Source organism: Solanum pennellii, chromosome 9, assembly GCF_001406875.1.
Source record: "Solanum pennellii chromosome 9, SPENNV200".
In the NCBI taxonomy this organism is placed as follows: domain Eukaryota; kingdom Viridiplantae; phylum Streptophyta; class Magnoliopsida; order Solanales; family Solanaceae; genus Solanum; species Solanum pennellii.
The window spans coordinates 13,389,480-13,455,974 of record NC_028645.1 but is presented as its reverse complement, the minus strand read 5'-3'; the positions used below and the strand labels follow the sequence as shown (position 1 = coordinate 13,455,974).

Genomic DNA, 66,495 nt, shown 5'->3' with positions numbered 1-66,495 from the left:
AATAATGAGGTAAAACCTAACTAAAATAACAATTCTAGAATAGTGTCTTGCATGTATTGATAATTCTTTCGCTTAGAAGTCTTTTTAATGGATGGCCAACGTTAGAACTCGCCTTAATGCTACTTGCCGGACCAAGGAGGTAGAAAATAGGAGAAGAATTATCAACGTAGATTTAGTATATACTATCTAATAGGCTAGTATTGATTGGTACGAGGTAATAACTTAGTCAAATATCGAATACGATGCTTAATATGAGGTAAAGATAGGGGTTAGGAAAGCAACACACGTAGCCGGACCAAGGTGCGGAGTGAGATTTTTTAGATGCCGGACCAAGGATTTAGAAATACATAACTTATCACTTTGCATGAAAGATACTAGGAAAGAACTGTTATAGTTAGAATTATCAAGTTATGAACCTGTGGGGAACACGTAAACCCTAGTTACTTTGATTAATTGACAAAAATCCAACATTCAAAGCTGTTAAGTGTCTCTTTCAATTGCGTTAGTTATTTTCATTCATTTACAATTAGAAACCCCCCTTTTATTGTTTTTTACTTTCCAAGGAAGTCATTGACCAAACAATAGTAATAACAGGTTGAAGTTAAGTCTAGGCTATTTTCCTCGTGGGAACGATCCCAACCTCACTAGTTGGGTTATTTACTTGACACGACCGCTTTACTTCTTATTTGAGAATAAAGTTTGAGGTATCACCTTGACCCTCCAAACTTAAGATTTCCCCTTTTTAAGTCCGGTAAAAACTCATCCGGGTAAATCGTCATATTCAAGTGCCCTACATGAATGGACCCAACCTTTCCTCGATCAACTAACTCACTAAGTTAGTTGGTTTGGCTGTTGCAGAGGTACAAAGATCTGGTTGTATGCGCATCAATCCGTGTGAACCCGGTCAAATCGTAGGCATTCTAGACACATTAAGTGTTACTTAGCATAGCCATTTTAAGGTTGGTACATTATCCCTCCTTAGGAACATTTGTCCCTGAATGACACTTCTTATAATCTAGCACAACGTTAGTCATATCATAACATAATCACTATGCACAATCAAGCAATAACAATAAAGAATGGAGAGATAAGGAAACTTTGACTTAAAAGTAGGAAGTCTAACCTCAGGGACTGAAAATATAAGGATAGCGGGATTTCATATCGACCTCGGCCTCCCACATAGCAACCTCAACAAGATGGTTCCTCCACAATACCTTCACTGTGGCAACCTCCTTGTTTCTTAGCCGCTTGACCTCTCGGTTAAAATCTCCACAGGTACCTCCTCATAAGACAAGTTTTCATAGACCCCCAAACCTTCAACATGTAGAATCGATGCTGGATCACCTAGGAACTTCTTTAACATAGATACATGAGAGAATGGATGAACAGAGGCTAGCTCCGCAGGCAAGGCCAACTCATAGGCCACCTCACCCACACGCTGTAGGATCTCATATGGCCTAACATATCTCGGACTAGACTTCCCCTTCCTGCCAAACCTCATCACCCCCTTCATAGGTGATATTTTCAAATAGACCTGGTCAACAACATCAAACTCTAAGGTTCTCTTTCTATTGTCTGCATATGACTTCTGCCGACTGTAAGTAGTAGCCAACCTGTTCCTAATCACCTTGACTTTTTCTAAGGCCTCGTGAATGATCTCTGGACCCAAAATGGATGACTCTCCAACCTCGAACCAACAAACGGGATACCTAAACCTTCTACCATATAGTGCCTCAAACGGTGCCATCCCAATTTGGAATGATAACTGTTATTATACGAGAACTCTATCAAAGGCAGATGGTCGTCCCAACTGTCGCTAAAATCAATCACACACGCTCTCAACACGTCATCCAATGTATGAATGATGCGCTCTGCCTGCCCATCAGTTAGAGGATGAAAGGCAGTACTAAGCTTTACCTGCGTGCCTAAGCTCTTCTGGAAGGATCTCCAAAAATGTGAAGTGAACTAAGCTCCTCTATCTGAAATAATAGACAAAGGAATCCCATGCCATCGTACAATATCATCAATGTAGAGTATCACATAATCCTCGGCTCTGTAAGTAGACTTCACAGGGATAAAGTGGGCAGACTTAGTCATCATGTCCACAATAACCCATATGAAGTCATGCTGTCTCGTAGTCTTCGGAAGATCAACCATGAAGTCCATATTAATGGCCTCCCACATCCACTTCGGAACCTCGATAATGTGAGTAAGACCATCAGGCTTAAGATGTTCTGCCTTCACCAGCTGACAATTTGGAAAATTGGCCACATACTCAGCAATGTCCTTCTTCATGCCATCCCACCAATAGATCTCTTTAAGATCATGATACATCTTTGTGGAACCTGGATGTATGGAATATCTGGAACCATGGGCCTCTGCAACAATCTTGGTCCCCAAATCATCCACATCTAATACACACAATCTGTCTTGGTACTTAAGTATGCCGTTACCTCCCAAAGAAAAAGACTCATTCATCTTAACCAACAGTGAGTCCTTCAGCTCCATAAACACAGGATCAAGATGCTGACCCTTCTTGACTTCAACTACTAAGGATGAATTGAAACACTCCCAATAGTAGAGTCAACTAACCGCACACCCAGTCTGGCCAGTCTCTGTATATCTTTCACCAACTCCTTCTTCTCATCCTCAACATGGGCTGTACTTCCCATGCTCATCCTGCTCAACGCATCATCTACTACATTAGACTTACCTGGATGGTAGTCGACATTCATGTATAGTCCTTCAACAGCTCCAACCACCTTCGCTGATGTAGATTCAACTCCCTCTGTGTGAACACGTACTAGAGACTTTTGTGGTCTTTGAACACATCCATATGCACTCCATACAAGTAGTGCCTCCACAGTTTCAGTGCAAATACCACAGCTACCAACTCCAGGTCATTAGTGGGATAATTCTTTTCATCAACCCTGAGCTGTCTGGACGCATAAGCTATCACCTTACCATCTTGCATAAGAACACAACCCAAACCAACCCTAGATGCATCACCATAAACAGTGTAATTCTCACCACACTAAGGCAAAGTAAGCACCGGGGGTGAAGTGGGTCTGTCCTTGAGCTCCTAGAAACCTTTTTCACAAGTCTCCGCCAATTCAAACTTGACTTTCTTCTTCGTCAGAGCTGTGAATTGGGCAGCAATGCAAGAAAAACCCTCCAAGAACGTGCAATAATAACCAGCCAATCCCAAGAAGCTTCAAATATCCGTGGGAGCAAGATGTTTCGGCCAGTTCTTAACAGCCTCAGTCTTCTTGGGTCTACCTCTACACCTTTGTCGGACACTACACGACCTAGGAAGGTCATTGATCTAAGCTAGAATTTGCACTAGCTGAATTTGGCATACAACTGATGTTGTCTAAGTACCTGCAAGGTTAGTCTCAAATTCCGTTCATGCTCTTTCTTGGTCTTAGAGTAGATGAGAATGTCATCAATGAATACTATGATGAAAGAGTCAAGGTATTCATGGAAGACTCTACTCATGAGATCCATAAATGCAGCAAGTGCATTAGTGAGTCAAATGGCATAACTAGAAACTCGTAATGACCATAACGGGTACGAAAGGTTGTCTTAGGAATATATTCATCCCTAACCCTAAGCTGATGGAACCTTGAATGAAGATCAATCTTCAAGAAGAAACTAGACCCTTGGAGTTGGTCGAACAAGTCATCTATTCTAGGAAGTGGATACTTATTCTTGATAGTGACTTTGTGGAGATGCCGATAATCGATACACATTCTAAGGGTTCCATCTTTCTTTTTCACTAACAACACTAGAGCGCCCGAAGGGGATATGCTTGGCTGAATGAAACCCTTATCAGTGAGATCTTTTAACTGCAACTTCAACTCTTAGAGTTCAGATGGATCGATTCTGTAAGGAGAAATCGAAATTGGTTTAGTATCGGGTTCTAAGTCAATACCAAAGTCAATCTCTCGAGGGGGAGGAACTCCAGAAAAATTATCAGGAAACACATTTGGGAACTCATTCACTACAGGAACTGAGTCTATGGAAGGAATTTCATGATATAAATGATTAACACTCACAAGGTGACACAATAATCCCCTGGACATCATTTTATTGGCCTTAAGGTTCGAAATCAAGGGATTAGGATGACTCAGATTGTACCCCTCCCAGACGAGCTCTACTTCATTAGGGAAACAAAATTTCATAACCCTACCACGACAATCCATATAAGCACAACAACTATGAATCCAGTCCATGCCAAGAATAACATCAAAATTGTTCATTGGTAACTCAACCAATTCTGCACACATAGTCTTACCACATACAACTATTGGGCAATCCTTGTATACTCTATCAGTTCTTACATTATCTCCTAAAGGTGTACTAACCACTATAGAATCATGCAAAACTTCAGGCAATATCTCAAAAGTTAGAGCAAGCAAAGGAGTTACAAAGGAAAGCGTAGACCCTAGATCAAGTAAGGCATAAACAGAAGTTGAGAATACTTGCAGCATACCTGTGACCATATCAGCAGACTACTCTTGCTCCTCCCTTCCCTTCAGGGAGTAGAACCTGTTCCTCTTAGGAGGCTCAGCTGCTGGTGCACCATGTGGATTAGCCTAAGGCTGAGCATTACCTCCAGCGTAACCCCTGTTCTGTGGGCAGTCCTTGACTATGTGCCCATTCTTACCGCATCCGAAGCAGGCATTAGTGCCCTGTCTGCGATCTCCACTGTGAGCACGACCAGACTTGGCACTGTCCTTTCTGGGATGCTGCACAACACCTCCATTGACCATCTTGGGCTCGGGTCTACCTCCTCTAGGTGCTGCACTCCTCTTAAAGTTAGAGATCCCTGAATTCTGATGCCCCTTTTTGAATCGAGGCTGCTCACGGACGCCGAAGTATTTCCCATTGCCACCATTACTAGGACGTGCCTGATTAGAAGGTTAAGGCCTCCTAACATCACGAACGCCTATCTTCTTCCGGCTGTCCTCTACCTGTTGGACATGCACCATCAACCTGGAGAGGTCCATGTTATCGTGGAGCATCCCAGCCCGACACTCCTCCTCCAGATTTCTTGTGATTCCCATGTGGAACCTACTCATCTTATCCTTGATGTTAGATACAATGGAAGTGGCATACCTGGATAATTTCACAAACATCAGGGAATACTCCCTGACTATCATCGATCCCTGTTTAAGGTTGATAAACTCAACCTTGGCCTCCCTCATCTCCCTAGGGAAGAATCTCTCCAGGAAGGCTGTCTTAAATAGCTCCCACGTGACCGGAACTCCGCCCAAAACTCGAATATCCTTCTACATCTTGCACCAAGAATGTGCAACATCCTTGAGCTGATAGGAAGACAGCTCAACCTTCTCAGTATCTGTGGCCCCCATGGCTACCAAGATATTATGTACCTCATCCATAAACTCTTGGGGATCCTCTGAAGTCTTGAACCCTATGAAAATCAGAGGATTTATCCTCGTAAAATCCCATAGTCTATCTGCCATGCTACGTACGGGTGGGTTCTCCCACTGAACATCCTGTCTGTTGGCCTAGGCCGTCATATCCTGGGCCTGCACAGTAATGGCTTGAGTAATCGGAGCCATAGCGGTCCGCACCTCCGCATCAGTCAACCCAACTGGATTAACTGGCATGGCCATTCCTTTAACTGGAGCCTGGGGTGGAACTTGGTTACCCTCAGCAGTTGCTCCTCCTCTCCCTTGACCAGCATTCCTCCTTGTGTTCACTTTATAAAAAAATAGAAATGTTAGATACGCTCATAACACGAAGGAATCAGACATTAGATAGAGCACGATAAGAGCAGAAGAAGGGAAATTTTCCTACACATCATGCAGTCTCTAATTTAGGATAGTGATGCACTTCACTACCATGACTTAGAAGCTACTCGATATGGTTGATGTGAACTTATTATCCTCATAATTTATCCCCGTGCACTGATACCAACTTTGTCACGATCGGAGTCTAGACCCCAGACGAGACCGGCATCGTTGACCTCTCAGAGGTCGCAGACAAGCCTACTTACGTCATCGTTAGGTTAATTTTAGCGGAAAATTTGAACTTTTTATTTACTTATTTCTTATGAAACATATTATACTTAACATCATAGGAGTTTACCATCAACCATCTAATATTAAGATCATCAAATGAAAGGAATAGTTCAATATTGCATTAAACGTAAACTTGCCAAAACGACACCAATACAATGTATGAAATAATTTGGGAAGGAAATGCTAGTGGAACATACTCCACTAACTCAAACCTATATCTAAGCTAGAATATAATGGGCAAGCATCCTCGAAAGCATGAGGGCCTACCAAGTCCGGATGAATGCTCCACCTTCGGATAGCTTCAGCGTCGACGTGTAAGCTCTAACGTCCACCTGTGCCTGCACCTAAAATGTAGAGTTGTATGGTATTAGTACACACTTTTAATAAGTATGGGCATATGCAATCACACACCAAGGACATGCATGATTAAGAAGATCTCTATCTTAACGGTGAAAAGTCAAGTCAGTGGACTTGCCAAATTTGGATTAGGAAAGTCATGCCCTGAGAGTAACATGCATCATCATACTTATCATTTTGCAAACAACACATAATATATTGCACATATAATATCACATAGTTCATATCATTCTTTCATATGCCATGAGACCTTTGAATCATGGACTTGACATTAGGACTTTCCAAAATGAGTGCTCAACACATGGGACCTCAACTAGGGGGCATTCTTTAGCTAACACAGAGTCTGCTTCATTCATTCATACATACTTCATTTTTCATTCTTTAATATACTAGTGCAACTACCAGTCATACCTAGGATTTAGTTTAAGACTCTCATCGGGTTCGCTATGCAATGACAAAGAATAACCTAGTGTCATTACTTAAGTCTAGCTCACCTCTTGATTATCCTATCCTAACACCTTTGGTATCGTTCATTTCATTATGTGCATTCACTGAGGTTGGCCTCATTCTTTCTTTGGAAACTTTAACCTTAACCGACATAGATAAAGTGAGCATCATGAAATCCAGTGTCTGCCCCCACACCGAAAAAAGGTGGAATCACCAGCCAGAATTACCTGAACATGCTAGCGTATATAGGGAGTCGAACCCTGCTAGATCCCTATATTTGCAGTATAGGTTCAAAGACTAGGAGATATAAGGAGTCCCATACCCGGCATGGCGGACAGTCTCATCTCATGAGATTTACGTGAACCTCAGCCCTTCCTGAAAGAAGGCATCACCGCTCATAGCTAGCCTGTCGGTGCTTAGTATAAAGTTCCATTACATTCAACTCATACATCATGGAAGCTGGCTTCTAGAATGAGGACATCATAGCTCATTAGATGATTTCTTATCTCATCATTAGTATTAAGTATGCATTAACTTCAATACTTTCATTAGAGTGTTCATAGAGACTAGTCTCTTCATTAACTTTACACTTTCAAAAATGAGTACATTTTGGTAACATTTACTTAGACTCATCTTAGATTGCTCTCATCTTTCACATTAGCCTCTTATCATGTTGTCACCATATTCATTAGCTTTAGCACATTTGCTTTTCATAATTACTCACCACTTTACGTGAATATTCATTTCATCGTTTGCCAATGCACTTGGCCCTTTAGTGTGTGTAACACTCTTACTTAACCCCTCTGGGGTTTCATTATCTCATCACATAACATCTTTGGTTCACTTACTTTTAAATGTATGCTAGAATTATGAGTCCACACATACAAGCCATGAGGCTTCATTCATAGTTTGTCTAAATGATTCATATTTACCCAAGATTATATGGTACAAGATTTATGCATCTTGTAGATATGCAAAGATATTGATTTCGATCTTTAGAGTCAGCATTGATTAAATATTTGCTTACGTTTGACTTATGTGTCGATACGAAATTGGACAAGGGAACCCGATTTCGAATCCCTTGAGTAACACTTAAGCTTATAGTAAACTTTATAATTGCATTTTTCAAATTTGGGGGACCCTAGTTCGATGCACATCACTCCTATAATATTTTCCTTTCTTTTTCTCCTCTCTTTTTCGTTCTTGAGGCAAGGAGGTTGTGGGATCAATCCTCCACAAGCTCCTTCTTTTTCTTTTAATTTATCTCTTAACTTTCTCACTTATGCAAGAGGTTGTGGGTTCAATCCCCACTCACCTTATTTATTTTTCCTCCTTTATTGTTCTCCTAACTCTCTCATCTATTCAAGAGGTTGTGGGTTCGAATCCCCACAACCTCATCTATTTTAATTTACATTTTCTTATCAACCATGCAAACCAACATGAGTACTAAGTTATGATTAGCTTTGAATTCATTAAAAAAAAAACACATGAAGTTTACTAAAGCAGATAAATTAAAATACACTTATTTTTCTCAAACTGAATTCTTTATTTTATGTTCCACTCAAATCTTTTGAGCTTAAGAAACCATATGCAGAACAAAATGACTAGGTGCATGTAGATTAATTGCTCCTTAGGAAAGGCATCAATAATGTCTAGACATTTCATTGTAGAAATGTCATTTGACAAATTAAAAGACGCTTGGATATGAGTTTCTTCTGTAAACAACAATCAGCTTCTCGATAGTCAGCGGACTTTAATAATCAAATTGATCCCTAATGTATGGGGGTTGGACTACTCTAGTCTTTCATATGTATCAAGTCAGAATGTAATTATGCACAAAAAATATATTGCTAATTTTTTTTTCAAAAATATTCCAACAAAAATCCACCTGTCTAGAAATACTGTCTAAAGAAAATTCAGAAAAGATAAAGAAGACAAGTATTTTGTAACATAATTGAATTAATTCTTCAAAAAATAAGTGCAGCAAATTAGAGCATATGATCTGTGAACAGATCATGCAGATTAAAAAGTTCCTTCATCATCAACGGCGAGTGTCTAAACTGTGCCATACTCCATTAAGATGAGGGAGCAAAGGAGGTAACTGAGATGGAGCATCCCCTGCAGCTGCATAACCGGAAAATCCTGTTTGAGCAGTTGGTTCTATCCCAGCATCAGAAGTTTGTGCAATCCAAACATCAAATAAAAAATCGATATGATTGTCTTCGTCCATGGGCTGACTGAGTAATGCTTCAAATTCACTCTCAATTTTAGGGATCGAATGACCTGAGTTTCCACTGCTAGCATTAACACTCACAATAGCATATTCGCCTGAGAGCTCTCATCAGACTACTGCTGTCATCTGCTAGTGTCCAGCATTGCTTGTGATCCCTCGCAAGTAGGTCCAATCATATCCATAGTGATTGGAACTGCGGAATTATAACCCATTTCCGATCCACGCCAGTTATATGAAGGACACTTGATTTTGCTCTTGCTGTTTTGTTCCCTCTCTTGTTGGCTTCAACGCGCTTGAAATAATTCTGGGCATGGGAAGTCACTTGCATTGCGTTCTTGTTATCATCAGTGCCTAGATATACTTCTCTAGTCACATTTTCCATATATATTTAAGCCCTGGAGAAATGACCTATAGCAGGAAAGATACAAATATACATTATCATCTCAAAAGAAACATTAAAACATAAAAATGACAAGACACCCAAAAAAGGCGACCGAGTAAAGCCTCAAAATCTGTACCAAGAAACCAACATATGTTCCTCTTTTGCCCTAGGAGTCCCTCTTTGCCATTCAACATCTTCTTTCATATTTTGTATGGCATTGCATTACATTTCTGGATAATTATGTAATGGAGCGCGTCCAGAGTCAATGTCATTGATATCTTCTAAGAGTATATTATAGTAATCCTTGATCTCATCAACTGTTATTCCAGGAAGTTCTTCTTCCATCTTCGTGAGTAGATTGTTACCATTAAAGTATATTGCTAGGATATTTTGAACGATTTTTTCCTCCTCCCTAGTCCAGGTTGAGTGTCAATATATGTCAAAAGCAACCATAAATAAGTTGTATTCTACCCACATAGATTCACATAGATACAAAACATTTAAGAAAACACTTTTGTAACCCCTTACATTTAGTAAACAAAAGCAATCGCAACAAGACATGTATTCTTTTAAATAGGCTACGTATACTAAGAGAAGTAATAAGTAACTGGTAAAACGATCAAACGTGAAGATACAAGTGGTATACTACCCACATAGATTCCAAGAGATACGAAACATATAAGGAAAGCATCTACGTTCTTTACCTTTTCTAATGGACGGAAGGTTTTATAATTACAAAGAAGAAAACTACAAAGAGTGAACCTCGCTTTGATACCATGTAACAATATGACACCTTACCCAAATTCAACCCCACGAGCTATCTTTTAGGGTTGAGCTAGACTGAGGTGTCATATCTTGACATTTACTTTTGATCAACTATTTCCATGAAAATTTTCTTGAACTTCTTTCTTATACTTAAAATATCTCTATGACTCATATTTTTTTGTGCAACAAAACCAAAAATTAAAAAAATATAGCACTTTCATATTTCAGAGGAATACTTTTCATTAATATAAAATGTGCTTGACAATGTAATGTATGTATCAAAAATATTTAAGTTGTTAGCATGATTGGACATATTCTAAATATTTGCACATATCTATGTTATAGTTCTAAATATTTGTGTAATGATGATAGGAGATAGCATAGATTTATGTAGCATATTCTCATAGATATTACAATTAGGAATAACATATATTTTGGGATATATAATAGATTTTATGAATGTAAATCACAGTTCTTTCTATTTAATGCAAGAACTCTCATTTAAGCAAACTCATTCAGCAAAATTGGCTTGGTATCACAACCTTTTTTAGTTCTTTGATTCATAGTGTCTTCCGTCTGTGGTTTCTTTCATATATGCATATATATATATTGAATGTTTTGGTTCTACTTATTGTTTTTTAAACAGTTAGTCCTAAATATCTTGGAATTTCAGGCATCTTGGAATCTTAGTCTTGGTAATTCTGGTTATTTTGTATCGTTGCATTTCAATCTTCCTTATCTTGTCAAAAACATGTCGTCATATCAGTTTGAGTCCTTCCATTTTCCTTTCACTGGAAAAAACTACTCTGCCTAGGAATTTCAATTGAAACTATTACTTACCGAGAAATAATTATAGGGACATATAGATGGAAGTGATCCTATTCCGACTAATCCTACAAAGCTCGGTCAAAGGAAGGTTAAAGATTCTTGGATGATGACATTGATTTTTTGGTCAATTGACCCTCTTATTGTTCTTAATTTCAGTCTATACAAGACAACAAAGGACATATGAGTTTATCTACAAAAGGTTTACAACCAAAACCAACAATGCAAGGAACTTTCAGTTAAAGTATGAAATTGCTATGTATTCTCAAGGAAGTCTCTCTGTTCAAGATTATTTCTCTGGATTCAGACTTCATGCGCTGAGTTTACGATATCGTTTATACTAAAATACCTTATGAATCTCCCTCCGTCATTCAAGAATTTCATGAACAAAGCAAGTGAGATCAACTTTTGATGAAATTACAATCTTATTTTTGAAGTGTTCGCTCCAACTTGATGAACCGTGATCCATCTCCCTCATCGGATGTCTCTTTTAGGGAATTATATCTTGAAGAGCAGCGTCTCTTCACACAAAATGCTTTTAATCAAGGACATGTTGTCAATGTTGCATTTATAGATCAAGGGAAAGGAAAGGACATGAATATGGCTAGAACTCAATGCTACAGTTGCAAAAAATATGGTCATATTGCTAGCAATTGTGGCAAGAAGTTATGTAATTATTGTATGAGGCAAGGGCACATTCCAAAGAGTGTCACACATGTCCTCAAAACCATAGGGCAAATGATTTTCTAGTTGGAAAAAGTGGTTCCACTACAGAGAACTCGTCTTTAGTCGGACAAGTACTTACTCTTGAAATGGTACAACAAATGATCTTGTCGACATATTCAGCTTGGGGCTGCAAGATAATATCTAAATTTTTGCTTGTTGATTCTGACGCTTCCAATAATACGATCAACTAAACTAATATAATCAAAACATTCGTGAGTATAATTGTCCATCAAAAATTTAGGTTTCCAATGGTAGTAATTTACCATTACCATGGTTGAGGATATTATTGAAACTTTCAAGAGTATTTTTGTACCACCAAATCTCTTTACTAGTCTTATTTAAGTTGGCTAATTGGTCTATAACAATTATAATGTGATTTTTTCTTGTAATGGTTGCCTAGTGCAGGATTAGGTGTTGGGGACGATGATCGCAAAGAGGCCTAAAGTTTGAAGATTGTTCCCTATACACTTATCTTTTCCTTGTGTTCTATCCTTTGCTTCTACGAATACAAAGAAAGAGGTTTGGCATAAACATCTAGGACATCCAAATTCGATTGTGTTGTCTCATTTTTCCAAATATGGTTTATTGAGAAATAAAAATCTATGTTCAGCTGCTTCCTCTGATTTTTCTACTTGTAAATTAGGCAAAAGTAAAACTCTTCCTTTTCCTAATTTTGGTAGTCGTGCTGCAAAGTGTTTGGTGTCACTCATAGTGATTTTTGGGAACTTTTTCCAATTATTTGTCATGCTCATTTGAAGTGTTGTATGACAATTATAGATGACTACAGTCCGTTTACATGGGGGTATTTTCTTTGATCTAAATATGAAGTGTTTTCAATATTCAAGCAATTTTTGGCTTACGTTGAGGTTCAGTTTTCCACACGCATCAAAATATTAAGATATGATTCTGGTAGAAAATATATGTCTTGTGAATTAAAAAATTTCTTGCTTGAGAAAGAAATCGTATGACAACTCTCTTACCTATTTATGCCACAACAAAATGGGGTTGTTGAGCATAAAAGTCGTCATCTTTTAGATGTCACACATACATAATTTATTGAGTCCTCTGTTCCATCTAAATTTTGGGTTGAAGCTTTGTCTACTTCTGTCTATTTTATTAATAGACTTCCATCTAAAGTGTTAAATCTTGAGTATCCATATTACCGCCTTTTTCATAAGCATCCTCACTATCATAGTTTTCATACGTTTGGTTGTGTTTGTTTTGTCCACCTGCCTCCTTCACAACGCAATAAACTCGATGTTTAGTCTATTAAAAAAGCTTTGATGGGCTACTTCGCATAAAGGTTATATTTTCTATGATCAAAGTTCTAATAAATTTCGTATTTCTAGAAATGTTATATTCTTTGAGAATCAATATTTCTTGCCTACTCATGTTGAGTCATCTTTTGTTTCTCCTCTTATTCCAACTTTTGAGCATTTGTCGTTGTCTTCTAAGCGCTTCAAAAAAGGATTTGTGTATGAACGATGTTGGCCAAATTTTCCCCTTCTTGAAACAAATCTGCCATGTGAGACTGCTCCACAACAAGAATATGAGCTTTCTTCAAGGTCTGCTCCTCTTGAGCCACCTCGGTGATCTACTAGAGTATCTTAAACTCCTAAACTGTTGGTTTTTCTACTACTTTATCCACCATTTCTATTCCAAAAAGGTTACTCACAAGCTTCAAAGCTTTAATGTTCACAAAAAGCAATGGAGGAACTTTTGGCTCGTAAAGAAAGTAACACATGGGATGTTATTTCTTATCCTCCAAATGTCCGTCTAAGTGGATGTAAATGGGTTTATTCAATTAAACTTCATTTTGATTGAACCATGATCTGTAAAAAGCTCGATTGGTGGTCCTTGGCAACAAACTAGAGTATGGAGTAGACTATGAGGAGACTTTTGCACCGGTTGCAAAACTGACTACGGTGCGAACTATTATTGCCATAGCTATATCCCTAGTAATTCGACGATTTCGATACTTCTCTACCCCTACATTAGCTAGTATTCTCGTAGTTCATCACTCGGGGATCAATGATGAATACATTGGTATCTATTGTAAAGACCTCATTCCGTCATTAGGGAAAAGCCAAAAAGAATTAATTGGGGCGAGAAAACATTTTTGTAGTAACTTGAAATTTCCCAACCTAGTCCAGATTTGGACAAATATAAGAGTCGTTAAAGTGTAGTGAAATCTAGTAATGAATGAGAGATATAATTGTGAATTTGATTACATGAGTGGATATATAAGACAATAAGGAATCCGTACAACTTTATATAATTGAATTTGGATGAGTATATCTCTGGGAAATGATCTTAACGTGAAAGGTATTTTCTGAGTGTCATTGGTTAGAGGTGCATTGTGAAAGGAGATTTTGGAATTCCTTCAAGAGACTCATTGATTCCGTTACTGCTACTCTAGCGAGAATATTGTCGTTGTAGCCGGATGGGGACCATTGTGGCGGAGAAGACACGACTTAAATTTTTAGATACAAAAGAAGTGCTCACTGTTTTGAAAATTCCGGTATAGAGGAATCTTGAGGTTCTCTGGCATCATCCATACAACAGGATGAGGGCCGCTGTAGCGGGACAGACACATGTTATAATAAAACCCCTAAACGACCTTATGTTACACTTTTCAATTTTTTGAGACAACAAATGACCCCAGGCAATTTTTACCTTTTTTCACCATTTGTGATGTTAAAGATATGTTTTTAACTCCTGGAATCCATTTTTCAATCCGTAGAACGTAATAGAATGGGTCAATATTGATGGGGGAGGGTTTTGATCTAGAATTTTTGGTGGAAAAATCTCTAAATTCAGTATTAGGATCTTGAGTTTGGTCTAGAGTTATTTAATTTGATATACTATGGATAATTAGACCATTGATTGTTGATCCTTGCATATAAATTATTGTTTGTAGACCTATAACAAGTGGAAAGAATTCAGAAAGGGAAGATTTGAATGCCTTAGGGGATTCAATGTAGGTGATTGTTTTGATTTTATGTTGGTGTGATATATATTTGTAATTATTTCATTATAATGCATGTATGTATGCAAACTTTGCATTATTTGTCACCCTATTTATAAATAAGGATAATTGAATACTTCTATTCCCTAAATCAGGTTTTGTTGTATGATTTTGACGATGTACTTGTGTTTGTGATTGTGGTTTGTGAATGAGATCAGATTGTCACGTTCCGGCATACTAACTTTGATTGTTTACCATTTTGTGGCATGAATATTGGATAGGATTGCAACATTTTAGCATAAATATGAAATCGATTGCCACATTCTGGCATAAATATGGGATCAGATTGTCACGTTCCAACAAACTAGCAGTTTAGGTTTGGTTCCATAAGAGGACCATTGAATTGGGTTTCGTGAGAGGACCATTCAATTGTGTTGTGTATCTTCTTCTGATGATTACGTTCATAGCTAATGATTATTGATATTGAAAGACTATTTGCTCCTCTACAATGATTTAATTGTATATTGTTGAGAATTTTGAAATTGTTAGTGTATGTGAATGATATTGATATTGAATATGTTAGGTATATTCATGTTTTATAATGTTGTCGTTACTTACATGTGTTTCATTTATTGGGATAGCCGCTTGATCCTAACAGTACACTGTGGTTGTGTACTGATACTGCTCTTGGTCTTATTAATGTTGAGTACAACGCATCTTCCAGCGGCTATTGATTGATCTCATTTAGAAGAGAAATGACCGTTTAGAATTCAAGGGTGAGCTAGATCTCAGGGCGGCCTTGAGTTCTCCTTTGTTTAAGTTCACTATTTTCGAACTAATTCTATTTTTCAAAGTGTTGTTTAGTTTTGGGGTTGTACCCTTTGTTCTCAGACTTGTCGATAATGGAGTGTTTGTACAACGAATTTCAGGTTTTAAAAGTTATATTTTCGCATTCGTGTTAGGTCATTTGTATAGTCCTTAATAAATAATTTGGTTATTTAAAATTGTTTCTATATCTTTAACTGGATAGTTTTTCGTTAAGTTGCTTGGTTGGGTTGTAGTAATGGTTTGTAGGTGTCAATAACAGCGGTTTGGGTCGTACAAGGAGTGACTTCCATCACATTTAAACTACACTTTTATTTGAAGGTCATGTGTTCGGCCAAAACTGGATTTGATAGTTTTCCTTGTCTATGATTCTTACATCAAATATATTCAACGAAAGAGACAGTTGTTAACATTTTGGCCTAACATTTTCAAAATATATAACTTATAGGTTTTATTCATTCAAAAGTTAAAAATACATTTTTTATATATTATATTAAATAATTTATCGATACTTATAATTATTTCACAAAATTTACAATTTTATCAATAAATTTTGATTATATTTTTTGTAATAATTGGTTGAATATGCTTATATAGTGACTCCATTTGATGAAATTATTATTTTTTCGGTAAATTGCATTTGTTACATGCAATTCATTTAATTCATTACATTTGTTAATTTTCATTTCATTTGTTACTTTTATTAATATTAATTTTTGTATTTTTAGCACAGTCTAGCTATTCCCTATTCAAGTTTTTATAAGGACAAAAAATAAAGTGGGTGATGAGACATTTTCAAGTAGATAAAAAACCCTAAAATATTTTTCTATCCTATTCTAAAAGAGCAGTCGCCACCCAAAGTCCCTATTATTTTTCCAGTGACAACCAGCCAAAACCACCATCAATAACCCCCAAAAAACCTCAATCACCTCATTGAAACAATCAGTAAAAAACCAATAAACCATCTTCTAAACAACCACCTCTCAACAAACTGCTCCACCAATTAACAACCTAAACAATCTCAAACTTTCTTCCATTTTCATTCACCAAACACCATCCCCCCTCTTCATTTTCTCTTTTTTCACGTGAACCAGTAAGACGTTAACTGTAGCAAGCAGCGAGCTTCGAGTTTGCATAATGAAGCCATTACTGGAAAAAATAACGAGACTCTTGACACATGCCGCCAGATCCAAAAGAATAAACTAGCAACTCTTACAAGCCTTTCACCTTTAGACCTGCTCGGAAAAGCAACACTTCGGTAACCCTATTAATTTTGTATTTTTACATCTATGTAGGTGTATAATTCAGCGTCTTTATTGTTTTTAATTTTATCTACATGTATATACATTTATTACTATTTTGGGGTTTGCATTGATTTCATTGTTTAATTATTTGTTTTTACTTATTAAGTTATTGTTGGTGCTAATTTACTGCAAAATTTTTGTTATTTTTGTTTTCACTGACTCAATAATGCTTTAACTCTATGTTTTCATGTTCCTTTGTTCAAATTTTTATAATTATTTGTAAATTATTCCTCTAATTCATTGTTCAAATCTATATTGTAATTGGTTGATTCATTTCATATTTTATTAACTTTATTTTGATTTTTATTTCAAACTAAAAATATTATTGTTGATTATTTTATTTAATATTTAACATATAAATGATAATTTTTCCACCTAGATTTTTCATTAATTTAATATATGTGCATTTATAATTTTTCTTACATTACAAGTTAAGTTTGACTGATAAAGAAATTACCGTTAATTTCCAAGGCCTCCAATGTTAATGAGACAGGTTTTATGTATACATTATTATTACATTCATTTATTATCTCCTCCTCAATTTGAAATAAATAAATTTAGCTGAGACTTATTTTTTGGATTCGAAAAATGTCAAAACACCTTCTCTTCAAAAATAATTTAACCTTACCTAGAATCTATTGATTTTGAGGATATTTTTTCTGTAATTAATTAATTGGGTTCCTGTCTAGATACTAAAATTAGATAAAATATCTTTTATAACTCCTTTATTCTTAAATTTCTTTTAAAATTTAATTTAATTGAATGAGTTATATTATTTTTTTAGTTACCACTATGTTTCACCCTATTCGTATAAAGTAGAGATGCAACAACTCCTACTCATTGGATTAAATACATGAAAAATATCACTAAAACTAAAATTCAAGACCAACTCTCTTGACTCCTACTCGTTAAATTAAATTAAATAAATTTCAATTTTACTCTATTAGCTCATCAAATTAAATACTCCAGCAAATATCGCAAGAACTGAAATTTCAAATTTATCCTTCAGACACCTACTCATCAAATAGAATCAATTAAAGTTTAAAATTTATCCTCATGACTCTTACTCATCAAATTAAATAAAATATAATATTAGAAGAATTGACAGAAAGTTCTAATCGTTGTGGGTCATACTCATTAAGAAATTGAATGAAACTAGTAAAAACAGTGTAGAAGATAACATTTCCATTATCTAAGTGATGAAGAAGAACACAATTCCAAGAGATTTATGGAGTTAAGATATCCCTCTCCTAATAAGGAGTCTGAGGTGTAATAATTCTCCTCTAAAGAGAGCTCAAAGAACATAGAGCATAAAGCTCAGACTGCAAAAGGAAGTGTTGATCTTCGTTCATATGTAGGGCCTTCTACCATGGTTGGGTAATAAACATCTGAATACACAAATCTAGATTTTTGCGATTTTAAAAAGGAAAAGTATGAGCACTGCTATAAGGTTGGGAAGGTATTGGCTGCTAATGATAACCTGGATGCCATTCCTAGATTCAATGCAATCATCAAGAAGATTTTGTCTCCTGCATTTAAATTGCACATAACAAGGCTAGTTCTAGAGACGCTAAATAAAGGTGAAACCAAATGACTATATGAGGGATTTCTAGCTTCTTGTACAAGGTAAAGATTAGGGAACTTAGAAGACACTTAAGATCATCGTATGCTAACATATTTGGTATCTGCAATGAGTGGAAACAACTACTATGTAATAGAGATATTAACATTGGAAGAAAAAACATGGGACCTCGTTGAATACATGTATATGAACTAGCGTCCTAATCTCATGATAGATCAAAAGTTCAACTATGAGTTTGTTGAGGTCTTGTCAGACCATGTTAATGCTATTGGTGGTCATGTTGCATACTTGGGTAAAGTAAAAGTTTTTACTTGTGTTTTCCATCGAGAAGGAGATCCATTTCTAGTTCTTGCAAAGGATATGTTTTGATGTTACAATTCATATATGAGAAAAGAGATATGATGAAGGGTCTAGTTTAAAGGATCCTTCAGGAAAATCATTCCTCTCCATCCATGTCATCTTCATAGAGAGAATTCTATGAGAGAATCTAAGCATATGCTTTGCCGGAACTAAAAATGGATCTCCTACTCGATGCAAAAGGCAAGTAGAGCCTTTTGCTTTATCCAAGTATTCAGTATGCACATCATTTCACCAACATAGTATGACAAGATCTCAACAAACTCGTAATTGAAATTATTATTGCTCCCAAGATGAAGACACCAGCTCACATCCCAATCTTTAAGGAGGTCCCATGGTTTTCCTTCCAATGGAAATATCTTTATTTTTTCATAGATGTTTCTATTTATATCAAATACCAAATGTGCGAACATAGGATGATCTTCAATGTCGTCAGAGTTTTCTAGTTTTACTTAGCACAAGAAGCTTGAAAAACCTCAGACAGCCAATTAGAATAATACTTGTTAAGCGGCTCTTGCTCAAACCATGTTATGAGAAATTTAAATACAGGAGACAAAATCTTCCTAATGACTGCATAAAATTTAGGCATGGCATCCACGATATCAAAGACAACCCATACTTTCCCAACCATTAAGTAGGACTCGTCTTTGTATTGTAAAAATCTCTAAATCTTGATTTGCATATCTTATTATTTTCGACTCAGTCATAGTAGAAATCCCTACATCTGAAGGAAGATCAACACGTCCTTTTGCAGTCTCATCTTCATCATATGTTTTTGCAGGCTCTCTTCATAGGAGGAATGCTGCACCTCAGACTCCTTAGTTGCAGAGGGATATCAAACCCCCTTAATTTTCTTAGAAGCATCTTATTCTTCATCACTTAGATATTTGACACGTTGTCGATAGCACATACATCTAGGATGGTGTTTCTCGCTGAGAAATTTAAGAATTGTCCATGATAAGCACTTCACAATTTTCACTAGATTCTATTGTTGTCTTCACAACTGTCCCAACCTGAGCCTACACCCTGGACGTGGATGGTACTTAGAAGCATTATTGTTCCCCAAAAGAACCCTTATCATGGATAACTACAAGAAGAACACTAACTTTAACATACATAAACATCAAATTGAAAGAAACATTAAAAAACAACTTACTAAATCCTAAAACATTGTTGAATATATTGAATATCCAAAAATTGTCTATCTATGAAACCTCTACTATACAAATATGGGTGTTGGGACAATACCCATGACTCCTTAAAAGAACTAATACTTACTACTCATAAACTGGAAGACTCCAAAAGCAAAGAGGTCTTACTCAAAAGCTTGCGAGCAGATGAAGTGATCTCAACAGACTCTTGTTAAGGATCCTAAGAATCTGTATCTACATCAATAAAAGATACATGTGAAAGACATGCATACATTTAATGTACGACTATGTAATATAGTCGAATAACAAATAACTATATGGAATGACTGGAATAGATAAAAATGTACTCAAGCTGAATATAAAGAAATAAAAGAGTTAAATCAATTCAAGTTTATAAAATACTTTCTCATCTATGAAATCATCGTAATAAGTGATATATCAGGGTATTCTCTGACCGACAACCATCACTGAATTTGTAATAAATATTTGCTTTAAAAGATTCTCAAAATTTATAACTCAAAATAGAGTTTATGCTGAAATATATACATGAACAACATAACTCAAGGATCTCAATAATAATATAGAAAACTCAATACTATGAACTCAACAATTTAGAACTCAAGAACATAGAACTCAATGATACTATTCATCTCAATAATAATAAATTCATAAGGTTTATGTTGAAGTATAGACATGAACGAATTCAACTCAAGTTCTCAATGCATAACATATAGCAATTCAAAGATTAGGAATAGAATTTTAAAAATGTTCTGGAACTCAATAACTCAAAATCAACTCATCTCAAGAACACTGAAATTTAGGGATTGAATCCTATACTATTATTTTACTGATTTAAAAGTATATGTAGGATGTAGGGTGTGAGGAAAAACTTGTCCAACACTATTATAGCCTTACATACCTGCAAAATGAAGGTTCTTGAAGAATCTTTAAGAGATTCGAAGAAGAACTTGATTTAAAGTCTTGAGTTTTTTTGAATTAATTTCTTGAAACTGTATGACCAAGAATTATGATTTTCATTATTTATTCATAATTGAATGGAGGAATTGAGTTGGAAAGAATGGAATCAATGGAGGAATTTCCATTATAGATCCTTTGTAGAAGTGATTTGACTTTTAAATTTGGACCTTCATGTTTTTGTCAAACTTTTTGAATTGAGAGTAAAATAATTATTTATAAGAGTCAAATATATTTTTAACTCATTTTAACTTTATGTTGTGACATGGCGTATTTGATTTAGCTCCTGAAATATCAACAAATTGTGATTTTAATTCATATAATATTTTAGTAAGCACCTTCAATATTTAATTAAATGAAATACTCGTTTGTGATATTTTGCATGTGAAGATTTAACAAATTTTAAGCTTATTAATTATTAAATCATTTAATTTTTTATGTACTAGATTGAATTTTTTTTTATTGAGAATCAATACATAAGAATAATGTAATGTCTAAAAATAGTCGAGATATAAAATACTTACAATATAAAACGATTAAGAAAATATCACAATAATGAATATTTTAAATTTACCTCGTTCATACTAATCAAATATAATTAAATAAAATTTAAATTCAAACTTGTGGCTCCTACTCATCATATTAAATTATATGAAAGTCTAAAATTACTCTTTTGAATCCTACTTATCAAATTAAATGCTTAAGATAATATCACAAGAGCTATAATGCAAAATTTACCCTCTTAGGTCCTTACTCCTACTCATCAAATTGAATAACTTAGGAAGTATCACAAAAACTAAAATTTAAAATCTACCCTCTTGATTCCTTCTCATTAAGTTAAATTAAATTAACTAACAAATTTACTCCCATAGGTCAATAAACTAAATGCATAAAAAATATCATAAGAACTTAAATTCAAAATTTTTCCTTCTGATTCCTACAGATTAAATTAAATCAAATAAGATTTAAAATTTATCCTCATGAATCATACTCATCAAATTACAGATTATAGAATGTTGTAAAGAATGGTAGAAACTATTAATCATTCCTAGATCCTACTGATAAATGCTCAATTACACCTCATCCCATTCCAAGTGGAGATGATTGTGAACCCGCAGGGAGCAGTACAAGTTTGAGTTCAATTATGAAGTTACCAATATGATCTAGTTGGTTAGAAGAACAATAATTATCGAATTAAATTAGATAACTGAGTGAGTGACAAAAAATGTGAGATCGGGGTGGGGGGGGGGGGGGTTGTTTGTTAATTAGCAGCTAAAAAAATACGAAAACAAGGGAAATCAACAAGTTAAAGATGTATTCCTGGGATGTGATCGATTAAAGACTAAATTCTCTGTATGGGTAATTGAAAATTACAAAGATTGCTAAATATCAGTAGGTAGGCTAGACTATATGTAAAATAATATCTTTCTCTCGAACAACAATTATGATTCAATCGAGTTTTCTCCAACCTCGACAAGCTTAACAATATAAAAGTCCAAAACCTTAATTTATCTACTCTGTCGAGCTAAATAGGTAGAATTGAGTTTAGGATTCACTCTATCAAGCTGAACCCACATAAACCCAATAACTACAATCATTATTGAAAACAGTGGTTCTAAAACCTTTTTCTCAAGAAAGCAAAGAACTCTAAGATAGAATTGCATTTGCAACTTCAATTCATAGATTAATCAACAACCATCAATTAAATAAACTTTCATTAAGCATTTAAATTAGTAAACAACAATACCCATAAGCTAATTAAGCCAATAATTTTATGATTACACCCCAATAATTGGGGTTTTAGCTACACATCATTAAAAAAGAGAAACAATTACCAACTATATAAGCCATGAGATGAGTAATCGTTTTCGAATTCTCCAATGCTTCAATACAATTAAATAATAAACCCAATTTTTCCCTCAACCAAGTCACAGAAGCTTAAAAGTTAACAAAGGAATCTAAAAAACTAAAAGAAAACTAATGTTGTACAGACTTTCGGAATCCGAACTCTTTTTCTTTTAAAAATTCAAATTATAGTTTCCCAATTTTTGTCCTTCAAGTTCATTAGGCGAAGTAAGTTGATCTTGCCAACAAGGTCGGGGATCCTGTCCATCACCAGTTTTCATAGGCTCTCACTCCTCAGGGGTTCTTTGACATTAGGCGATTAAGGTTGATGCCACTGAGTAGGTCAACGATCTTCCAACTGCCCATTTCTATCGCCAAGTAGGTTCATCCTTAGGGCTGGCACACTAGAACATTGGGCGAGCTAAACAGTAATTCAACAGTTCGCTGAGCGGTATTGGCGATAACCAGGATTGCCTATCTTAAACTTCATAAGCTTGTTTTCTTCTTTATTCCTGATAATGTCCTTGACTTTCTAATTAGCTTTCATTTCTTTACATTAACACTTCACCATCAGTTTATGTCACGGCCCAGGGATACCCCCTAGATGTACACGACGTATTCGACCTTGAAGGGGTCTCATACTGTCACGCCCCGAGTCTACACCCTAACATGTCAGTTACTCAATCACTATTGCCAACATTGAGCAGACCCTTGGCATGACCTACTTAACTCAACCGAATACTTAACTCAATCTAAATCAAGAAACATTCTCATAAGGATAACCTAAAATGAAATATCTTGGCCAAAATGGCACTTAGTTCTCACAATAGAGTATCTATAATGCAGATAAAGATAAACCCAAAACTAAAATGTCTGACTGTCTATTTGTCTATGAAACCTCTATAATACTAAGATGGAGGTTATGAAAAACCCCATAATATCCTATAAGAAAACTTAAAAGAATGTAAATGTGTCCTCAAGAATGCAAGGAGGCTCACCACTAACTTCGAGTGCTCAGTTGGATCAATGATGTGCTGGATGATGCTGATCCTGGTTTCCTGCTTTTGCATCATGATACGATGTAGGAAAACTAACATCAGTACATTGACTGTATGAGTATGGAAGTTTGAATGCTAACTCATGAATAACTTTATCAAATATAAAGTAGTAAGACACATGCAATATAAAAAAGCTTGTAAAACAATGTAAACACTTAGTTCGTTAAATAAAATGTAATAACAAACTCAAATTTACTTATATATGAAGTAATATAGTTTAGGTGGGAGATTCTCTAAGCGAAAACCACCATTATGAGTCTAAGTTGTGATACAACGTATTGCCCATGCTGCCGAAACTTTCATATACTTTGCCATCACATAAATCTCCTTAACTTTGTGGATCTACTAGCTTAACTTACGTGATCATCTAAAAAGTATGACCCTTTAATATCCATGATTGCTACATGGTATGCATGGAGACTTGAGTTAATATGAACTCTTATCCCCACATCGATGCGCAATACTACTCCCAAAATGTACTTTAGCTCATGCTTTTAAAAACAACTTCCTTTCTTTGGGTTGAGATGATTTCTTAACAGGTCGCTTTAAAAAGCTTTTTTTGAATCAATGTTTCTTTTTCTTGATCAAAACTCTTTTTGGAAATCTTAGTTTCCTCTTAATAGAAATGTGAAAACACTTATAAACCTTTAGGGAATACTTAGTTCTATTATAAGTTTTGAGAAATGAACTTAAATATTTACTCTTTGCTTAACTTGAAACTTGAGTCTTAAATCAACTCTTACTGAATAGTTAGTTCCCTTATATTTTTGAAGGAAAGACTTCAACCTTTTTACTCTTTACTTTAACTTGAAACATGAGCCTTAAAACAAAGTTGAAACGTTTAGAAAAGACTCTGAAAGTCTTTAAGAACATTGTTTTGGATTAGCTTCTTAACTTTTTTGACTTTGATCTTAACTCTTCTTGAATTGGATTATGGATAAAAGGTTATGATTCCTTCTCTTTGGTGATTTCTAGGTGTTTAGAAATCATTTGAAGTAATTAGAATCACTGGAAGGTGTTAACATACCTTAGACGGACTTAAAAAGGCGTGCATTTGGGGCAAGCTGCGCTAGACCAGTTTGTCTGAGGCATCTTTCAAGGACACAGTAGGTGCACCGCCCCAGGCATTCTGGCTTAGGTGAGGCACACCGCGCCTGGTGCTACCTAGATGCGCCTAAACGTCTTTGTTCTCTCGCTTTATGATCCTAGAACGCCTAAACCTCCATAATTCTATTCCAAAACCCTTAGGATCATCAATAGATTCAGTACCCAATAGATCTAACTTGAAAAACAACTTGGAATTTACGAATCAACATCAATGGGTATTCAAACAACTCAACCAATAAGGATTCGACAAGATTCAACACGAATTCACTTCTAATCATGTAAAAAGTTCCAAAACCATTGAATTGAAACAAGTTTTGGGTGTGGCTAAATTATCCCAACACGAAAGATCTCACATACCTTGATAGCGATCAATCTCGACGAATTCCACTCGCAAATCCTTGGCGTTCTTGTTGAATCCTTGACTTTTCTCCCTTTGCTTCTTCTCTTCTCTCTTCTCCTAGCTCTAAACGTAAAGTTAAACTTTCTAATCTGACAAAAGCTGTTTTTACCCAAAATAAATCCCTAAAATGAAATAAGAAATTAATTGGTGAAAACACAATTTTTCCCTTCCTTAAATCAGGATTGTGACCTTCCTCAATCCAATAACCCAACTTCCGATTGGCATATCTCCTTATACAATATCGAGAAATGCGAAAACTCAGCAGCATTAGAAAGACCTCTCCAAGGGCTTTCCAACTTTATGAAGAAATACCTCTAACTCATCCTGATCTAGGAGCTATAGTCGTTTTAAAATGACCAAAACTCACTTCCTTAACTTAGAAATTTTTCCAAATTTTCCCTTTCTTTCCAAAAGGGATTATTTTAGTTTATGAGCTTATTCTCAGATACTTAGAGTTATGAGATATTACAATGTCTCCCCGTTTGGAACATTCGTCCTCGAATGAGATTTCTTTCGTTAATCTAAGAATAATAACCTCAAGTTTTACTCTAAATAATCAAAAGCAAGTAACAACATGCTTGCTCATAGTTTATTATTAAGAAGATAATTAGTACTTTAATCTGCATTCTTTTTGGATTCAGAGAGATGTGAATATCTCTTGTTTATATCCTCTTCAGCTTCGCAAGTCTCTTCTTCAACAAATTGGTTCCTCCAAAGGACCTTGTCTGACGCAACCTCCTTTGTTTTTTACTTGCGAACTTGGCGATCTAAAATCTGAACCGAAATCTCTTCATAGGATATGATATCCTTAATTCCAACATTTTCAGATGGTACAATCAATTAAGGATCACCCATGCACTTCTTAAAGATGGATATATGAAATATCGGATGAACTACTGCTAACTCTTGTGCTAGTTCCAAATCATAAACTACATTGTCAATTCTCTTTGATATCTATAAGGATCAATATGTGGGGGGACTAAGTTTCCCCTTCTTACCAAACCTCATAACACCCTTCATGAGTAAAACTTTTATGAATACCTAATCATTCACTTCAAACTCCAATGGCTTTCCCCTAACATATGTGTAGGATTTTGAGGACTCTGTGCCGCTTTAAACCTCTCTTGAATGACCTTTACCTTCTCCATGAACTAGATCTAGCCTTATCAAGCCTGTTTCACCAACTTCAAACCACCAAATAGGATATTTACATCTTCTCCCGTAAAGAGCTTTATATGGAGCCATTTGGATGCATGAATAGTAGTAGTTGTTGTAAGAGAATTCAATGAGAGGTAGGTAATTTTCCAAATTCCCCTTGAAATCAATCACACAAGCCCTCAGCATATCTTCTGTGGTATGGATAGTGTGCTCTACTTTCCCATCTGTCTGAGGATGAAAATATGTGCTTAATTAAACTTTAAACCCAAACCTTTCTCGAAAGAGTTCAAGAACTTAAATTGTGCACCTCTATCTTAAATGGTCAAAACTGGACTCCATGATGTCTCACCGCCTCCTAGATGTATAACTTTGCATAATCCTATGCCGAATGAATGGTCTTTATAGAATGAAATGGGATGATTTTGTCATTCCATTGAAAATCACCCAAATTGAATCACGCTGTCTGCCAGACCTTAGCAAGCCTGTGATGAAGTCCATTTTAATCATCTATATCTTCCATTCCGGAAATTCTATATTATGAGCCAACCCTCTAGGCCTCTGGTGTTCTACTACCACTTTTTGCCAATTCGAGCACTTGGCAACGAATTGAACAATGTTCTTCTTCATACCTTCCCACCAATTTACTTCTCTCAAATTCGCGGTACATCTTTGTGGAACTCGGGTGAATTGAATATCTGGATCTATGAGCTTCTTCCATAATCCTCTCTTGGAGTACACCCACCCTAGTTAATACCAATCTACCTTGATACTTTAACACACCATCTCCCCCTTGTTCAAAAGCCAAAACTCTTTGCTTACGAATATTCACCTTCTAATAAAGATAACTTTAAATAAAATGTATTTGCCAAAATGGCAGTTAAGTATCACAATAGAATATATGCTATGCAAATAAAAAGAGACTTAAAACTAAAATTTCTGACTGTCTATGAAACCTCTATAATACTAAGATGGATGTTGGGACAGACCCCACAACATCCTACAAAGAAAACTGAAAAGCATGTAAATGTGTCCTCAAGAATGCAAAGGAGGCTCACCACTTACTTTTAGTGCTCAGTTGGATCAACGAGGCACTAGATGATGCTGATTCCGGTCACCTACATTTTTATAATGATACAATGCATTCCAATAGGCATTACTATATTGATTGTATGAGTATGCAAGTAAGAAAGCTAACCCAACTTAAGCTTGAAAAGAGTAAGAAAAATCACTTACCTTGGCACTGCTCAACTCATTAATAACATGATTAAATATAAAACAATAAGACACCTGCAATATAAAAAGCTTGTAAATCAATGTAAAAACTTAGTTCGTCAAAGAAAATGAAACAACAAACTCAATTTTACTTATTTATAAAGTAATATAGTTTCTATGGGAGATTCTCTAACCGACAACCACCACTATGAGCCGAAGTGGTGATACAACGTATTGCCCACGCTGCCACAATTGTCCTATACTTTGCCGTCGCATAGAACTTCTTAACTTAGTGGATCCACTAGCTTAATTGACTTGATCATCTAGAAAGTATGATCCGTTAATACCCATGATGACTACATGGTTTTCATGGAGACCTGATTTAACATGAACTCTCATCCCCACATCGGTGCTCAATACTACTCCCAAAATGTACTTTGGTTCATGCTTTTAAAAATAACTTTCTTTGTTTGGGTTGAAATAATTTCTCAACACTTAGCTTTAAAAAGCTCTCTTGGAATCAATGTTCCCTTTTCTTGTTCAAAAAACTCTTTTGGGAATCTTAGTTTCCGTTTAACTTAAAATTTGAAAACATTTATAAACTTTTAGGGAATACTTAGTTCCCTATAACTTTTTAGAAATGAACTCATCTATTTACTCTTTGATTAACTTGAATCTCGAGTCTTAAATCAACTCTTAGGGAATATGTAGTTCCCTTATATTTGTTGAAGGAAAGACTTCAACCTGTTTACTCTTTACTTTTATTGAAACTTGGGACTTAAAACGATGTTAAAACGTTAAATAAAGACTTTTAAAAGCCTCTAAAATCTTTGCTTTGGATTAGGTTTTTAACTTTAGACTTCACTCTTAACTTCTTTAACTTTGATTTTAACTCTCCTATAACTAGATTATGGATTGAAGGTTATGGTTCATGTTCTTTGGTTATTTCTAGGTGTTTAGAAATTATTTGAAGTAACTAGAATTACTAGAAGGTATTAAATACCTTAGAAGGGCGTAAAAAGGCTAAACTATGAAAAGTGGGTGAAAAACACCGATTTGGGCATGTTCGGGGCGCACTGCGCCAGATATGTCGGTCTGAGGCACCCTTGTGGCACACTGTAGGTGCGCTGCCCTATGCCTTATGGCGCAGATGGGGCGTGCTACGTCTGGTGATACCCATATGCATCTAAACGTCTTTCTTCTCTCGTTTTCTGATCCTAAATCACCTAATCCTCCTACTTCTATTCCTAAACCCTTAGGACCATCAATATCTTCAATACACACTAGATGCAAGTTGGAAAAAAAACTTGGAAATTATGAATCAATAATGAATGGGCATCGAAAGGACTCAACCAATAGGGATGGTACAAAATTCATCAAGAATTCACTTCTAATCATGTAAAAATTTCCGAAACCATTGAATTGAAACAAGTTTGGTGTGTAGATGAATTAACCCAAAACAAAAGATCTCACATACCTTGATAGGGATCACCCCAACAGATTCTACACGCAAATTCTTAGCATTCTTGGTTAATCCTTGACTTTTCTCCCATTCTTTCTTCTCTTCATTATTCTCCAAGCCCTGAGCGCAAGTTAAACTTTATAATTTGAAAAAAGCTATTTTTACCCCAAATAAATCCCTAAAGCAAAATAAGAAATAAATTGGTTGAAGTACTAGTTTGCCCTTCCTTAAATCCGGATTGGTACCTTCCTCAATCTGATTGCCCAACTTCCGACAGCATATCTCCCTCAAATGATATCGAAAATGCACAAAATCAACGGCATTGGAAAAATATCTCCAAGGGTTTCTAACTATATCAAGAAATACCTCTAACTCATCTTGAGCTAGGAGTTATGACCGTTTGAAAATGACAAAAACTCACTTCTTGAACTTAGAAAATTTTCTAGATTTTTCCCTTTCTTCCCAAAAATGATTATTTTTAGTTTTTAGCTTGTTCCTGAACATAGAATAACAGTAAACATAAAAAATGATGCAGAATTTTAAACTTTTACAATCAAAGTCTTCTTATTAATATCAAAAGTAAGAGTCTAGACATTATGTGAATGAGCCATCTTCTACAATAGAATTGCAACAGAAGTCGTAACCCTTAACAATATATTCTCTAAAATAGATGTAAGATAAAATCTAAAATTGAATAAGTTTTGTGCTCTAACCATGAAGACTCACCGAGCGGGAAGAATAGTCAATCCAAACTCTACTAGAAAGGCAAAATATACCTCAACGACCGGAACATGCATTAAAATCCTTAAAACATGCTCAAACAAGATATTTAGTTGAAATGATGCATTTATAACTTAAATTATAAAAAAACCCAAATCTATACTAATGAAATGCAAAGGAAAGATTCCATAACCCAACCAAATGCCAAGTACAACTTTAAGGTCACTAAAATCCTACATATATTACCTTGACCTCAGCATTAGACAACATTCATAGATAAGGAAAAATTCATATTCATAACTTATAATAAATGAAGTTATAATTAGCAAAAATTCATGTCATACATGAAATTCACATATCTTAGTAGCATAAGGAAACCATCCTATAACCCCTTTCCAAAGCCTACTTAAGCAATGGATAAATGAAGTCCCATAAACCCCCCCCCCCTACAGACACACTAAGTACACTTCTTAAGAAATCATTGGTGTAGGTCATGTTCTTTTCATATATGGAAATATAGCCTTAATTGATATAGACCATGTGAGCTACATGGAATCCGACATATTACCCCACTTCAAAAAGAGAAATCCTACTTGCCTAAGGTAGAAATCATGTACAAAATTTTAGGTGCATCAACTAGCTAAAAACCTATGCGGGAATGTAGATATGGGGTAAGGAGATTGTTACTAGATACCCGTATTTTCTAATGTAAAAGATTACTATCTCATGAGACAACTATGTGGGGAAGCTGGACTAACTAGCATAAAAACATCCATCTCATATTCATATCCACTCGACGCTAAGAGTTATAAACTTTAAAATTCCTGTTAAGTATTCATTTAAGTTCATAATCCTGAAAGAATGCACTGGTACTCAAACCAACATGGTGTCATGATAGCTCATAAATTTATTAGGTGAGAATGTCCTTTAAACATTAGAACCGTTAATATGTGAGTAAACCTTTCACATAATATTAATAGTGTATTCATGAGAATAGCCTTTCATTCAACACAACAATACTATCATGGTCATAGAAATTTCAAACATAGTCATGTGTAAGGGTAGAGGGAGAATGGTCTTACAATGATACAACCATTACACAATAATAAATAGAATCTTTACTCTCTAGGTGAATCATAAGCTCATACACAATTCTCATCTTTATTTACAATACTTCATAATTTTCCCTTCAAGGCCATATATCAAAGTCAACCCAAACATATAGAATTACTACATTAGTTAGGGGAAAATAATGATTCAATAAATCAATCAACATAAACATAATTAATTGACGTACTTCTGTAATCCTTCAACGCACATTATGAATTCATAACTTAGATATATGGGGGAGTCATGGTTTCTTGGTGGAATTTCATCATAAATCAACAATTTATCACCAATTCAACTATAATCTACAATAATCAACCGTAAATCAATAATGAAAATGTTTTGAAAGAGAACCCATGACTTAGATTTAAAACCCTAGGTTTCGGGGAAATTGAAAGCTTGAAATCAACTTTTGAAGGGATTATATGGGTGAAAGCTACCAATAGATTAAAAACCACCATAATATGACTAAAAAAATCTAAGAAATTTGATAAACCTTTGAATTCTCCTAACACTAGTTTCAATTCCACCTTTCTTCTTTTATGAGTTTTAGAGAGAGAAATATTGAGAGGAAGAGAACTTTTTGTTTGATTTGGGTGTTTTAGTATAATGACTAGTTTTTTTGGTGAATTTTGACTTAAAACATCTTATATATTACCCCTAAAAATACCCAAAACAACCTCACTTAATTGAACTAAAAAAGGATATGACTTAATTACCCTTCATTAATTGATCACGCCCAAGTGTCACGAGCCACCATCGCTAGCCATGGTGAGGAGCACGATCCGTGGTACCCTTATGAAGGTGAGCCAGTGTCTAGGAAATTAGAGCAGGAAGCTCACTAGACAAAGGCAACCCAGAGGGGCTCTATGAGTCTTGGTCAAGACCACGAGTTATGGTCCCTCTCGTGGTCCTACAGACTTGATCTAGGCTACTTTAAGACACAAGATACCTTTCCCAATTCATATTCATGAAGGGATCCACGAGTAGTAGTAAATACCACAAGCCGTGATCCCGGTAGTGAAGTTGAGAAAGTTACTAGGCCACTTGGTAGATTTCTCCTTTTGGGCAAACTCTTCTCCACGAGCCTTCTCAGGAGCCATGGTCAATCACCATGAGAATTGAAGTGGATTGTGAAAAAGATCCTTTTTTTGGCAGATTTTCGGGAGCATAGTGCAGGCTACAATGACACACCACAATCTATGGTCCGCACCACGTGTCGTGGTCACTAGGGCAGTGTCTTAGGGTGAGTGGTCTGTTTTGGTCCTCTCCTTTGGCCCTTGCCCTTATCTCATGACATTAACCTTCACGTTAGGCTCTAGTTTCACCTACTATTTTCTGGAGTGTTATAATATCTCCCCCTTGAAAACATTCATCCTTGAATGACACTTTAGACACCTTACGAAATTATAGACTCAATGCTCGCAGGACATCATGCATGCAACATAAAAATAATGCACATTTCAAAGGAGGAAACATCAACTCCATCTCAAGACATAAATAATGCAACACAAGGAAGTAGGAGCTACATCCACAACCCATTATGCACTAAACTCATCATTTCACATAACGATAGGAGGAACTACCTTCTCCAACTCAAGGAAAGTTCAACATCATCGAGTCAATATGCCATTTCATCACAAGCATAACTAAGCAAACAGGTTTTATCGCGAACTCAAAACTCTTCTGCAATTTTGGATTTTAAAGAGTCGTCACCTAACGAATTAAGGCGCGTTACGGAACCTATCTAACCTAACTAAGTGTAGATAAGGTCAACGAACCATAAAAATGGGTAAGGGTTCAAATTACCTCGAGGTGAAGGTGTTAGGCATCCCTTAAAGTCCACAAGTGTGGGCCCCGGCCGTATCTCATGCAATTTATGTGAGAGTTACAATTAGCAAATAAGATCACTTCGTTGTTTATTTATTTAATTCACATGCTTTCTAGGTGATAACAATATTGAAAAATTAAAAATATTTTATTAATTTAAATATACAAGGCTAGGTAATAGTAATATTAAACAATTAAAATCATTTTTATTTAATTTAACATGCGAGATTGTGTGATATAACAAGTTGAACAAGTAGCTCCTATTATTATTTTAATATTTAAGCACGTGAGTCTAAGTGATAACAATAAATAAAATATATATACTAAGAAATTAAAAAAGACATAAGCAAGAGGATATAAAAGGGACAAATAAATAAGCAAATGATTTATATTCTTAGCTTTAAACTACCCCATATAAACATAATTTCAATCAAATAAAGGGATAAAGGGAAGGGAGACTCTAAGAGATCTTTTTGATCAACACTCAACTTTTCTTTTTATTTTCCGATAGGTTGCCGTATAGGGACAGAAAAAACTAAAATTTGCCTTTTTAAGCCTGAGTCGATGTCATCATCTCCAAAGGGCCAACTACCCCTACCCACCACCACATGCATTTCGTACCTATAAGGTACCTAGTCATCCCAACTTAATGTCCAAGAGGCATTGGACTCTTAATAGGGTGGGTTAAGACAAAATAAATATAAGACCCTACTAGACACCAAATCAAACAAACAAGATAGTCATTTTAGCATGATAAGCTTCAATTTGGCCTCTAAATTTTAATTAGACATGCTTACATATAGCACATAATTGTGAAAGGTCTTCATGTTAGTGTGTGGAATACGAACAGACAAAGTTATAATAACAAAAAATTAATTATGAGAGGGCAAATATTATGACATGGATGCAGATTTTAGTTTCAAATAATTAAAGTGAGCATAAATTTATAAAAGATTTTTATCTTTTGATTCCAAGAAGTAAAGAAGTGATCCCACATGCATATATATTTCAAATCAATAGAAAATTTAATTATTAAGGCAGAAAATATTATTTAGAACAATAGACTTTTTTTTCTTCAAGGTATAAAATTATTTTAAGGATGACAATAGATTTATTACAGATGCAGAAAAATATTTTTAAGTAAAAACTTTATTATAAATGCAGAAAATTGCTTTTAGAACATTGATGGATTTACATATTGATTATTAATGTTAAAATAATATTTTTTAGACAGAAAAATAATTACAATGCAGAAATTAATATATAGCAGATTTTAGATGCAAAAGAGGTTAATTATGATGCAGAAAAATATTAATTATTATTTTTTTACATATTTTTTCTAGGAAAATTAGTATGACAATTTTTAGGAAGAAACACAAAATAATAATGTATGCAGAAATTTGTTCTTTTACATATAGCTGAAAATAGTAGCATATTATGTTGTTTTAGAATGCTGAAAATTATTAGAGAATGACTTTAATGAAAAATCTTATTTAATTAGATCCCATAAGCATGGTTCTAAGTGAACATCTTGAAACTTATTAATAAAAATTCACATTAACAAATAAAGGACAGATTGACATTTAAAACTTTTATTCCTTTCAAAATGAGTTAGCATGCTAGAAATTAGTTAGTGATTCCTAAGAACATGAGTTCTAGGAGATTGGAAAGTAAAAACAAAACATACAGACATGTTTTCAAACACGGAAAAGTTTGCTAGATAAAAGATAGATAACACATAATTCCCCTCCCCTTATACGATCCCCAATATATTTCATATATGAAGTTAGAAAGTCTTACAAATATTAAAAAATATGAACCAAGTAAACACATTAAAATAAAGTGCTTCGTCTAAAATTTTCTTCTAGGCGACTCTTCAACATCTTGAACTCTAAGTTCAAAACCTGGTAGAAGAGGTAATGTAACACATATACAATGGAGAAATAATGGCAATATAAAATACTCATGGTAAAAAATTACTCTCATATATACATATAAAAAGAACACACAGAAGAATTAAAAAGGACAAAGCATAGGCATAGACATATTACCACACATAGGGAGAAAGGATAAGGAAACTAACTCGGATGTTTCCTTTTTGTTTCCAACACAAAACAATGATAATAATATAAAAATAAAATTTAAAATAATAAACAGAGCTAACCAATTACGCAGAAGGTTTATCCACAAAGAAGTATTGCTAGATTTTCCAAACCACTATAGCAACACATTTAGGAAAGCACTTGAATATTTCGTAGAAAATTCTTATTTTTTTCAGAATGGAGAGAGTATATGTGCAAGTATTCGGATGTGAGAGTGAATGAGCAATGAGAGAATTAGTGATGAAAGTGAGTGAATGAGTTTGTGTCAAATAATAAAAGGGAGGTCTCTTATTTATATAGCAAAGAGGGGGATCATATATCGAAAACAAATATTTAAATGAATCAATTAATATACCAATTTCCTTATTTTAAAGGAGAGCCAAATCAGAAATATTTTTGAAAATATACCATTACGAAATATAAACAAGTAAGCAAATGAAAAGATAGGAATAATTATTTATTGCTTAAATAAAGAAGATATAAAATCAACTTTATTCTAAATTATCTTTTACCAAAATAGACAAGTAAGAAATCTAATATGACAAGAATAAAATTAGGAAAAACAATATTATTTTCCTTTAAATAGAAAAGCCAAATCAGATTTTAAATTATTATTATTAATAGGTTATTACCAAATATAAACAAGTAAGAATAAAGAAGAGCCAAAATAGTTACTTTACCATATTTAAACAAGTAAGAAATCAGTCAGTTTCCATACAAGGAAAAGGGGATCAATTAATATTGTTTTCTTTATTTTCAAGGAACCAAAAAATAGACTTAAAAACAAATATTTTATTATAAAAAAGTAAGAATAAGGTTAGGAAGAGTAAAATTATTTTACCATAAGCAATGAACATTATATTAAAAGTGTTAATTCATCATCCTAAAATTCACAAAGAGAGGTTCTAAGAATTTTCTAATTAATTTAGGAGAGACAATAATAATCCCGATTTATCAGAATGTCTCAATCCCAAACACATTAAATGTTTCTAGTATTCTACTAAAAAAGCCCATTCAACATTCTCAAATAAATGTCAAACATATAACATAATTAATAAATGTAACCAAAAGGGAATAACATAATTAACCATGAATCTTGCATAATTTTTCTTAAAATATCAACAAATCAAAACTAGAGTCCAGAGGCATACTTTCATTGAGTTTTTTTGGAGTAAAAGGTATTATCAATAGCATGAATCGCACGAGCAACAACTGACTTCACAATCTCAACTAGGAATTCAACTTTAGGAATAATATAACTTCTATAATATGCATAGAACTTCAAAAAAAAAATGCACTGCCCATAAAGAAAAGAATAAGATTGCTAATAGATGATAAAATAATTTCAATAAAAGTACCGGGACGGATCTGTTGAAGATCCATCTTTTAGCCCACTTGAAGCCTTCAGAAACTACACCGGAGTTCGCTTTTCCGCTGGATCGAGCAGCCTTTGCCGGAGTCAGAGCCGCCTTGGGTTGCCTGCTGGTGGCTTGCTGCTTCATAGGCTGCTGCTGGCAGTTTCCGCCAGAGTTGCTCACTGGTGGAGCTGCTCGCTTCTTGTCCTCGTGGCTACTGCTGGCGGTCAGGTGAGGAGGGAAGGAGGAGAAGAAGAAGGTAAAAGAAAAGAGGGGAGAAAAGAGAAAGAAGGGATGAGGCGGCGGCTGTGCCTGGCTCTTCGCCAGTTGCTGCTGCCTACCGGTGTTGCTTGGAGCCGCTGGAGTCGAGAAGAGAAGAAGAGGAGGAGGAGCAACGTAGAAAAAGGACGATGACAAAGAGAGAGGGGGAGGCACTGATCTAAGAGACGGGGGAGATGAGGGAGAGAGGGAAAGAGGAAGCTGAAGGAGGAGCGAGAGGGAGAGCTCACCGGCGATGGTAGTTTTCGCCGGAAAGAATGGGGGAGAAAGAGAGAGGGGGCTGGCATCTTGAAGGAGAGGGGAAGAATATGAAAATTGAATTTTTTTTAGTTTTAGATCTTTGATAGTTTAAAATAGGGAAAAATAAGGAATTAATCTCAACCTTTGATTTAATAAGAGATGAAGGGTTAGGGTTCGATCTAGGATTTAATGAATTAATGGATGGATGAGATTAAAAGATGATGTCTTAAAAATAAAATTGGATTGGCAAAAATTGAAATAAATATTGGCTACAATTGAAATGAAAAGGTGACTATGATTGAAATATGATTACAATTGAATAGGCTTGAAATTGAAAGAAATTCAAATAAAATGGGCTAAGATTTAAACGATTTAATGAAATGCTATTCAATTCAAATACTACAAATATTATAATATATTTTATATAACTAAAGTCACTTGAATTTTAAAATGTTTAACTACAAAGATTATTTCAAATTTTATTAATGATTTTGTAAAATTTTATTAATATTTACTATAGTTTTATAAAGCAAACATACATGTGTACGTGTATATATATAATGCAAAATCGACTAAAATTCTAAACTTGAAATAAATTTTTAAATACGTATCTAGTCGAATAGCATCCCTAAAAATGGTTAAAGGTCAGTCAAAATGGGTGTCAACAGCTGCCCCTTGGTTGCTTGGGAATGATGAATGAATTGTAGAGCAACTAACGTTGACTTAGTAGCCAATTTTGTCCGTCCGACGAGAGATATCAGTGGTATCAATTAAAGCGATGTAGAATTTAAAAAGGATACGACCGAGGCTTTGGTATTAAGCAGCCTACATATCTCTGGTTATACAAGAATCAGGTCGTGTGTAATTCTAGATTCAAGAGCAAATGAAACTCTTAAAAGTTGAAAGAGCGCCAAGGTATTCAAAAGGCACGAGATCGGCTAGAATGGATAAGATTAGAGTAGTGAGAAGAAAGAGATGGAGAAGCAAGAAGAGAAGAGATGAGAATAACCCAACTTTGACAAAGGTTCGGATAAAAAGAGCAATATGAGTAGCGAAGAATTGATAAGGACTTCGTTGCGTTAGATGTAAGCACGATAATCTCAACTGAGGGAGCGATTGATCACACCTGCAAATTCTAGTACGACCAGATAAAATGTTAGTTCATAAAATACCAAAAGTATGACCAACATGATATAATTTGAGTTTTTGAAAAAAATAAGACAAGATGAGATAAGAAGTGTATCTGTTTTGAGATTTCTTGTTAGTCTTTGGCTTAACTTCTTGAAGAGTTGAGACCCATCTCCGAAGGATAATGTCAACATCCAATAAATAGATAGCATAGAGATATAATAATACAGAAGAAAATATCTAATTGTAAGGTGGATGAACCTAAGCATCCTGTTGTAAGACAGAAGATCCTCAATGTCTTATTGTAAGGCGGACGAGCGTAAAAGTCATATTATAAAGAAGACGGGCCTAAATGTCGTATTGTAAGGAGGACAAGCCTAAGCATCCTATTATAAGATGGAAGGGCCCAAATGTCGTATTGTAAGATGACGAGCCTAAACATTGTATTGTAAGGCAGAAGTGACTAAATGAGAAAACAATAGGGCACAGTAGCGAGTTGAATCCGATAATATCTTCAAAATATCCTGAGTAGCCGAACGATAATGTGAGTAGCCATGAATTTAATGGAGCTTTGTTTGTAAGCATGGAAACAGTTGTTTAGAGGGCAATTGATTTTGTCTGTAATCCGCACATCTTTAACTTGTAATATGACAAAATAGAGTTAGTATAGCAGATGTAACAAAATAAATGGTAAATGTAAACATGATGCAATTTCCCACATGGACCATGAATGTTTGCCTTAAGACTCTGAAAAAATTATGTCTTAGGATATGATGTCTAGGGCCATCATACACAAAATGTATCCTCAGGTAATGAAAATGTTGTCTGTAGTCCATGAAAAATGACGCCCTTAGACTATGACAACTTTGTATCATGATAGACGGAAATTAAATTCATAGGCCATGATATGATGTCTGCATGCCATGTGGATGATGCCTTTAGACCATGATGCCTTAGGAACATGATAAGCATACAATAAGTCCTAGTCCCATGAAAGATGATGGCATTGGAGGATGACGCCTTCGAAATGTAAGTAAGTAAGAGAGAGTATCTGTTTTGTAGCATCTTGCAATTTGAATCAGTAGTAACTCTGTACAGATGTACTCTAGCACATTCAATTTTAGGGCAGAATCCTGTCTTCTGGAAAATGTAATCTTGGGCACAATGAATTTTAGGGCACGGTGCAGTCTCAGGCACACCACAATCTCAAGCATGATTCAATAATGTAGTTCTTGCCACATGCAATCTTCGGGCACAATGCGATCTTCGGGCACAATGCAATATTGGGCACAATGTAGTTCGGGCGGATGTAATCTTTGGGCGTAATTGTTGATTAAGGGTGTAGCCATGCAATATCGAGCACATGCAGTTCGGGCACAATGCATTTCTGGCACGTGCATAATAGTTGATTGAGAGCATGGAGTATCTTGGACATTTTCCTTTTTGGAGGGGTCGAGTTTCACTTGTCGGTCTCAAATTGGTATATTTAACCTTCAAGCGATGTTGAAGTTGCCTTTGAATATGTACATGTACTTCTGCATTCAAAGAAAAATAGTTAGTTTTAGGGGGAGATTGATTTGTATATATCATTTGACACAGTATGCTCGTTTGGCCTCTGCTAGGAGGTCCCTCGAAGTGTTGTCTAAAATTTTGAGGTCTCCTCAAATTTTTCTGCCCCAATATAGAACTTCTGCTATTCTGATTTATTGTAGATTGTAGATCGACAATGAATTTTAGAGCCCCTCTCAAAAATTCTGCCCAAGTCTAGATTTGCGAGACAATACGTTTTTGAGAGCATTTTTGAGACCTTCTCAGAATTCTTCCACAGTTGATTATTTGTGAGAAGAAGTGATTTCGATAGAACTTTTGAGTTCCTTTCAAAAATTCTGCCCCTGTATGAAGATATGCAAGGAAAATGTTCTTTGATGGAATTTTTGAGATCCTCTCAAAAATTCTGTCCTAGTTACACAATAGAGGGGAAAATAAAAATTTTAATTATGATAAGACTGAAACCCCATAGGAGCGCCTACGTATCCCCTCTTAAACAGGAATCAGGTCTGACGTAGTTCCAAATTTCAAAGAGCATAAACGAGATATTTAGAGAACATTCTTGAGCAACAATTGAATGATAGATTTTGACCAACTTCATTTGCCCATATGTTATCAAGTCTTATTCGGAGACTTGATTAAGTAAACTTTTGTATGTTCACATTTGAACTTTCTTTGTTGCAAAGTACTCTAAGCTTTGACTTTAGCATCAATAAGTTGTTGAAACTTGTCTTTTAAATCACGACATTCTTCTATGGTATGTCCTTTCATTCCTGAATGATAAGCACAAAATTTAGAGGGTTCAATCAACAATATGCATATATTCATCCTTATTTCATTGATAGGAGGGATGTGACCCACAATCCTCAATTTTTCATAAAAATGGTCTATAGGCTTATTCAAAGGAGTATAAGTTTTATTCAAGTCTCTTCTCAACCATGAAGATGTTTTTGGGAATATGCGGTTGAGTGACGACTTTGGCACAGTGGCAAGATATGTTTGTTGTTGATATGGACGAGGAAACCTCTGGTACATAGACATTTGATATGGAAGGATTGGAAGTGGTAATTTAGGCGCATGATGCCAAGGAACTTGGTGCAGAAGTGTTTCGTATCCAGGAGCTTGCATAATAGGATGATGCGGGTGTGGATTGAGATTTTGAGGTCTATGAACATGACGATGGAGAGGATATTGATAATTTGGAGAAAAGATGTTCTTTGGAGGTAATTGAATGGAGGTTGTTTGATTTTGAGAAGCGGAGTAATTTGGAGGAGGATTATTTTGGAGAGTGGCTTGACTTGCGAAAGGTGACATATCTATGTTTGTCTCCAAAGTAGGATTGGCGGAGAGTAACAACTTGGACCACTCGCGATATCAAACACTTCTTCTTCTAACTTCTTTAGTTTCTGCTCAAGTCTTGATACAAAGTCGTCTGAAAGACATTTTTTTTCAATAGTCTTGCATATGGCCTTGTCATTAATTACTTTCCTCTTTCCTTTGTGATTCTCAGTTGGGAGAGAAGGAAGAGAGCACTTTGATAGCCTGTGGTAAACCATGGTCTTTAGATAAACCATTGTAAAATAAAAATAAAGTAAAAGAAAGCCCAAGTTAGAGTAATGTAATAGTTGTTATATCAAGCACATTATTTTAAGATAAACTCCCCAAATGCAAAGGAGCCTCGTTGAGCTTGAGGTAGTCGTAAGCGACACTGATTAACAATAATTAATTCAAGCCTTATTTTACAAGTGGAGTTTAGATTAGAAGAAACAAATAACTTTCATTTATTATAAAATTCAAATAATACATCATAATTGAAAAGCAAAGTTGAAATAAGCTAATGGAAAAAGGATAACATGGGGGAAATCATCCTAAATTCTGAAATCTTTGAGGTATCGACTGCAAGAGCTTGGCGCCAATTGACCTCTTGTATAGGGAGAGACTTCTTGTCTGGTGTTAAACACACTGCCATATGTTTTCCCTTTCATCAGTGATCCCATGGTATCCTACTCCACTTGGTGTTGGGACTTCAAACTCTATCAAGATCCATATGCAGTACTCATGTCTTTATAAAGCCTGTCGTGCACCCATAGGAATGGTCAACACACGCTCCCATCATCGAATTATATTGTGTACTTATTATTTATTTAGTCTAAACTCATACTTAAACTTCTTCACATCATAACAAAGTGGTATGACTAGAGTTTGCCAAATTAGCGAAGTACTCAAGGCGGCGCATATGGTTGAACGCCTTTTAAGCCAATAATCTCAATGAAGTATAGGTCGTCCCCTCTTACTATGGCATTAGGCATGGACAACCAATGGAGCTTCCATTGGATTCCGCAGCACTCAAGCTCTGTCAAAAATATCCGCCAATCCACAAATCCAACAAGTGCAGCGAAACGTGCCAACCTTCTTGGATGGTTATCAATATTATTTCCTTGACTAGGAAAGGTGTCTACCACGTCGGATCGCTTGTGTAAGTGATCGATATACCATAGTTGAAGTAGAAGGTTGCATCATTCGAAGAACATTCTACCATCGACACATTATTACAGACTCCTCATTATCTCCGCCAGGATCATGGGCAGTATAGTTTTCCTAGGCTCGTCCCCTCTTTGAGCTAGGTATTGAACCATGTACCTTAAACATGTGTCGATTCTTCCTCTTGTTTTAGGAAAAACCAATGATCGTAATAAGGCGATGGCAAAGGCATCCAAATGATATTTTTTCCATTCCTTAACGGAGCATTCAAATTCATAGCTATAAGTACAGTAGTTATCATCTCGGCCAATTCATTATTATAGGAAGTCTAAATGAGTCCATCCAAGGTCTAAAGAAGTTCAGATTGGATTAGACTTCATCCCAATACTTTTTAAAATACCCTTGATGATGGCTTATAAGGTACCATCATTTCACACTCATGATATGGCAGGTCAATGAAACCACTAATTTCTTCAATTGTTGGTGTCAAGATACAATCTGTAAATTTTAAAACCATCTTCACAAGGTCCCAAAATTCAAGTAGGGCCCTAGTCAGATGAGGGTTTTGTGTGATGAAGATATGATATGCAAGACCATCCAACAATTGACGAATCTCCGTTTCTCGATCTCTCTTTATATCCATCCACCAGCTCCTAAGTTTGTGATTCACCTCTGTGACCGTTTGAGGGTTTGGGAATTCGTACTAGTCCATGACTCTGGAAACAAACAATAAACAACTTCTAAACTCCATTTTGGCAAAGTTGGATTTATTTAATTATTATGATCACACTGACACATAAATATGCAATTTATCTAGAGGGTGTTGGGGCCCTTTAGATGATAGTGTGCCTACTAATTATGTGAATTGAAGCCAAGGGTCAAACCACCTACGACAAATGTAGCATGTATGACCTAACTAGAACTTCTATGAGTAGGCTTGACACGGACTTGAAAGGGATTCTATGTGAGAGTCTCGTGGTTTCGAGGTAGTAAAACTATCCGTTATGTCCACACATATGCCGACTCTCTATAATGATTTTTTTAAAATAGAATTGGAGTAGTTGTAAGAGGTGCAAAGGCAAAACATAACAAGAACAAAATAAAAGGGAAGGGGGTCCCAATTTGGGGAATTATGAACGGAATGCCAGTTATCAAAGCAGTAACATTTAGAATTTAGATTGGAAAGCGCTAACACATAGGAATTTTCATAAAAAAGATAAATAAATGAATGAATACACTTAAGTAAAGGAAAGTAAGCTATTAACATATTAAAAATCATGTAAATAAGGAAAAACATAAAATATGCAAGGAACAAATAAGGGTAAAGGGAAAAGGTGAAACATGGTAATAAACAAATAAGGAAGAGGGAAAGGGGTGGAACATGGAAAGAAGACAATAAAGAAGGCAACAAAATAATAACTAAACATGGTAATAACTAATCAAATAATGACATAACCAAAATAAAGCAAACCCCACATAAATAAGCACAAAACACGTAATGGTAAGAACCTTATATCTCCAGCGGATTTGCCACCTAACAACTTTTTTGGGATTTGGGGTTTTGAAGAGTCGCCTCCTAACAAATTAAGGTACGTCAGCGCACCTATCTAACCTAACTAAGTCTAGATAAGGTAAAGGGACCAGAGAAACCGGTAAGGGTTCAAATTACCACGAGGGAAAGGAGTTAGGCATCCCTCAAGGTCAACAAATGTTGGTCTCGGCCGTATCTCATGCAATTTATGTGGGGGTTACATGTAGTAAATAAGGTCATTCGTTTTTTATTTATTTAAATCGCATACTTTCTAGGTGATAAGAATATTGAACAATTAAAACTATTTTATTATTATATTAATTTAAACATACAAGGCTAGGTAATAGCAATATTAAACAATTAAAATCATTTTTATTTAATTTAACATGCGAGACTTTGTGATATAACAACAAGTTGAAGAAGTAACTCATATTATTATTTTAATATTTAAGCATGTGAGTCTAAGTGATAACAATAAATAAAATATATATACTAAGAAATTTAATAAGAGATAAGAAAGAGGATAAAAAAGGGACAAACAAATAAGCAAATAATTAGATATTTTTTGCTTTAAACTACCCCAAATAAACATAACTTAAACAAACAAATAAAAGGATAAAGGGAAGGGAGACTCTACGAGACTCTTTGGATCAGCACTCGACTTCTCTTTTTATTTTCCGATAGGCTGCCATATAGGAATAGACAAAACCAAAGTTTGTCTTTTCAAGCCTGAGTCGACGTTATCATTTCCATTGGTCCAACTACCCCTACCCCACCAGTGCATGCATTTCGTACCTATATAAGGTGCCTATTCGTCCCAACTTAATGTCCAAGAGGCATTGGACTCTTAATAAGGTGGGTTTAGACAAAATAAAATATAGGACCCTCCTAGAAACAAAGTCAAACAAACAAGACAGTCATTTTAGCATGATAATCTTCAATTTGGCCTCTAAATTTTAATTAGACATGCTTACAAACAACATAAAATTGTGAAAGGTCTTCATGCTAAAGTGTGTGGCATACGAACACATAAAGTTATAATAACAAAAACTTAATTATGAGAGGGCAAAAATTATGACATGGATGCTAATTTTAGTGTCGAACTAATTAAATTGAGCATAAATTAATAAAAGATTTTTATCTTTTTATTCCAAGTAGTAAAGAAGTGATCCCACATGCATATATTTCAAAGCAGTAGAAAATTTAATTATTAAGGCAGAAATATTATTTAGAATAATAGATTTAATTTGTTTAAGGCAGATAATTATTTTAAGGACGACAATATATTTATTACTAATTCAGAAAAATATTTTTAAGTGACAAATTTATAATAAATGCAGAAAATTGCCTTTAAAACATTGATAGATTTACAGATTGATTATTAATATTAAAAAACATTTTTTAGACAGAAAAATAATTACAACGCAGAAATGAACTAATTGCAGATTTTAGATGCGAAAGAGGTTAATTATGATGCAGGAAAGTATTAAACTTTTTTTTGCAGATTTTTTCTAGGTAAATTAGTATGACAATTTTTAGGAAGAAACACAATAATAATGTATGCAGAAATTTGTTCTTTACATAGAGCTGAAAATATTGACAAATTATCTTATTTTAAAACATGTTGAAAATTATTAGAGAATGACTTTAATGAAAAAATCTTATTTAATTAGATCCCGTAAGCATGGTTTCCAAGTGAACATGTTTAAACTTATGAATAAAAATTCACATTAACAAATAAAGGGCAAATTGACATTTAAGATTTATACTCCTTTCAAAATATGTTAGCATGCTAGAGAGTAGTTGTTGATTCCTATGAACATGATTTTTAGGCGATTGGAAAGTCAAAACAACACATATAGGCATGTTTTCTAAATGGAAAAGTTTGCAAAACTAAAAGATAGAATAGCACATAATTCTCACTCCCCTTAGACGATCCCCAATATATTCTTAGGAATAGGTATCGAGTTTTACAAATATCACAAATATGAACCAATTATACACATTAAAATAAATAGCTTCGTCCGAAATTTACTTCTAGACGACTCTTCAACATTTTGAACTCTAAGTGCAAAACTTTCTAGAAGAGGTAATGTAATACATATACAATGGAGAAATAACTGTAACATAAAATACTCATTGTAAGAAATTACTCTCATATATACATATATAAATAACACACATAAGAAATAAAAATGATAAAGCATAGGCATAGACATATTACCACACATAGGGAGAAAAGATAAGGAAAATAACTTGGATGTTTTCTTTTTGTTTCCAACACACAACAATGATAATAATGAAAAAAAAAATTAAAATAATAAAGAGGGCTAACCAATTACGCAGAAGGTTTATCAACAACGAATTATTTATAGATTTTCCAAATCACAACACAAAACACAACAAAGTAAGCACTTGAATATTTCGTAAAAAATTCTTATTTTCTTTCACAGAGAAGAGAGTATATGAGCAAGTATTAGGAGGTGAGAGTGAATAAGCAATGAGAGAACTTGTGATCAACTTGACTGAATGAGTTAGTGTCAAATAATGAAAGGGAGGGGGTCTTATTTATATAGCAAAGAGGGGGATCATATAAGGAAAAGAAATATTTAAAGGAATCAATTAATATACTAATTTCCTTAAATAAAGAAGATATATAATCAACTTTATTCTAAATTATTTTAACCAAAAAAAATAAGTTAGAAATCTAATATGACAAGAATAAAATTAGGAAGAATAATATTATTTTCCTTTAGATAAAAGAGTCAAATCAGATTTGAAATTATTATTATTATTAGTTAAGTAAAAATATAAACAAGTAAGAATAAAGAAGAGCCAAAATATTTACTTTACCATATTTAAACAAGTAAGAAATCAATCAGTTCCCAAACAAGGAAAAAGGGATCAATTAATATTATTTTCTTTATTTTCAAGGATCCAAAAAATAGACATAATTTTTTTTATTATAGACAAGTAAAAATAAAGTTAGGAAGAGTAAAATTATTTTACCATACACAAAGGACATTACAATAATAGTGTTAATTCATCATCCGAAAATTCACAAAGAGTAGTTCTAAGCAGTTTCTAATTAATTTAGGAGAGGCAATAACAATCCCGATTTATCAGAAAGTCTTAATCCCAAAAAGATCAAATTTTTCTAGTATTCTACTATACAAGACCATTCAACATGCTCAAATAAATGCCAAACATATACGATAATTATTAAATTTCTCCAAAAGGGAATAACACAATTAACCATGAATCTTGCAAAATTTTTCTTAAACTATAAACAACTAAAAACTAGAGTCCAGAGGCATACTTTCACTTAGCATATTCGGAGTAAAAGGTATTATCAATAATATGAATTGCACGAGCAACAAGTGACTTGAAAATCTCAACTAGCAATTCAACTTTAGGACTAAGATAACTTCTATATATGCATAGAACTTCAAAAAAGAAAAAATATGCACTGCCAATAAAGACAAGAATAAGATTGCTAAGAAATGATAAAATGATTTAAAATAACGTACCTTGATGGATCCGTCTTTTAACCCACTTGAAACCTTTGAAAACTACACCGGAGTTCGCTTGAACGCTCGCTGGAGCAGCCTTTGCGGGAGTCAGAGCTGCGTTCTGTTGCCTTCTGGTGGCTTGCTGCTGGCAGTTTCTGCCAGAGTTGATCACTGGTGGAGCTGGTCGCTTCTGATCCTCGTGGTTGTTACTGTTGGCGGTCAGGCGAGGAGGGAAGGAGAAGAAGAACATGGGAGGATAAAAGAGTGGATAAAAGAGGAAAAAGGGAGGCGGTGGCGGCTGCGCCTTGCTCTTCATCGGTTGCTTCTGCCCACCGGTGTTGCTTGGAGCCGTTGGAGTCGAGAAGAGGAGAGGAGGAGGAGGAGGAGCAACGGAGAAGAAGGAAGATGAGAGAGAGAGAGAGCGATAGAGGGAGGTGCTCGTCTAAGGGAGGGAGGAGAGGAGGGAGAGAGGGAAAGGGGAAGTCGAAGGAGGAGCGAGAGGGAGAGCTCACTGGTGATGGTGGCTTTCGCCGGAAAGAATGGGGGAGAAAGAGAGAGGGTGCTGGCGACTTGGAGAGAGGGAAGAAGATTAAAATTGAAAACTTTTTATCTTTAGATGTTTCATAGTTCAAAATAGGGAAAAAGAAGGGTTTGATCTCAACCGTTGATTTAATAAGAGATGAAGAGTTAGGATTCGATCTAGGATTTAATGAATTCATGGATGGAGGAGATTAAAAGATGATGTCTTAAAAATTAAATTGGATTGTCCTAAGTTTAAATAAATATTGGCTAGAATTGAAATGAGAAGTCGGCAATGTTTGAAATAAGATTGCAACTGAATACGCTTGGAATTGCAAGAAATTGAAATAAAATAGGCTAAGATTTAAACGATTTAGAGAAATACTATTCAATTCAAATACTGCAAATATTATAATATATTTTATATAACTAAAGTTACTTGAATTTTAAAATGTTTAACTAAAAAAGATTATTTCAAAATTTATTAATGATTTTAAAATATTTTAATAATATTTACAATAATTGTATAAAGTTAACATATATATATATTAGGCAAAATCGACTAAAATTGTAAACTTGAAATAAACTTTAAAATACGTATCTAATCAAATACCATCCCTAAGAATGGTCAAAGTTCGGTCAAAATTGGGTTTCAACACCTGCCCTTGTTTTCTTGGGAATTAAGAATGAATTGTCGAGCAACCAACGTTGACTTAGTAGCCGATTTTGTCCGACCGACGAGAGATGTCATAGGATCAATTGAAGCGATGTAGATTTGAAAAAGTATGACCGAGGCCTTGGTATAAAGGTGCCTATATATCTATGGTTATACATGATTCAGGTCGTGTGTAGTTCTAGATTCAAGAGCAAATGAAATTCTTCAAAGGTGAAAGAGCGCTAAGGTATTCGAAAGTCACGAGATCGACTTGAATGGATAGGATTAGATTAGCGAGAAGAAAGAGATGGAGAAGAGAGAAGAGAAGATATGAGAAGATCCCAACTTTGAGAAAGTTTCAGATGAAAAGAGCAATATGAGTAGCGAAGAATTTATAGGGCCTTCGTTGCGATAGATATAAGCACGATAATCGCAACTGAGGGGCGATTGATCACACCTCCAAATTCTAGTACGGCTAGATAAAATGTTAGTTTATAAAGTATAAGAAGTATGACCAACATGATACAATTTGAGTTTTTGAGAAAAAAAAAGGACAAGACGAGATAAGAAGCATATCTTCTTTAAGATGCCTTGTTAGACATTGGCTTAACTTCTTGAAGAGTTGCGACCCATCTCCAAAGGATAATTTCAACCTCAAATGAATGTAATAGTATAGAGATATAATAATATATATGAAAATATCATACTGTAAGGTGGATTGTCCTAAGAATCCTATTGTAAGACACGATCCTGAATGTCCTATTGTAAGACGGACGATCCTAAACATCGTAAAAGGCAAATGGCCTAAATGTCGTATTTTGAGGCGGACGATCCTAAGTATCCTATTGTAAGGTGGAAGGGTCTCGTAATGTAAGAAGACTAGTCTAAACATTCCTAAATTTCGTATTGTGAGGCGGACGATCCTAAGCATCCTATTGTAAGGTGGAAGGGTCTAACTGTCGTAATGTAAGCAGAAGAGCCTAAATGAAGAAACAATAGGTCACGGTAGCGAATTGAATCCAATAATATTTTCAAAATAACCTGAGCAGACGAACGATAATGTGAGAAGCCATGAATTTGACGGAGCTTTGATTGTAACCATGGAAACAATTCAGAGGGCGATCGATTTCGTCTGTAATCTGCACATCCTTAACTTGCCATATGACTAAATAGAGTCATTAGAGCGGATGTATCAAAATAAAAGATAAATGTAAAAATGATGCAATTTCCCACATCGACCATGAATGTTTGCCTTAAGACTATGGAAAAATGTTGTCTCAGGCTATGATGTCTAGGGCCATGATACGCCAAATGTATCCTCAGGTCAAGAAGATACTGTCTGTGCGCCATGAAAAATGATGCCTTTAGAATATGACACCTTTGGATCATGATAGACGAAAATTAAATCCTTAGGTCATGATATGATGTCTGTAGGCCATGAGGACGATGCCTTAAGAACATGATAAGCCTAAAATAACTCCTTAGGCCTTGATATGAAGTCCGCATGCCATGAAAGATAATGTCTTTGGAGGATGACGCCTTCGGAATATAAGTAATGAGTAAAGAGAGCGTATCTGTTTTATAGCATCTTGTGACTTGAATCAGTAGTAACTCTGTACAGATACATTCGGGTACATCCAATTTTAGGGCATAATTTAGTCTTCGGGCATATGCAATCTTGGGGACATGCAATATTTGGTCACAATGCAATCTTAGCCACAATGCAATTTAAGGCACGGTGTAGTCTCGGACACGCCTCAATCTGGGGCCTAATGCAATAATGCAGTTCTCGGGCACATGCAATCTTTTAGAACATTGAGATCTTCGGCCACAATGTAATCTTGGTCACAATGCTTTTAGATGTAATTTTTGGACATGATAGTTGATAGAGAGTGTATGCCATGTAATATCGAGCACATGCAGTTTAGGCACAATGCAATTCAGGAACATGAATAATAGTTGATTGAGAGCATGGACTAGCTTGGACATTCGCCTTGTTTGAACGGTCGAGTGTCATTTGTCGATATCAAAGTGGTATACTGAACCTTCAAGCGATGTTAAAGTTGTCTTTGTATATGTACATGTACTTCTACATTTAAGGAAAAATAGTTAGTTTAATGGGGAGGTTGATCTGTATCCGTCATTTGACACAGTATGCTCCTTTGGTGTCTGCTAGGAGGTCCCTCGAAGTGTTGTCTAAAATTTTAAGGTCTCCACAAAATTTTCTACTTCTGTGTAGAACTTCTGCTATTCTGATTTGTTGTAGACTGTAGATTGACTATGAAATTTCGAGACCCTCGAGAAAATTCTTCCCCACTCTTTATTAGAGAGGCAATACCTTTTTGAAGGAATTTTTGAGCCCTTCTCAAAATCCTTCCCGAGTAATTGATTTGTGAGAAGAAGTGATTTTGATAGAATTTTTGTGTTCTTTTCATAAATTATGCTCCAGTATCGAGATACCCAAATAGAAATCTATTTGTTGGAATTTTTGAGACCCTATCAAAAATTCTTCCCCAGTTACACAACAGAAGTGAAAATGAAAATTTTTATTATGATAAGACTAAACTCGCATAGAGAGCCTACGAATCCCATCTTAAACGGGAATTAGGTCTGACGTAGTTCCAAATTTCAAAGAGCATAAGCGAGATATTAAGAGAACATTCTATAGCAGCAATTTAATTGTAGATTTTCACAATCTTTATTTGCCCATGTGTTATAATGGGTGTTTGAATGTGGAAAACATGAACTTAAATGGCGCAAACCTTATTCGGAGACTAGTTCAAGTAAACTTTGGTACGTTCACATTTGATCTTTATTTGTTGCAAAGTCCTCCAAGCGTATGACTTTAGCATCAATCAGTTGTTGAATCTTGTCTTTCACATAACGACATTCTTCTATGGTATGTCCTTCTATTACTGAATGATAAGCACAAACTTTAGAGGGTTCCATCCACGATGCACGCGTAATCATCCTTATTTCATTTATTGGAGTGATGTGACCAGCAAACCTCAACTTTTCATAAAGTTTACCTATAGGATATGTCAGAGAAGTATAAGTTTTGCCAAGTCTCTCCTCAACCTTGAAAAGGTTTTTGCGAATATGAGGTCGAGTGACGACTTTGGCATTGTGGCCTGGATATGTTTGTTGTTGATATGGACGAGGAGGCCTTTAGTACGGAGACATTTGAGATGGAAGGACTGGAAGTTGTAGGAGAGGCGCATGATGCGAAGGAACTTGGTGCAGAGGTGTTTCGTATCGAGGAGCTTGCATAGTAGGATGATGCAGGTGTGGAGTAAGATTTTGAGGTCTAGGAGCATGATGATGGAGAGGACATTGATAATTTTTAACATATATGTTCTTTGAAGGAAATTGAATGGAGCTTGGCTGATTTTGAAAAGCGGAGTAATTTGGAGGAGGATTATTTTTGAGAGTGACTTGACTTGCGAAAGGTGACATATTCATGTTTGTATCCAAAGTAGGATTGGCGGAGAGTAACAACTTAGCCCACTTGGGCATATCCAACACTTCATCTTCTAACTTCTATATTTTCTACTCAAGGCTTGACACCAACTCATTTGAAAGTCATTTCTTTTTAACAGTCTTGCATATGGCCTTGTCATTAATCAGTTTCCTCTTCTTTTGCGATTCTCACTTGGGAGAGAAGGAAGAGAGCCCTTTGATCGCCTATGGTAAACCATGGTCTACAGATCAACCATTGTGAAAGGGTAAAATAAAAACTAAAACAAAACAACGCCCAAGTTAAAGCAATGTAAAAGTTGTTATGTCAAGCACATTATTTTAAGATAAACGTCCTAAATGCAAAGGAGTCTCGTTGAGCTAGAGGTAGGCCTAAGCGACACATAATTGATGCACAATAATTAATTCAAGTCTGATTTGCCAATTGTAATTTAGATTAAAAGAAATAAAATAACTTTTATTTATTATAAAATTCGAAAAATACATTATAATTGAAAATCAAAACTTAAACTAACTAATGGAAAAGGGATAACATGGGGCAAGTCATCCTAAATCCTTAAATCTTGGAGGTATCGAGCACAAGAGCTTGGCGCCAATTGACCTCTTGTATGGGGAGAGACTTTTTTTCTCATTTTCAACACACTGCCATATGTTTTCCCTTTCATCGGCAATCCCATGGTATCCTACTCCATTTGGTGTTGGGCTTCAAAACATATCAAGATCCATATACAGTACTCATGTGTGCATAAAGCCTGCCGTGCATCCATAGGAATGGTCAAAACACGCTCCCATCATCGAAGTATGTTGTGGACTTGTGATTTATTTAGTCCAAACTCATACTTAAACTGCTCCATTTCAGAACGGAGTGGTATGACTAGAGTTTCCCCAAATTAACATGTTAAAGATATCCGCCAATCCACAAATCCATGTCAGCCCTTCTTACAATGGCATTAGGCATGGACAACCAATGGAGCTTCCATTGGATTCGGCGGCTCCCAAGCTCTGTCAAAGATATCCGCCTATCGACAAATCCTAGAGGTGCGGCGAAAGGTGCAAACCTTCTTTGATGGTTATAAATCTTGTTTCCTTGACCAAGAAAGGTGTGTGCCACGTCGGATCGCTTGTGGATGTGATCTATATCCCATAGTTGAAGTAGAAGGTTTCATCCCTCGAAGAACATTCTACCATCGACACATTATGACAAACTCCTTATTATCTCCGCCAGTATCATGGGCAATATAGTTTTCCTAGGCTCTCTTCCTCTTTGAGCTAGGTCTCGAACCACGTACCTTAATCATGTGTGATTCTTCCTCTCATTTTAGGAGCAAAGGCATCCAAACTATATTTTTCCCATTCCTTAATGGAGCACTAAAACTCATAACTATAAGTGTAATAGCTATCATCTTGGACAAATCGTGAGTATAGGAAGTCTAAATGAGTCCATCCAAGGTCTAAAGAAGTCAAGATTGGAATAGACTTCATACCCATACTTTTTAGAATTTCCCTTGATGATGGCTTGTAAGGTACCATCAATTCACACTCATGATATGGAAGGTTGATGAAACCACTAATTTCATCAAATATTCGTGTCACGATACAATCTGTAAATTTGAAAACCATCCTCACAAGGTCCCTAAATTATAGTAGGGCCCTAGTCAGATACGTACTTAAAAATTTATTTCGAGCTTAAAATTTTAGTCAATTATGCATAATATATATGTTTACTTTATAAAATTATTGTAAATATTATTTAAATATTTTAAAATCATTAAAAAAATTCGAAATAATCTTTTTACTTAAACATTTAAAGTTCATGTGACTTTAGTTATATAAAATATGTTACAATACTTGTAATATTTGAATTGTATAACATTTCTTTAAATCGTTTAAATCTTAGCCCATTTTATTTCAATCTCTTTCAATTTCAAGCCTATTAAATTGCAATCTTATTTCAATCATATCCACATTTTCATTTTAATTCTAGCCAACATTTATTTCAATTTTGGCCAATCCAATTTGATTTTTAACACATCATCTTTTAATCTCATCTATCCATTAATTCATTAAATTCTAAATCAAATCCTAACTCTTCATCTCTTATTAAATCAACGGTTGAGATCAAATCCTATTTTTCCCCCATTTTGGACTATCAAAGATCTACACATAAACAACTTCTAAACTCCATTTTGGCAAAGTTGGCTTGAATTAATTATTATTATCACACTGACATATAAATATGCAATTTGTGTAGAGGGTGTTGGGGCCTTTTAAACGATAGTTTGGATATATGGATTGATGCCAAGGGTCAAACCAAGTAGGGCTTATGCAACATGTATGACCTAACTATGACTTCTAAGAGTTGGTGACATGGACTTGAAAGGGATTCTATGCGAGAGGCTCGTGATTTCGCAGTAGTAAAACTACCCGTTACGTCCACACATATGCCGACTCTCTATAATGAGTTTTTTATAAATAGAAATGGAGTAGTTGTGAGAGGTGCAGAGGCACAAGATCACGAGAACACAAAAAAGAAAGATGGTCCCAATTGGGGGAAGTATGAACGGAATGCCAGTAATCAAACAAGTAACATTTAGCAATTAGATTGGAAAGCGGTAACACATAGACATTTTTGTAAAAGCGATAAATAAATAAATCAATACACTTAGTAAAGGAAATTAAGGTATAAACATATTTAAAATCATGTAGATATGGAAAAGGGTAAAATATGCAAGGAAACAAATAAGGGGAAAGAGAAAAGATAAAACATGGTATTAAACAAATAAGGAAGAGGGAAAGGGGTGGAACATGGAAAGAAGAGAGTAAATAAGTCAACAAATTAATAATTAAACATGGTAATCATCTAACAAAAATGAAATAACTGAAATAAAGCAAACCCCACATAAATAAGCACGAAACATGTAGTGGTAAGAACCTTATATCCCCAGCAGAGTCGTCATTTTATCGTACCCCATTTTCTCTCAAAAATGGGTTGCATCGCGACCTAACAACTATTTTTGAATTTTGGGTTTTGAAGAGTTGCCACCAAACGAATTAAGGCGCGTTAAGGCACCTCTCTAACCTAACTAAGTCTAGCTATGGTCAATGAACTAGAGAAAGGGGTAAGGGTCCAAATTACCTCGAGGGGAAGGTATTAGGCATCACTCAAGGTCCTTAAATGTTGGTCCCGACCATATCTCATGCAATTTATGTGGAGGTTACAAGTAGCAAATATGGTCACTTCGTTGTTTATTTATGTAATTCGCATGCTTTCTAGGTGATATGAATATTGAACAATTAAAACTATTTAATTAATTTATTAATTTAAATATACAATGCTAGGTAATAACAATATTAAACAATTAAGATCAGTTTTATTTATTTTAACATTCGAGACAATGTGATATAACATTAAGTTGACAAAGTAGCTCATATTATTATTTTAATATTTAAGATGTGAGTCTAAGTGATAAAATTAAATAAAATATATATACTCAGAAATTAAATAAGAGATAAGCAAGAGAATAGAAAAGGGACAAATAAATAAGCAAATAATTTTATATTCTTTTCTTTAAACTACCCTAAATAAACAAAATTTAAACAAACAAATAAAAGGATAAGGGAAGGGAGACTCTAAGAGACTTTTTGGATCGACAGTGAACTTCTCTTTTTATTTTCCAATAGGCTTCCATATAGGGACATATAAAACCAAAGTTTGTCTTTTCAAGCCTGAGTCAATGTCATCATCTCCATAAGGCCAACTACCCCTACCCCACCACCGCATGCATTTCGTACCTATAAGGTGCGTAGTCTTCCCAACTTAATGTCCAAGAGGCATTGGACTATTAATAGGGTGGGTTTAGAAAAAATAAAATATAAGGCTCTCCTAGACACCAAGTCAAACAAAGAAGACAAACAAGACGGTCTTTATAGCATGATAAGCTTCAATTTGACTTCTAAATTTTAATTAGACATGCTTACAAACAACACATAACTGTAAAAGATCTTCATGCTAATATGTGTCGCATACGAACATACAAAGTTATAATAACAAAAATTTAATTATGAGAGGGCAAAAATTAAGACATGGATGCCGATTTTAGTATCAAACTAATTAAAGTGAGTAGAAATTAATTAAAAAAATTATCTTTTTATTCCAAGTAGTAAAGAAGTGATTCCACATGCAAATATATATTTCAAACAAGTAGAAAATTTAATTATTAAAGAAGAAAATATTATTTAAAACAATAGACTTTATTTCTTTAAGACAGAAAAATTATTTTAAGGACGGAAATAAATTTATTACTATTGCAAAAAAATATTTTTAAGTGACAAATTTATTGTAAATGCCGAAAATTGCTTTAAGAACATTGATGGTTGTACAAATTGATTATTAATGTTAAAAAAAATTTTAATGCAGAAAAATAATTACAATGCAAAAATTAATTAATAGTAGATTTAGATGTAAAAGAGGTTAATTATGTTGCAGAAAAATATTAATAATTATTTTTTTGCAGATTTTTTCTAGGCAAATTAGTATGACAGTTTTTAGGAAGAAACACAAAATAATAATGTATTCAAAAATTTGTTCTCTAGCATAGAGCTGAAAATATTTAGAGAATGACTTTAATGAACAATCTTATTTAATTAGATCCATAAGCATGATTTATAAGTGAACATGTGGAAACTTATTATTCAAAATTCACATTAACAAATAAAGCGCAGATTGACATTTAAGATTTTTATTCCTTTCAAAATAAGTTGGCATGCTAGAGATTGGTTGGTGATGCCTAAGAACATGATTTCTAGGCGATTGGAAAGTCAAAACAACACATATAGGCATGTTTTCTAACACGGAAAAGTTTTCAAGATACAAAGATATATTAACACATAATTCCCCCTCCCCCCTTAGACGATCCCCAATATATTTAATATATATAGGTAGGCAAGGTTTACAAATAATTACAAAATATGAACCAAGTATACTCATTAAAATAAATAGATTCGTCCGAAATTTTCTTCTAGGCGAGTCTTCAACATCTTGAACTCTAAGTTCAAAACCTGCTAGAAGAGGTAATGTAACACTTATACAATGGAGAAATAATTGTAATATAAAATATTCATAGTAACAAATCTACTCTCACATATACATATATAAACAACACACATAAGAAATCAAAAGGACAAAACATAGGCATATACATATTACCACACATAGGGAGAAATGATAAGCAAAAACAAAATTTAAAATAATAAAGAGGGCTAAAAAAATATTCAAAAGGTTTATCAGCAATGAAGTATTGATATATTTTCCAAACCACAACAGCAACACAACAAAGAAAGCACTTGATTATTTCGTAGAAAATTCTTATTTTCTTTCACAGAACAGAGGGTATATGAGCAAGTATTAGGATGTGAGAGTGAATAAGCAATGAGAGAACTTGTGATGAAAGTGAGTGTATGATTTAGTGTCAAATAATGAAAGGGAGGGGGTCTTATTTATATAGGAAAGACGTGGAGCACATTGGGAAAAAATATTCAAAGGAATCAATTATTATACCAATTTTCTTATTTTAAAGGACAGCCAAACGAGAAATATTTTTAAAAATATACCATTACCAAATATAAAGAAGTAAGAAAATGACAAGATAGGAAGACTTATTTTTTACTTAAATAAAGAAGATCTAAAATAAGCTTTATTCTAAATTATTTTTTACAAAAATAGACTAGTAAGAAATCTAATATGATAAGAATAAAATTAGGAAGAATAATATCGTTTTCTTTTAAATAAAAGAGCCAAATCAGATTTTAAATTATTATTATTATTATTATTATTAGGTTATTACCGAATATAATCAAGTAAAAATAATGAAGAGCAATAATTGTTACCTTACCATATTTAAATAAGTAAGAAATCAATCAGTTTCCAAACAAGAAAAAGAGGATCATTTAGTATTGTTTTCTTCATTTTCAAGGAGCCAAAAAGTAGACTTAATTTTTTTTTATTATAAACAAGTAAGTACAAAGTTAGGAAGAGTAAAACTATTTTACCATAAGCAAAGGAAATTAGAATAAAAGTGTTAATTCATCATCCGAAAATCCACAAAGAGAGGTTCCAAGCATTTTCTTATTAATTTAGGAGAGACAACAACAATCCCGATTCATTAGAAAGTTTTAATTCCAGACACATCAAATTGTTGTAGTATCAACTAAACAAGCCAATTCAATATCCTCAAATAAATGTCAAATATATACCATGATTAATAAATGTAACCAGAAGGGACTAACTCAATTCACCATGAATCTTGCAAAATTATTCTTAATATATCAACTCAAAACTAGAGTCAGAGGCATACTTCACTGAGCATATTCGGAGTAAAGGGTATTATCAATAGTATGAATCAGGCGAGCAACAAATGACTTGACAATATCAACAAGCAATTAAACTTTAGGACTAAGATAACTTCTATATATGCATAAAATTTAAAGAAAAATTGCAGTATCAATGAAGACAAGAATAAGATTGCGAAGAGATGATAATATGATTTAAACGAAAGTAACTAGACGGATATGTTGAAGATTCATCTTTTAACCCACTTGAAACCTTCAAAAACTACACCGGAGTTTGCTTGTCCGCTGGCTGGAGCAGCCTCTGCAAGAGTCAGAGCCACCTTCTGTTGCCTGCTAGTGGCTTGCTGCTTCGCGGGCTGCTGCTAGCAGTTTCCACCATAGTTGCTCGCTGGTGGAACTGCTCCTTTCTGGTCCTCGTGGCTGCTGTTGCTGGAGGTCAGGTGAGGGAGGAAGGAGGAGAAGAAGAAGGGAGGAGAAAAGAGGGTAGAGAAGAGGAACAAGGGAGGCGGCGGCGGCAGCTCCTGGCTCTTCACAGGTTACTGCTGCCCACCGAGGTTGCTTGGAGCCGCTGGAGTCGAGAAGAGGAGAGGAGGAGGAGGAGAAACGGAGAAGAAGAAATATGAGAAAGAGAGCGGTGGAGGCGCTGGTCTAAGGTAGGGAGGAGAGGAGAGAGAGAGAGGAAAGAGGAAGCCAAAGGAGGAGCGAGAGGGAGATCTCGCCGGCGATGGTGGCTTTCGCAGGAAAGAATTGGGAGAAAGAGAGGCGCCTGGTGCTTGGAGAGAGGGGAAGAAGATGAAAATTTAAATCTTTTTAGGTTTAGATCTTTGATAGTTTAAAATGGGGAAAAAGAAGGATTTGATCTCAACCGTTGATTTAATAAGAGATGAAGAGTTAGGATTCGATCTTGGATTTAATGAATCAATTGATGGATGAGATTAAAAGATTATGTATTAAAAATCAAATTGGATTGGCCAAAATTGAAATAAATATTGGCTAGAATTAAAATGAAAAGGTGGATATGATTGAAATAAGATTGAAATTTAATAGGCTCAAGAGTGAAAGAAATTGAAATAAAATGGGCTAAGATTTAAACGATTTAAAGAAATGATATTCAATTCAAATATTACAAATATTATAACATATTTTATATAACTAAACTCACATGAACTTCAAATGTTTAAGTAAAAATATTATTTCAAAATCTTTTAATGATTTTAAAATATTTTAATAATATTTACAATAATTTTATAAAGTAAACATATATATTATGCAAAATCGACTAAAATTTTAAACTTGGAATGAATTTTATAATACGTATCTAATCGAATAGCATCTCTAAAAATAGTTAAAGGTTTCTCAAAATTGGGTGTCAACAAATACATCTCATGAACTCAAATATGGAATCATCAAACTAAAATTAAATCAAGATGAGGAACATATAAAACATGAAAAATCAACATATGTTAAATATGAATATTCTCAATAGAACATGCATATCATAACCAAAAATCATGAAAAACACATGTTGCACACACGACTCCTAAAAGCACCAAAATAAGGAGAACCACTTACCTCATGCTTGGATATGAGTATAAGAAAAAATATGAGGATAGCGAGACTTCATATCGTCCTTAGACTACCATGTAGACCTCCACAACACATTTAAGAAAGCTACTTCCTTGTTTCTCAACATCTTAACTTGCCAGTCTCAAATTACTACCTGAATCTCTAAATAAGAATGACATTTATCAACTCACGAAACCTCTAGAGAAGTGATGGATAGCGGATGACCATTACACTTCTTAAGCATGGAACATGAAATATTGGGTGAACCAGAGTCAATTCATTTGACAAGTCTAATTCATAGGCAACTTCCCCAACACGTTTCAACATTTGATATGGGCCCACATACTGGGGACAAATCTTTCCCTTCTTAATATCCTCATCATACCCTTCAAAGGTGAGATTTTAAAGTAGACCTATAACATCCCGTAGCCAAAACATATTAGAAAACAGCTTTACAGAAAAAAAAGTTGCAGGTGCAACCAACGGTGGCATCGAAGGAAAGTAGGCTGAACCACGGTCCGTCCTGCAGAACCGTCGATGGGATCAGAAACTACCAATAATTTCATCCCAGAAAAATTGGTTAATTCTTGGATGAAGAAAGGACTTACGGTCCGTAGGTCAGACGATGGTCCGTAGTCTGTGACCGTCGATCAAGACTCCCTTCACCTACTCTCTCACAAAATCTAGGGATTACCAGCATGGTCCGTAGGTGGAAAATTTGCAGATAGTTAAGGGAAAATACAATTGGGTCAACTTCAAATAGTCATAAATCTTAGCACAAAATTAATTAAGTGTCCCATGAACTACCTACATATAGATAATTGAATTTTTTTCCATAGCCACTGACCTAGCAAAAATCAGATCTGCGAGTAAAAAGTTATGTCCATTTTAGTAAAGGTTTGTCAAACATGCCCAGTAGACGGACCCAACGACGGGGCGTCGGACAGACGACGTACCGTCAGTCCTGGCCATTGTTTTGTCCGACAACAACTTTCCCAGGGGTCTTTTTGACCTTTCCCACTTTATTTAAACCTTAAGATATGTCATTTTAACCCTCAATCATAAGATTTTAGTCAGTTTAAGCCTAGAAACATAATTAAAACATATCCAAGTCAAATCATTAAATCAAACCTAGAAAATTAGAAGAAAGAGAGGAGAAAAAGCTCAAGAACCATTCAAGAACACCACAAGCTCTAGCAGTTCCAGCCCTAAAACTTAAGTATTTTTCCGTGGATTTCATTACCAGATATGTGGGATTTTACTAACGGGTTCCTTTCACCCATTGGGTCCCTAGTTTTCAGTCAGATTCTTGATTCCCTTATCATGATTATTCCTAGGGTTTCTAGAACATTGTTAGAACTTCATTAATTTATTAAAAATTTGTTCCAAATCAGATTATCATGTTATTACTCAGATTATCGCATTAATTTTAGAACCCTAGCTTTGTATTTCTTTAGTTCTTGAATTACACATTCTAGGTCAGATATTTAAGACACTTCAGATATACATGCCTAACTCATAAATGCATAATTACTAGATTAATTGTTGCATTTGTAGTTTGCATGTTCAGTTTTGAGCTATCCAGTATTTACAGAAACTCATACATAATCAGTAAATTATAGAATCCAAGGGAGTAGCATAATATCGAGTTGCACTAGGATTTAAAGTACCCAATAGTCCTAAAACTACTAGCCAAGTAGGTTGTAAGTCCACTCTGTGAGCAATTCGTTTAATGATCACTCCAGCATACCTTTATACCTTTGGAAGGGTATATTGTGTCCTCTCGATGGGGCGTATACATTGGCTCCACATTTAGCTCATCTGATCTTATTATCGATTATTAGTAGCTCCCACTGATCAATCAGACTCTCTGTATTGACCATATATCAGTATACTCAGTATTAAGTTTCAGCATGTTATAAATTGGTCATTGCATAAAGTTGGCTCAGAATTTCAGTATATCTTGTTCAGATTATTATACTTGTTTTTGTGCTGGTTCAATTATGTTTTATTTCAGCTTATTGCTATCCTACATGCTCAGTACCTTTCATGTACTGACGCATACATGCGCTACATTTTCTCGTGATGTAGGTTAAGGTTCTCAGCATCCAGATCACGCATAGATCGATTTCCGGATCTCCAGTTCAACAGATTCAGTGGTGAGTCCTCATTCTCCGAGGACAACAGTCATGAGTTTCATTTAAGTCTTTAGTCATTTAGTTTAAGTTTTTGCTAGATTTAGCTGGGGGCTTCTCCCTGTATTTCTAGTGCAGTTTAGAGGCTTATTTCAGACATAACTAGATTTAGCTTAGTAATGAGTTAATATTTCCTTTGTATTAAGCTCATTGTTTTCAAATATCTTAGTTATAGAGTATGGGTATTCCCTATCTTTTTAGATTTAATTATGATCTAGCTTCTGCATCAGTTTATTATCTTTAGTATGCTCATGATCATGCCTGCAGGGTTAGCTTGGGATCACTTGTTGTCCTAGGTTCCGTGTCTGCGTCTCAGGGGTAGCTCGGGGCGTGACAAAACCCAATCACCAACTTCAAATCTTAGATCCCTTTTTCTAAAATCGGTGTGATACTTCTGCCTAGTTTGGGGCGTCTTCAACAAATCCCTAATAAGTCAAACTTTTTCAATTTCCTCATACACTATTTCTAGAATAATTAGATCAACTTCACCTACTTAAAACCAACCAACAGGAAATTGACACCTCCCACCATACGATCTTTCAAACTGAGCCATAGAAATACTTGAATTGTAACTATTATTGTAGGCAAACTCTATTAGTGGTTGATTGTTTTCCTAATTATTCTTGAAATCTATAACACACACGCTCAACATGTTTTCTAAGGTTTGAATGGTATGGTTAGTTCCGCTTGACCATCCATTTGAGGGTGGAAAGCGGTTTTAAATTTCACCTTATTACCTAGCCATTTTTGGAATGCCTTCAAAAAGTGTAAAGTAAATTTAGTATCTCTTTTATGTACAATTTGGCATGGTTTTCCGCCAAATACTAAACTTTGACGGCAATAAAGTTGGTGAATTTTGTAATTCTATCAACGATGACCCAAACAGAATCATGCTGCCTTTGAGTACATGAGAAACCACAACAAAGTCCATATTTACATCCTCCCACTTCCAAGTAGTAATATCTGTATATTGGTAGAAACCTCCCAGTCTTAGGTCTTTGGCCTTAACTTATTGAAAATTCGGACATTTGGCTAAAAACCCCTCTATATATTTCTTCATGCCATGAATCCAATAGACTTATAGTAAATCATGGTACATCTTGTGGCTCCCGGATGAATATAATACTGCAAACCATGAGCCTTTTCTAAAATTCACACTCTCAAGCCATCAACATCCAGAACACATAAATAACCTTGGTACCTAAGCACCCCGTCTCCCCCTTAGGGGAAAGACTTGATGGACCTGTTGAGTACCTATTCTTTCAACTCCAATAAAATAGGAACAAGATTTTTCTTGGACTTACCGTCCCTTACAAAGGATGATTCGGAAGAATTACGGACCGTGACTCCACCCTTGATGGAACCCACTACTTGGGCACCTAGCCGAGCAAATCTATGCACATCATGAACTAACTCCTTCTTTTCATCCTCTACATGGGCCAAAATACCCATGGACAATCGACTTAGGGAATCCAAAACTACATGACTTTGCAGGGGTGGTAAAGACACTCATGTCATAATCCTTAAAACTTCTAACCACCTTTTTTTTTTCCAGAGATTCATTTCCTTTGAGTCAACACATATTGAACATTGTTGTGATCGGTGAAAACATCTACATGGACCCTAAAAAGTAATGTCTCCATATTTTTAAAGCAAATTATATTGACTCTAATTCAAGATAATGGGTCGGATAATTCATGTCATGGATCATGAGTTGACTTGAAGCATAGGCAATCGCCTTACCATATTGCATTAGAGCACATACCAACCACACTTTTGAGGCATCACAATATTCCACAAAGCCATCAGTACTCGCCGATAAGGTCAAAACTGGAGAGAAAGTAAGTCTACTTTTCAACTCTTTGAAGATTTTCTCACAAGCCTGTATCCACACAAACTTAGCTTTATTTTGAGTCAAAGCTGTTAATGGAGAACCAATGGAGGATAAATCCTCAACAAACCTCCTATAATAATCGGCCAAACCCAAAAAGCTTCTCATATAAATAGAAGTTAGAGGTCTAGGCCCACCCTTCACCACATCTCTCTTCTTAGGATCTACCTCAATACCCTTGCTCGACAAAATATAACCAAGGAAGGCAATGACCTTAGCCAAAACTCACATTTACTAAACATTTCATACAATTGGTGGTCTTTAAGGATTTGCAATACAGTCCTAAAATTGTTCATGTGCTCATTTTCACTCCTTGAAAAGATCAAAATATAATCAATAAAAACTATGATAAACATATCAAGGTAGTGTCTAAACACTCTATTCATTAGTTCCATTAATGCCAAAGGGGCATTTGTCAACAAAATGACAGAACCACAAATTCATAGTGACCGTACCGAATCCTAAAAGCCATCTGGGAATTTTAACCCCTTTTAGTCTTAGTTGATGATAACCCGAACAAAGAACTATTTTAAATAAATATTAAGCCCCTTAAAGTTGATCAAACAAATCACCAATTCTAGGAAGGGGATAGTTATTCTTATTAGTCACCTTTTTCAATTGGAGGTAGCCAATACACATTCTAAGGAACCCATCCTTCTTTCAAACAAACAATATCAGAGCAACCCATGTAGAGATACTCAGTTGAATAAAGACTTTTCTAATAAGTCCTTGCCTTGTTACTTTAAATCTTTCAACTCAACTGGATCCATTCTATAAGGAGATACGGAAATAAGTTGTGTATCCATATTAGATAAAATCTCAAAATCAAGTCATCGGAAAAAACTTGAAGAAACTCACTCACCACGAGGACCAAATCTAAGAAAGGGGTTAGTGACTCAACATCCCTAACCCTAATAATATGGTAAATACAGCCCGTGGAGATCATTTGCCAAGCTCTAAGACAAGAAACAAATCGATCTCTACGGATAGAATATCCCCTTTTCCACTCTAAAGTAGACTCAGTTGGATATTGTAACTTTACTACCTGAGTCCTACAATCAATAGAAGCATAAAATGCATGGAACAAATGCAAACCCAAAATTACATCAAAATATAACATGTCTAACTCCACCAAATCCACCAAGGTAACATTAAGGGACAAGGAAATAAGATATCTTCTATAGACTCTTTTTGCCACTGCTGGTTCACCAACTGCTAATGAAGGTTATTCTTACACATCAGGAAGTATTTAAAATTTTATAGCCAAAAGAGATGTAACAAATTACAAAGTGGCATTGGGGTCTAACGATGCAAATGTATCAAAATGAAAGAACTGAAAAATATTGATCACAACATCTAAGGAACTTTCTAAGGTCTAGTTGGGTACTATAGGAGCTTTGTGGATGGTTTTGTGCCCATTGCATCTCCTTTGACTACTTTGACCCAAAAAAATGTAAAATTTGAGTGGTCGAATGTTTGGGAAAGAAGCTTCCAAATAATGAAAGATAGGTTACCTACCGGAGGTTACTAAGGTTTTCATGAAATATTGTAATGCATCCCGAGTGGGATTGGGTTGTGTCCTTATGCAACACGGAAAGTTATATCCTTTGCTTCTAGACAACTTAAGGTTCATGAGAACACTTACCCAACTAATGATTTTGAGTTAGCGGTCGTGGTGTTATCCTTCAAAGCAACTATGGGTGGTGTATCTTATGTTGAAGAAGGCAAGAAAGAGCTCGTAAAAGATGTCCATAGGTTGGATTGTTTTTGTGTTAGATTAAAAGATTCTCCAAATGGTGGTTTTATGTTCCATCATAACTCTAAATCATCATTGTTGGTTGAGGTGAAGTCTAAGCAACATGTTGATCATCATTGATGGAGTTAAAGGAAGCAGTTCTTAGTAAGCTTAATGAGTCATTCTCTTTAGTGGGATGATATTTTGAGGTACCAAGGTAGGTTGAGTGTGCAAAATGTGGATAATTAGAGAAATCAGATCGTACAAGAAACTCATGGTTCTCGTTATTTGATTCATCCTGGTTCTACTAAGATGTATATGACCTCAGAATGATATTTTCATGGGATGAATTCAAAAGGGACATAGCGGAATTTGTAACAAAGTGTCGAAATTGCAAACAAGTGAAAGTTGGGTGGTTTACTTCAAGAAATCCAAGTTCCTACATCGAAGTGGGAAGACATTAATATGGACTTTATAGTGGGTTTGCCTCGGACTCGAATGCAAAATGACTCTATATAGGTGGTGCTGGATAGGATGACTAAGTCCGCTCGCTTTATTCCCGTGCAGTCCACTTACTCAATCGAGGATTATGCCAAGATCTACATAGATGAGATTGTGAATCTCCATGATATTAATTTATCCATCATATCAGAAAGTGGAGCACAATTCATATCAAGATTTTGGAGATCATCTCAAAAAGGATCTGGTCTAAGAATAAATTTAAGCACCGTTATTCATCCCCAAGCGAATGGGCAAGCAAGCGTACCATTCTAACTCTTGCGGATATGCTTATAGATTGTGTGATAGGTTTCAAAGGAAGTTAGGAAGAGCACTTCTCTTTTCTAGAGTTCTCTTATAACTATAGTTACCATTCATCTATAGCCATGACTCCTTTTGTGGCATTGTATGGTTGGAGATGTAGATCTCTGATAGGATGGTTTGAAGTAGGCGAATCTTCGATTCTTAGTCCCGATTTGACCTATAAGTCCTTGGTGAAAGTTAATTTCATAATGAATTGATTGCAAACATCCTATTGCCGACAAATTTCTTATGCCGACATTAGGAGAAGAGAATTAGAATTTGAAGA

General features: G+C 35.0%; 1 protein-coding gene and 1 pseudogene across 1 annotated transcript; both read right to left on the bottom strand.

The window, feature by feature from the left end:
- Positions 1 to 8,683: 8,683 nt before the first annotated feature.
- On the bottom strand, positions 8,684 to 9,814 carry LOC107030004 (annotated as a pseudogene).
- LOC107030003 lies at positions 8,684 to 47,338 on the bottom strand. Its single transcript, XM_027911936.1, has 7 exons — positions 47,041 to 47,338; positions 36,307 to 36,920; positions 29,205 to 29,309; positions 27,749 to 27,802; positions 23,791 to 23,850; positions 20,141 to 20,206; positions 8,684 to 9,495 (listed from the first exon to the last, which is right to left on the bottom strand). The coding sequence occupies exons 1-6, from the start codon at positions 47,336 to 47,338 to the stop codon at positions 20,141 to 20,143; spliced, it is 1,197 nt and encodes a 398-aa protein (XP_027767737.1). The 3' UTR covers positions 8,684 to 9,495.
- Between the last annotated feature and the right edge of the window lie 19,157 nt (positions 47,339 to 66,495).

Bases quoted from the DNA above. Each gene is read 5' to 3' on its own strand.
- LOC107030003 (XM_027911936.1), bottom strand. From the start codon at position 47,338: ATGAAGAGCAAGGCGCAGCCGCCACCGCCTCCCTTTTTCCTCTTTTAT. The intron at 36,921-47,040 runs GTACGTTATTTT...AAACTATCAAAG, and splicing joins TAAAAGACGGATCCATCAAG to ATCTAAAACTAAAAAAAATT. The intron at 20,207-23,790 runs GTGAGCCTCCTT...TTATTGATGTAG, and splicing joins CTGAGCACTCGAAGTTAGTG to ATACAGATTCTTAGGATCCT.